Genomic DNA, 62950 nt, shown 5'->3' with positions numbered 1-62950 from the left:
AAGCAGGAAACGTTGCGTCCAACTGGCTTTAACTATGGAAATGGTCAATGGGGGTTGGTGACGTTATCAGAAGATAGTTGCTTTATTAAAGTATTTTTATAATTTTATCAACAGTGCGTAAGACTAAAAGCAGTTCTAAGGAACTGATAATTGGTGGAACTACATAAAGTTTAGTATGAAAAAAATGCATAAAAATTAGTATAAGTATTCTTTGCACCATTTATCGAATACAGACCTGTAAATCATACAAGTGCTTGGAAGTACACCCCTTTCCCTTCCTTTCTCCTAAGGCTCCAACTTTCATAAGCACCACCCCTTGCTTTTTATAAAATACCGCGATCTTCGAGTCATTTACGGTCAGGATGTATTCGATTACCAACTTGCCACCGAACTGTTCGAAGCCGATTTGCCGAATGGCGCCCCAGGTTGATGGAATTTCCCACCATCTGGCAATGGCTCTACTCCTAGATTATTTTAAATGCCGATAAAAGCGCATGTATGACAAGCAGCCAAACAAAGGACAGAACATGCCATCGTTACCACCGCCCAATCGCGGTCCAAACTGAGCTGCTCTGAAGACCGGCGACTGCGCCATGTTTGATGATTAAATCTCAAAATGCTAATGAAGGCGCAGCGGAGGCAGCAGTATAAGAGGCCCGAAAAGCGTCCGACAAAGATGGAGCTAAACACAGACATGGAAATTAGCTGTCGATTGGCGGAGCACAAATCTGGCAGATCTGGCAACGACAAGGATCATCGTCACTAGCCACTTTCGACGCGCTCTGCCGAGGCGGCATTTCCACAATGATTAAACAACTGAAACCTCGCGCGGCCAGAACGGTCACCGATCAAAATACCTATTAGCAATTAAAAGTCAAAAAACCTTATGACAAGTTCGGAGAGCCGTGGCCGCTCCATCCTGCGATCGTTCGCATACGAAGTCGAAAATTATGGGACATTAATTGACTGTAGGTTAACAACCAACGAAAAAGTGGACGAAGAGACTGGGAAAAATTATGAAAAATATTATTGCATTGTCTGTGCGAGAGGGGCCAGGGGTTTTTTCTTTATGGGCCCTTTTCTGATTCTTCCCTGTTTCGGGTTCCTTTATGTAACTGGTTTTGTGTAACTTGTAATTTGTTCTTGGCGGCATTCTGAATGCGTGCATTGTGCAGCGGATATTGCTTTATAGCTGGGAAGTTTTACAAAATTGGTCAGCATCTTAGAAAATCTGCCCTGGAAAATAATTGTAATGTTAAACTATATTTATCATTATAAAATATTTAAACTAACATGTAGTTCAGATTGCTCCTGAAAGAAAGAGTAAAAACAAACCCACTTGCCCTGTTCTTGTCAAGTTTTCAGAAGATTAATTAAACGATCAATTTAAGTTTTTATAGGTTTTCAAATTTTCATATCTCTTAAACAACTTTCCGTGCCTATCGGACTCCGTTCCAGTCTCAGCTGCTGATTATAAATGTAATTTCTTTGTGGCACTGAAATCGGTCTTCAGATTGGTTCTTCTTGTTGAGGTTAAGAAACATTCGTAGCAGGGAAGCTAATTCGTAAAGCTGGTATAAACTGGTAAACGATAAACTGGTAATTTCCTTAAAACCACTTCTTCATGGCTCCGCAAATATTTTGATGTCTTACCATTAAATAGCCATAAATGGGATCGTATAAAAATATATTACTTTCATAGGAAGCGTAAGAGAGAAACATCTTACAACGGAAATTTGTATTGGTATGTCCGCAATTGTTAATAATGTTTATATATGTATGTATTTTTAATAATGTTTTTATATGTATATACGCAATTTTATGGCACAGATATTACCACTAATAATGCCATGCGTTATTTATTATTTTACCCGTTACTCGTACTAAAAGGGTGTACTCGTTAAAAGGTTACACATTTCCATATATATATTCTTGATCAGGATTCATAGTCGAGTCGATCTGGCCATGTCCGTCTGTCTGTCCGAATGAATGTCGAGATCTCATGAATTATAAAAAATATAAATTATTATTATTATTATTATTATTATTATTATTATTATTATTATTATTATTATTATTATTATTATTATTATTATTATTATTATTATTATTATTATTATTATTATTATTATTATTATTATTATTATTATTATTATTATTATTATTATTATTATTATTATTATTATTATTATTATTATTATTATTATTATTATTATTATTATTATTATTATTATTATTATTATTATTATTATTATTATTATTATTATTATTATAAAAAAAAAAAAAAAAATTATTATCATCATTATTTTTAAAAAAAATAAAACACTTTCCCTTCCACTAGTTCAGTAAAGGGTATCAGATAGTCGGGGATTAAAAATTTTTCGATACTGGCGCCATTTTAAATGAAATTATAAATTTGATAGCATGTCTGGCTGACTTTTATTGGTCTTCTAATGTTGGATTCGTTCAGTTTGTCTACCTCCAATGGAAAACAGACTGTGACAATGGCAACACCTACAGATTTTTAGTGCATTACTTTTTTAGTTATCCTCTCGCAGCCTTTCCTTTATTTCCAATTCAATTTCGATTTAATTTATGTGCATTTTAAATGCTTTTTATTCGGTTTCTGTGGCGCATGCGCTTTGGTTCTTAAAGCCCAATAGTTTTCCAAGCCTTTGGCTGCAAATCACATTTTTATAGTTTACACACATCAGCATTTTTATAGCTTAGTTGACGTTGCTCATCTCAAGCCACTGACAGATCTTGTTGGGAGGTGTGTCTCTGATTTCGATCCCCTTATCATCAAAGGCGGTATATTAAGTTGGTCAAAAATTATTGAAATGGAATTCAACCTTCCCAAATACTTAATTTTCCAAATCACCAATACGTATTACTTGCAAAGTGTTTTCATCGCCAGTGCTGTTAATATTATATTTTACTCCTCTTATTCACTTAGCAGATGCATCAAAACCCAGCAGCTTAGGTTCAGATTTCCTTTCAGGAAGTTTTCAACGTTGTAAACTAATGCAAAATTGCACAGCCAAGTAATATTTACATTTCGTATTATATTTAAAAACTTTCTATAAGTGATAGAGCTTTTCGTTGACCCCATTAGTGCAAACTGGTTATATTTTTTGTTCGTTTTTTTGTTAGAAAACAATCTCCCTTTTCCAAACGAAAGTATGGGATGATTACTGAATTGCTATGCAAATTTCCACTTCCCAAAATGAACAAACCGAAGAGCAAAAAGCGAAATGAAAACTTTTACCTTTGAGTATTCCTCTCTGTCACCCCAGCGAGGTGTCTCCTTCGCCTAATAGCCCATCTAATTAATGAAAGTAAATTAATTTATACGTAAATTGTTTTGTTTAGAGACGGTCCGCCCTTCGCGTACCGCTCTTACCCTAGATTCGGGGTATGGCTTATCAATGGCTTTGTCCGACGCTTCTTGAATGACTAATAAGGCAGCGGGGAGAAGAGTTCAATGTTTCTAGATTCGAGTTGACTTAACTTTATTTGCTGTGTAATTGCTGATTTGGTTTAGTTTGGTTCCTTAGTGGAACGTGGGAGATTTTCCGCTTATCGAGTTCCATACTGGGTGAGGGTATGTGCAGGGAAATATGGCCCTAATACTATTAAATCTTATTAAAACTCAATCCAAATTCTCAAAAAAAGCGCTAATTGCACTTAAGTTCTTGGGCAGTTGTTCCGAAAATAAACGACACTATAATCCGGCAATGTGGTAATAAACACACTTATTGCAAGTCATAGAAAACCCTATTAAACGCATCTCCATTCTCTCGGCCAGCAAACAAATGGCGCAATTATGGTGTTCTATTATGTTTTAGGCAAGCCGCAGATCTCCACCTTACTTAGTTTGCGGTGAAAGCGCTCGCCAATGGAGTGAACGCTCATTAAGTTGCATCAGGAGTCGTCCTTCCATCAGCCCCCAGGCTGATCGAGGTGAAGGGGGACGGCTTATAACGACCGCACTGAACAAGGACATAAAGCAATTATTTGCATAGCCCCGAAATCGGCAGACAAAGAGCGCAAATTGCAGCAAACATACAAAGAGCGAAGCTAGAAGTGGGGCTTGGGGTAGTTAGGTCCTGCAATCCAAAAAGCGTTGAAAAGCGTAATGAGAGCCACATTTACCTGAAACATGCCCACTGTGCAGCTCAGACGCCCTGCGGTCCATTGTCGCTTAGACGCCCATTGTCATCGGCCCACTCGTTTGTGCATTCATTTATTCAATTGTGGCCACTTGCTAGGACAAAAGTCCCTTGGCTTCTAGGACATAATGGACAGCAAATTTCCCTGCACTTAAATATATATCTAATAAAAGTATTTCGACTTCGTACGCGAATTCTTTGGAGAGAAACACAGACAACATTTGTACAAAGTCCATGCGTTGAAAGTTTACAGAAACTCTTTGAGTTCACATATTTCAATAAACAACATGCAATATGGATGGTTTGGTAATTTCCTTCGTTAGATACGCGTTGCCACATAGTACTCAACTCTTTTGCCGAGTGTACACCCCCTCCATGAACATTAACTTGTTTGTTTGGCGCTGATTGTCGTCATCATCCATCCTTACATCGCCATCATCCACGTTGTCTTCTTCTGATTTGTGTTGCTCTGCTTGGAGCCGGGGATTTTCGGGCGATAAAATCATAGGGGAGTGGGTCGCAGTGAAGTAGCTGATGACGGACTGGCGCTGTCAGGCGCATTGAAATTGAAATTGTTGCAAGGCGAGGGAAAAGGGGGTGTAGGGGAGCAGGGGAGACCCGGCTCGTGTCTTGTGCCGGTGACACTTCGCCTTTTGTGCTCCAGATCCAGATTCCCACTGAATGCGAAATGTTGTTATGATTTCTCTATCTTGTTGCCATGATTGCACATAATTGGGTCACATGCTTGTCACAAAAATACTCCTCGTACCACCCGCGCTCCCTTTTTCTTTTCCTAATCCTCAAGATTTTTCATTAAAATTGTCAGGTTTTCTTTTATTTTTGTCGGCCTCTGCCCCATGGATTCTCTAAATTGCTTTCTTGTGTGGCAGCAAAAACAATTTTTCTCGAATGCCTCATACATATATGGCTTATTATATACTCTACGAATACATTAGAGTTGGGTGTATGTTTGAAATGAAATGTATGATTTGTTAATTAAATTAAAAATTCAGCTGATATCTAACAAGTTTAAAAATTGTGTAAGATTTCGTAATTATATATGAGAAAACAGGTAGTAAAGCCTTCATTTAAATAAAGTTAAAGGGAGTTTTTATTTCAACTACCTGTTCCTTCTAGGCATTCTCGTTGCCATTTCATCTTTTTGATTGCGTACAAAATTTTTTACCGATTTTTATTATGTGTCTTGTCGTTTATTTTGCAGTGCATAATTTATGCCTGGTCCTCGTACTCCCGGTCCCCTTGCCATATTTTTCGTTTCGCGAGCCAGAATCTGTCCCCCGATTTCTGATTTCTGGCTACTGCTCCGCTGTCCTTCCGTCCCTCGGTCCCTTCGTCCGATATCCTATGTCCAACGTCCAACGTCCGATGTCGCACATCGGAAGTATATTTACACCAAAACGTTCGTAAAATGGCGGCCATAAAATAAAGTTTTAACGGATGTTTACGCAATGCGCATGAATTGTCCGATATTGACAAGAGACAAGACGGCAAACGATTGGTCGGGCGCAAGAAAAAAGAACTCCGCGTCCGCGGGGAAAGCTATTGAAATTTTAATGGTCCGGGCCAGTCGCCCAGTTGACGCTTTCAATGGCTTTCGAGCTGGCGAAGCTCGACAGAGGCAGAAAAACCTTTAAGAACGACGTCTGTAGCAGGCGTGAATGAACATTTGTTCAAGCCAGGTCTGCAAGGTTTCCTAGCCATTTGGAGAAGTAATGCCTTACGAATACGTTAAGAAAAATATTCCATTACTATTTGCCTACTTACGAGGGAAAACTGGATTAGGCGCTCAAAATAATTTTTATTACGAAAGCTATGTAGCTTAAGTTGTTTAGTAACTAACGGTAATAATTCTGATGACGCTGGCGTTTCTGAATAAGAAGTATTTAATTACGCAGAATATGGAACTCTGAAATGATATGTTTGTCCTTCTATTAAAATTCCCAACATTTCCGTTTTCAATTGTATTTACTAAGAAATTTGAATAAAAAAGTTATTTATTTATTTGTTAAGAACAACGAAGCCTTTATTTATTTTAAGGGCAGTAGCTTTTGCCACGCAATGTGCTTAAAAAAGGGTTAAAAAGAAAAATTATAATACATGTGTGGGCATACTAATATTTTATTCATATCAATTCCTTCCTATCTGCATCGTGTCGAATTACATGGAGAACGACGACTAAATTACTATATCTTATATCTTATCTTAACCTAGTATAGGCCTCAGCACAATGGCAAATTCGTCATGTAGTTTCCAGTAACTTCACTCAAGCCCGCATCAGCTTGGACTGTGCTGGAAAACTAGGGCGTTTTGCAGTTTTGCACTTGACAACATAATTAAGGATCCCCGCACAACGGCAAATGGGGCACGCCCACTTAGTTATGACATTGACAGGACCTGCTATCTGTCCAACCCATCTCTGTCCGCCTCCTTCCCCCCTCCAAAATAATTTTTATATACTTAAGCGAGGGTTGCGAAAAGAAGGCCTCTGCTGGCTAGCGTTAAAATGTCGTTGCCAATTTATCCGGCCACCCTTCAGTGAGAAGAAACTTCACGCACAATAAATTTTTCATTCGCTGTCATTAAATCATTTCGCTTTGCCCCCGAAAATACACGCAAAAAAAGAAAATATAAGCACGAAGCGCGGAAGCAGAAAGGAGCCAAGGATAATGACAGGCTACATACTGCAAGTGTCAGGCAGACAGGAAAACGGAAACGTATTGGCGCAGTGAAGTTCGCAATGGCTGCCAGACAGTAAAGGAAGTTCGGAAAATATGTTGGGGGAACTCCATGGTCGACTCCTGAAGATTTGTGTTGTAAAAATTACTGATGGATCTGTGAATTTTTAAATATAGAATGTAAAGCAATGTTCAGTATTTGCCAATGGAATAATATTCTAATATTTCGTCAATTTTCATGTTATATTCGAAATATTTCCGAATTTTTTTAATACCAATTTAACTTTTGACCAGCATCCATCCTGTGAATAGGGCAATATTTTCTGTGAAAAATCATAGACCGCGTTTATACATTCTATCCTTGTTTGGGTCGCGGAAACGGATGCGGGTGCGGACAAGCTAGAAACGCCTGCCAAAATATATGTATACATGTATTGAAATGCAAAGTACTTTGAGCGATGCGACAAATACCATGAATATCATAAATTATGCAAAACATATTTGATTAAAATTCATTTACAGCCAAGAGGTAAGGAGGAGGAGGGAGAATGATAAATGCCAGACAAGAAAATCAAAGCAAATCACTTGCAGTGGCCGAAGAGCGCCCCAAATGTTTAATAATGGAAATCCCCAGAGCACGCCCAGAACTCAAATGCAGGACTCGGCACACGTGTGCTTGCACACGCCACACTTCATAAATTTTCCTTCGCCGGCGGCTCCCGAGCATTTACAGTTACAGTTATGATTGCCCGAAAGTCAACTGGGGGATGACCCGCCCGTCGGATGTCCGCCCATCCGCCCGTCCGGAGCTAAGCCTCAAAAAAGAAAACCGCAACAAAGTAAACACACGGAGGCCGAAGGAAGAGAGCTTCCCTTAGACGGATGTAAGCCTCTGAACCATTCAAGCAGCCGCAGTTACACAGAGAAAAAATCTGCGACGTCTGAGGGGCTTTTTGAATATGAATTCTAAAATCTGATTGCTCTTTGAAAAACAAACGAAAAAAGGATAGTAATAGTATAAAACAGTATCAAATTATACGGCTATCTTCATGGCAAAAAATGTATTTTACCAAATTCCTTTAATATTATTACCCATTTTTTCAGAAAACTGAAAAAACATTTCCTGTGCAAAAGTCACCCCTAGTGAGAAAAGTGAGAATATACAGACGCACTGCGGTCCAATGGCTGCGCTACGAATCCTGCGCCGCAATCAAATCATCTGCCAAGTTTATGATTTATTTAACTTTTTTAATTGACTTTTTCCGAAAGCGCTCGCTTTCCTCCGAAAATAAGGACTGCATGTGAAAGGATAATGGTGGGTCTTCAAACGGGGAACTTCACTGGCAGCCCATTGTTGCTGTGGGCCAAAGGAAATGCGTCATAGAAGCGGATGCGGCTGCGGATGCCGATGCGGATACGGAGGTGTAAGTCGTCGTGTGCGTGGGCGGCTAAGCACAGAACTCGGCTTGTTGCAAATCCGGCTGAGTCTATTTATTTTAATGCCTATTTTTATACTTATCCGGAAGGTGCACACTTTCATTTCTGCGCAAAAAAGAATATCCAATAAAAAGAAGCGATGTAAATTCATTTGATTTATCTAACCGTTATTGGCAGCGGGGGAGGGGGAGTGCATGGGGCTTTTGGAAAACAAAAATGATTTGAAATGTAAATGAATTTGTACGTTTGAAGGGAAGTGAAGCGGGCCGAAGAAATTAACTGACAGATTTCTATTTCGATTTGCCCTCGTTCCCTAAGTCTCTGCGAGAAGCAATCAAGAATGTACCCAAGTAAAAAATATATTTCTTTCTGACTGTCCTTTCTAACGGCCGCACATACAAGCCAAACACATGGGACTTGGGTCACCCAGCGGATCGGTCACCGTGAAACCAAACTAAATTGACAAGCAACTAGCGCCGGACCCTCTACAAATAAATGGTTGTTTGGAAAATGACGGACAGCAGGATCGCAAAGCCCCAAGCCAAGATCACTTGACAGTCTCAGGCAAAGTCGAACTTTCAATTTCTTTGGTCGAACATAAGCCGAAAACACACCCAAAAAAATATTCCACCAACGGGCCATGACTGGCAGAAATATAATTTATGAGCTAACCGAAAAAAGAAGCAGAGCAGGACATTTGATGTATACATTTTGAGAGTTGTGGAGACACAAAACTGATTTTGATGGACACTAAACAAACCGACACCAACTGGTGCCCTGGACAGCCCGGGCCCGCCCCTCGAAAACCTTCAGGTGGGGTTCCCGCAACCGAAGATCTTCTCTTCCTGCGCGGGATGGGAAGGGAAGCCGAAGAGAAGTACGACATATTTCATATTTTATTTATTATTTAGAAAGGGTATGCTGCATAAATCAAAAGCGAAATGAGTACGACATAACAACACCAAAAAGCTGCGACCAAACTCTAATGGAGTTTGGAGTTGGAGATGGTGGTTGTGGTTGTGGTGGTGGTGGCGATGGTTGGGGATCTGGAACTTGGTGATGTGGGGGAGGACCAGAGTGGCAGACGCAATCGCAGTGATCGAAGTTGTCCCATGCAGCCAGCTAAGCAACCAAACTGGCGGGCAAACAGCCAACCAGCATATGAACGAACTCAAAATAAAAGCAATCTCGAAACCCAAACCCAAACCCAAACCGAAACTGAAAAGCGAAAAAGTTCCCACATGTTCACAATTTCACAATTACGTTTATGGGCATTGGGCAAAGCGAGGTAAAGAAGCGTACAAAAATATATAAAATCAACAAACAAAAACAATCATCGAGAAACCCACAGATTTGCAAGTAAGGCATAAAATATCATTCATTCAGAATTCGACATAATGCGATTTCATCGTCTGTCCCATGCTCGTTCGGCGAGGTATGGAATGCTCATTTAATTGCAATCAGGGTTAGGGCAACTTTAAAAAATTTCGCTTACTGCCATTTCGCTTACTCGAGCAAACAAGATAAGCCATGGACAACGACATGGCTTGCAAAATCATAACTCCTTAAATTAAAGATCTTAAGAGTTTAAACTATATTGAACGGAATCTAGAAATATAGGTTCCTAAAAATGTTCATCTTAAAATGTGCAAATTGTCAATTGATTTGATATATTACACGCTCGGCGCCATGATCTATAATTCGTGGTATATCTGGTCATGTCCTGAAGTTGAAAAACGGGTTAATAGTAATCGCAGCACTCGACTATATACTTTAAATATATTTAAATTCCCAGACTATCTTTGTAGCTACTTAGCCAAACTTCTAATGGCGCATCTTCCCACCTTTTATAAGATTGTTCATAAATAATAATAAATAAATAAATATCCTCCTGTCATTTGCCCAGATTTTTGTTGACCAAGTGTTTTTGGAAGCGAAAATAAACTTCTTTCTGTCAATGTTGGTTCGAACTTCGAACACTATTCCTCAGCCGCAAGCGAACCTTTTCCGCTCAGTGTACGCCAGAGGCATAAAGGGTAACCAGAACATCAGACAACAGGCAACAGTCAAATGTTATGTGTTTGGTATTTTCGCGTCACGCGTTGTTCCACCTTGGTTTTTGTTGTTTAGCTGCTTATTGGTGCGGTGCAGGGACTTGGATCGCTAGGGGGAGGGAGATGGGGAGGGGAAGGCAGGGGTAAACGATTCGCGGACTGTGGCTGCGCACACGCCTGAATGCGAAATACGGAACCTTTGTGGGCGGAGGGACAGGAGCTGCTCGCAGGAGCGGGGCATATCAGCGAAATGATCGCAATCTCGACGCAAATTTTGTGTTTGGCGTAGACATTTTTTTTTTACTGTGCCGAGGAGGGACCCGCAAGGATAACCAAAAGATGATGAAGATGAAGCAGCAGCAAATCTGGAAAAAGCTCTGGGAATGTGTGACCCCCCGCCCGCGACTGTCTGCTGGGTTTGCGCCAGGTTCTCGGCCACACGTGGAAAAATGTCCCTTTGCAGTGTACTGTGTGCTCAATATTTCATATCGACATATTAACCGTTTTAGCGCTAGCGGATATTTTTGATCATAATTTAATTAAAACGTTGCAGGGAACTTAGGAAGCAAACTTACAAACTTGGTATCTAGGCCTAAAAATTTTCCAACAAAATTTTGTTTGATACTTTGAAAGCTGACTTATGTCAAACTTATCACAAGTGTGGATTGACCCGTTTCTCTCAGTACATCTTCGGCGTCCTCGGCCAACGTCGTGTTGCCATAATGAATGGTACAGCTAAAGTCATTTCATTTTGGAGCTTGGAGCTGGACTCCAAGCTGCTGCGTTTTTATAGTGCTGCTGGCGCCATGAAATATTAAATTACGAGCTGCTGTTTGCGATCACCCGTGTCCCCTGTACCGCCACCGCGTCCCCGCCCAATCCATCGCCCCTCACTCGTCCTGCTCATTAGGCGCTGAAACACTCCGCATACGCCGAGTGTGTTTGGCTTGGTTCGCGAATGAAATTAATAACTGAAACTTTGCAGCCCATAAAAAGGGCAGGCGAAATCGATCCACGAATCGGGAAAATTGAAATTGAAATTCCGACTTGCAGAATTAATAATTTAATTTCTGCAAACGCCCCTTGATGCCCAATCCATCTGTCCGTATCGCTAAAGGCTGTATGTTATGCATAATTACACCCAGCTCTTCCACAGTTTATGACTCTGGCTAATTTGCCAGGTATTTCAAGGGGGGCGATGGGCTGCTGAGGGTTTTTATGATGCGGCCTGCCATTAAAAAGGTTAAAGTTGAGGCTCAGTCGCTTAATGACTATCCTGGGGCCACTTGGGCGAATGGGCATATGAAGCCTTGCCACTTGGGGCGCTTGTTAATTGTTCGGACATTTATGGCAATGGGTTGACACATGTTTGCGGGCATCTTCATAAAGTTAATGAGGAGAGGAGTTTTAGGGCATAACTTTCTAGAACTCTCCTATAAGCACATATAGGATATATTTATTTCAATTTTTGTCCTAACAATAAAGCCATAAAGCGATCGATCACGCACATATCAATATTTCAAATTTAATTTTATTTATTATTTTAATATTTTAAATAACGTTACACCTTGTACCCCACCTGACCATCGTTGGTCTTAAAGGGAATCGATAGCTTTCGCACCTGCAATTGCACGACTATTTCGACTGCAACTTCGCTTCGGACGGTCAGTAAATTTGGTCGAAATCAAATAACGATAAAATATCACACGAATATTAATTCGCGGAACGGCAAAGCTGTTTATGTAATTTATAGTTGCGGTCTAGGAGAAAAGACCCCAATCGGCGAGTCCCAGTTTTAGTTCAGGTCGAGCCAGAGGTTTTCCTCGCCATTCCACAGCTGGTCGTGTGAGAATGTTTGGGCCACATGTGCCCCAGTCCTCATCTTCATCCGCAACCTCCTCCAAAGCATCGTCCTGATCTCGACCGCAACCCCGGGTTCAACTGCAAAAGCGGACCTGCAAAAAACACTTTTAACCGAATCCCCAATCCCAATCCAAGCACTACCAAGTCCGAAGATCGCCTCTAATGCCTTCGCAAAGCTGGAGTCTTTGTTTCTGGCCTCTCCGCTTTTATGCGATCCACTTCGCTGGAAGTGGGAGCCCAAGCCCGACGATGAAAATATTCATATATATAAGTATTTGAGCGCTGACTTATCGCCATACAAGATCAATGAGCACGATATCAATAAGCTCTGGTGTTGTTACAGGCCGAGAAGCAAGAACCACGCGCGACGAGCAACCCAATGTCCACAGGGGCAGGTGGTGGTATCTATGGGTTTGGTGGTAAGGTGGGGGATATATTTCTATATTCAACTGTATGCTTTCTGCTAATGCCTATCAACCTCTTTTGTATTTGATTAGGTGGCGGAATCTCAGTCTCGCATTTCTCAATATATACAGATATCGATATACATATATATTTCAGTTCAATTTGTATTAAAATGCAGCAAAGACTTGTCAGGGTTGCATACACTTATTTTTAAAAGATTTTACAATATGCGCAATCAAGTAAACACTATACGTATACGATATACATATATATTTCAGTTCCATTTGTATTAAAATGCAGCAAAGACTTGTCAGGGTTGCATACACTTATTTTTAAAAGATTTTACAATATGCGCAATCAAGTAAACACTATACGTAAATATGATCTTTGTATAACTGAATTATGAGATATTTTCTAATCCGAAAATGCTACCCAAGAAGGCTACCTATTTGGAAAAAAATGCGGCCCAAAGTTTGTCAGAATCTGTCTCGCCTGTCACTATCGTTGGACAGATTACACATCGTATGTGCCTATAAATTTAACAATATTTCGCGGAACAAAGAAAGGCGGGAATCTATGCCACGAGCAGACCCACAGTCGACCGATTCCAGATGAGGCGATAGGATTGGGCTGGACGAATTCCAAGTCGCAGCCAGTATTTGTTTGTGAATGCTTGCGCCGTTTGTTTATTCCTTGTGGCATTTGCATCTTTTGAATGTTCGCGAGCGACTCGTGGCACGTTTTGCAGAAAACCGCGGGGAAAACGCGACAAACGCGAAAAACTTTATCGATGATTGTATGATTGTGTGGGCGAGTCATGCGGCCCAGTCGCTTGACGACCTTTTCATAGTTCTCCATGTCTTTTGTGCTCAAAAGCCGTTTGCGGCCGTTGTTGTCAAACAATTGTCACAACGTGTCGGCATTCACACGAACTTTATGTTTTATCCAACACCTTCGCGCACTTTTTCCAGGGGTTAAAGTTTGCGTATGGAGGGCAGTATACGAATTTAGATTCAGGTGGGCGAAGTGGTAGAAGTGGGATCATTACGGCATTGGATCGGTGATCCATTGGCCTACAGCATTGCAGGGCGTCGTTAATCAATAACCGTTTGCGGCGGTGTTCCATCAAAAGTCGCCAGCGTTTGCACAAAAACCAACACTCCGGCTGAAGGGTACTTCAATTCCTGGCAAATAATGAGCGGAACCTTAGCGGTTCCATTGTTCTGGGACCCTCCGCGCCTCCAAATATGTATTCAATATATTTATGGCACATTGTAGCCCTCAAAGGGAGGGAACAAAGGAAACACTTGTGCCCTGGCCCCGACTGACAAGCGGAATATCTCTTTTTTCTCGCGATCGGTTCGATCAGTCCGATCGGCGAACAAACGATCGATCGATGAATTGGATCCTTCAGTGAATAGATCACTCAGGCGAAATGAATTATTGATGGGCCAGTTGTCGAAAGAACAGGGGAAAACGCACACAAAAACGCATGTGGATCTGCGCCGAGAGATGAAATGTAACCAGAGCTTTGACTTAATGTGGCATCTCAACGCGATCGATATGTCCATACAGCCGCACGACCGAAACCGCTCAAGTTTTGCGACTTTGTCAAGTCCTCCTTCTGCTCGGCGAATCATTTGTGATATATTGTTTCGGTAGCAGTTTGTTAAACGTGATCAATTTTTAATTACCCATCATCATCATCATCCATCCGAAGTATCCACCCGAAGCATCCATCGCTCGATTGTCGTATCAATCGCACCGCACATAATGTAACTCGGACGTTTGTCGCATGTCACTCAACGATTTATGCCCCGATCGACTTTAATAAATGTGTGTTGCCCGCTTTTGGACCCAGTTCCCTTCTGCTCCTTTCCTTACCGATCGAGGCGACTTTGGGCCTGGCGATGTGGCGCCGTTTACGGCTGACCAATGCAACTTCTTCTTCTCATTTGGAGCGTGTGTGCGCAAAATGTTTAATCAGTTTTTGTCTAATTAACACTTGGAGTCGCTTGAAGCGACTGGAGTCGTGTGCCACCAAAGGCGCGAAGATCAAAGGTAAACATGCTTCACGGATCGTAGCAATATTTTGAGTATATTAAGTGCCGTCAATGCCTTTGGGATGTGGTGGTTATAGCTTTTGTTCAATATTCAGTCTTAACTTCTCCATTAAACTAACTTCGCTTAAGGATCCGTGGACTTCTTTAGAGAAGCATTGCCAAATATATTACTTGCTAAAGTTTGCAAAACGTTACCCTTTGGCAATTTAAAGTTCGAAAGCTAGCCATGGCCCTTGGTCGAACATCATAATTTCTGTACCGGTAACGCCCATTTTGCCACCAGAATTCTACAGCGTCCAAGACTCGAGAGTTCCGAGGATGCGAGCCCTTGGGCAGTGAGCAAATTAAGGTGAACGCCCACAGCACGCGTCGGCAGAAACAGTAGGAATGGGATTGGGATACGGATAGGGAAAGGGATAGGGAGCGGAATCGGGACCGGGACCGGGACCGGGAGCCAAATGTCCATGTCGGAGTGGGGAGAACGGAAAGCCGAGAACAGAAACCAAAGCAGCCAAGCTGGCTGCCAAAACTACTGTGGAAAAATTCGTCCCTTGAGTTTCGGTGGCTGCCCTCTGCTCCTCCTGCCTAAAATTTATTTGAAGTTCTTGGCGCGCACGGTATTTATTTTGGTACGAGGCGCAGAGCAACAAATTAAAAAGTAATTCTCGGGCGCAGCATAATTAGCTGCTAAGTGACACTAATGGGCCGCAATTGTATGCCTCGAAAGTCCGCCTCTTTCCAGCCCCTCTTCGTATGCCTCTCCAGAACTTGATGCACTTCCATTTTTCGTCGGCTCGTTGTGTGTGGGCAATGTGAAGTTCTCGAGATGGTGAGTGAGTTTTCGTTGGTTTAGCTAATTGAGTTCTGTTTTTCGGGCCAGCGGTGCATATGGCCACTTGGCTCCCTTGTGGCTGCCAAGTTGAGTTGGCCCGGTAATTAATGGGCCTGCTGAAAGCAAGCCCTTTTTTAGTGGGGAAACCTGGAAGCTCTAGAGATCGGGGTTGCCCGGCAACAAATGCCAGGTATTCAGTTTGGGCCCCCATTCCCCACGCAGCTACACCCAAGAAGATCTTCGATTAGAAATGGTAAGTAGGCTGCCCAGTTTCCTTGGTCCCACTATTGCAAACCCACCATTAGTCCCGTCATGATCAGCACTACGTCAGCGCCAGGAGCGTGTCGACAAAGGACCAGAACGACCCTGAAACGGGTGGAGATCGAAACAGTAACGACCGAGACTTAGTTTCTAAGAAGATTTACAACGGACGGCACGTTCAGGATTGTCCATGTTACGGGGGAAAGGCAATGTTGAACTGCTCGAACGAAAACCTTCTTTTGGAAAAAGAGTTGGGAGGTATACCAAAGGACACAGATTATATTTCAAGTGATCACGATGACACGCAGTCTTGGTCTCAACAAAGCCTGCTATCCTCTGATCGTTCCAAGAGCTATAGTCAGATATACAGCGAAATTTTGGAAGAGTCTAAGGAACGACAAGAGAAAGCGGAGCGCGCTTTTCAGGTCTACCATATTAACAGATCTAAACTTCGTGGGTCCGATCAACTATCGTTTCCCAGGGGTCCGGGAAGCGGGAGTTATGGAAGCAGCATAGGCTCAGAGTATTCTGGTAAACTCGAAGGAGGCTACAAGGAGTACGACAGTTCTTCGACAGACCCTTCACGAGAACAAGTTCTAAGAAATCGTGGATCCTTCAGTTGCTTGGAAGAACTTCTTAACCCAGTATCAAATAGAGATAAGGGGATTAGACCAAATCATTTCAAAAGAGAGTCATATAAAACAGAACTAACAGAAAGGCACTGTTGCCAAAAAAATCAAGAAGCAACCCACTCGTATTCCTGTCCATTGGAAAGTGGGTTTTGCAATGGTGCTTTAAATACCAGGCACAGAGCAAGATCATGTGTCTGCGCACAAGAGTCTTACGCTTGTAGTGTTTGCACTGCCCACTTCAGATCAGGAAAGTACCATTTCGAGGGCTACGACGCAGAGGAGACTGATGGACCCAATTACCCTGTAAATTGCAAAAGTTACATTCCAACAACTGCGACATCGCAATCTCGCTCAAAAAAAAATTATCTTTCGAGCTGCAGCACATGCCATCGTCGTCATCCTCATTATCATCGCCAGAGGAGTGTGCCAAAGACGTATCAAGATCGTGGCAATAGTCCCATTAACATCAAGACGAGGAGCAAAGTGCACTACCAGGAACCTCACTCCGAATTTGGCACCGAGAAAGTTAAGGCGGCTCAGCTTGGAAGATCAGGTGCCTCCATTGGGGTGCAATGTCCCAGTCGAGATGAGACCGCGGATTGGACGGATTGGACTCTAGATACGGAGCATTGTGACCCACAGAACAAAAGTCATCAAGACGGTTGGTTGAGCTCAAAAAAAAAAAGACGGGCTATTCATACCAAGCAAAGCGTGTACGATGAAAGCCCAATAATGCAAAGGGATACAATTGCTAGGGGTGTCGACATACTTTATTCTTCTGGAGCATTTACATTTGGGAAGCATCCTAGTGTCATCACCGCGGATGCATCTCATTGCTACAAAGATCTAGGTCAAAATATGATCGATAGTCAGCTAAGTAATTCCGTTGCTCTCGACAAAAGTGAATATAATTATAGTCAGTATTGCTACGAAGCCGAGGTGAGCGATAATAACAAATATGTTTCCGATAAATCCGACCCTAAGGTCTCAAGTGAGGAAGGGTATCTACTTGATCAAGTAAGACCTTTTCACAAAAATCTTAACGCATTGTATACCCTTACAGCGGGTAATGCGACCATATAAAATATCTATGTATATTCATGATCAGCCTCAACAGGCGAGTTTATGAAGTCATGTGCGTATGTTCGTCTGTCCGTCCAACTGTTCCTACGAAAAGTATTGTCTCAGTTTGGAAACTGTCTACATTGTTTTTATTAGATCGAATCATATTAATCATAATATCTGACATAGAAATAATCGAAAAATAGTTGGGAACGAAGTATGTACATTCGTTGTTTTTTATCATAACACATTACATCTGGTTTTGACAATATACAATTTCGGTTATAATTTGATTAAAATTGAACATATAGCTGTCATAGGAAAATATTAATTGGAAATAATGGAAAAGTAATCAAAGTTTTGATTTTTTTTATCATAAGGTGTTCTTATTCGGTATACATCCGTTGTTTAAAAAATTTATTACTGTAAGAGTATATAATCTTCGGCTTTCCGCAGCTAGCTTCCTTTCCGATTTTTTTTAATATGCTCTTCAGCACTATGTTATAGGTGAACAAGACTTGATGCACGAGGGTGGACCAGACGTATCATCAAGTGAGGTAACCAAGTCGAAAAGCTTTCTTAGCCTTAAGATATACGATGCTGACAAAGCCCTGATGGAAATTCCACATGATTTCGAGGGTCCTGCAATAGTTCTGAATGATGACGCCGACTTTCTGGACATCACACTGACCGACGACGAAGAGAAGATTCGGGCTAAGTTAATGGCAGCAGCACTCACTACAAGAAAGAGTACCTCCTCCATCAGCCTTAATAGCAGTCTTAAGACCCGTCCGTCCATAGAGCCGAGTAGTTTGAGTTACAAGCCCAGTGTTATCTTCACTCGTCGATCGGAGGTCCTCACAGATAACTATGCTCCCCGTCCGAATGATCGCGTAGCCCTGCTCGCAGAGAAATTTCTGAAGAGCTTTAGCGAATCTGCCTATGATGATTCTGGATGGAAGCCCTCGACACAGGAGGTGTGCTCTACAGGCGGAAAAGGAGTCACCAAAGAGGGAGGCGATACTCCACTTCTAGTGGACCGTCAGCTGCTGTCCGAGGAATTCAACAGGAAACTGCATCGTCAGCTTAAAGTTATTGTAGAGAGCTTTCAGTGAGTTTTCTTGGAGCTTATATTTTCTATTAGCAACTGCGTGTCATAAAATACATAGCGAAATTCTTTCACCGCAGATTTACTTTTTGAATGTAAGTATTTTACTTTCTTTTTTGAAGGTTTCCATTTTGTTCAATCAAATTATATCTTTTGACAACCACAGTTAATAATTGTTCCTGTGCAACCATTTCCCTGGATCAAATAGCTCGAAATCGAGTCTGAGGCCTGGTTGTGGAAAGTACTTGAAACTTTCAGCGGGCTGGCGTGGCCGCCTGGTAGTCTGGTTTGGTCTGGTTTGGTATTCTTCGGCTGTCTCTGGTCCTATGCCGAGGTGCATAAATCAAGTTCAATGCTGGCCAAGTGCTGCTCTCGCTAAAGGGCGCAGCCATCGAGTGGTTCTTGCTCCGCTTTTCCGTTTTTCCCGAGCATAATTAGCCCGTGGCTACTGTTAGTCTAGTCGCGCACTTGCCACTTGCCACACCGCCTCGCTGCCCCGCCTCCTCGCCGACCCTCGGGCTGGCCGTTCATTTTCCTGGCACGTACTAAATATGCTGGAATTGTTTACATGATCGATCAGGGATCGGATCTCCATCACTGGCTTATGCTCGCCTGCAAGCTCGGGATGCACCTAATTGCTAACCAAACACAACTGCAGGCCCGCAAATATTGTTTTAAGGCACATCAACGTATTTCACCTGCTAATGTTTGATTGTCTGATCCCCGAACTGCTGGATGGATTGGGATGAATCGGGTGGGTGTATTTTGGGAAAGTGCTTCTGTGTTCATTCCCTAATTTTCCTTAATAATGAGGTGCGCTGGATATGTTTATAATTTACGATACTGTGCATAGCTTGTTTGTGGTTGTAGAGTGAAAGGCACGGCGAACTGCGTGACGAAACTCTTTCAACAATTTTGACCGATGAGATTACCTCTTTCAAAACTTGCCTTTATTGCGATTCTGATAATAAATAATTCTTACTTTCTTCCAATCTCCAATATGCGCCAAATATGCTAAATGTTCTTATTCTGTTAAAGAAAAAATTAGTACTACATATTACTACATATATGCATCAAACCAGCTATTCAACAATTTAAATTAATTTTGCCTGGTCCAAAGAATATTCGGTAATAATGTAGTCAAGCAGTAGTTATTTCTGATTCTCAGCTAATCAAATTTAATCCCCCGGTTATCCAATCCAACCGAGTCCCAGCTAATTTCCCACACGCACTGCTCTCGGAAACGATGGGCCCACATGACTTTCCTGGTCATCAGGTGAGCGCTCACGGCATAATTTAGACAATTTAGACAATTTATTGTGAAAAATGCACTCAATTTATATGACTTGATTATATTTGCCTTCCTTTTTGCTAGTGGCTGTCGAACGGCTGTGTTTGCTGAACTCGACACATGCCGCACAAATCCATGACATTGACTTGGACACGGACATGGCCCAAACAAGCCTGCGACAACAACGCCCAGAGGATTGGATGACGGCGATGGCGATGGTGATGGTGAGATGGAGGATGGACTGCTCGAGGCGCACCCCACGCCAATTTATTAAAGCCAACACCATGGAAAGATTGGCCAAGCAACACAGGTTCTCTTCGACCGGCTGGATGGCTGACTGGCTGGCTGGCCTGGCTCACAGCGTCCTTGCCTATTGGATATGAAAAATTGCACGATACGGCGAATTCGCATATGCAAAATTCATAATTCATTTAACATTTTGTATATAATTTGTTTGAATAGCACGAAGACGGTGATGCGCGGCAGCTCCCATGTCCCGGCCCAACTCCTCCATCTGCGATCGGCGCAGCAACAACCTGCACCTTAACTGGCCAACAGTTAAGCTATTCGTCTGCCCTGACAAATCGAGAGTTGAGGCGGGCTGGGACTGGGTCTCTGGCTCTAGTGCCTAGTCCTCGAATTCAGTCCAATCCTCCTGCAGCAACACAATGGCCATGACGGTGCGCAAATATAATTTCACAACTGTCTGCACATGCCTCGAACGAAACGAAGTACACCGCACACCACAAAGGTGAAACTTTATCGGGAGAAAGGAATATGGGAATGCGGAATATGGGTTTTGAGGCCACCAAATAAGGAGTTTGAAAACCTAGTTGAATTTATCGAAATACTAACCATACTAATTGATATTCATTGTCAGCAGATTAATGGCCATTAATCAATTTTTGGTTCGCTGAACCAACACTCGGTATTTGAGTGTAATGCCCAATGTAATTGGGCATTAGCAATTGGCTATGTCGATAGAATCGCTAGTTTGACTCCTTTCTCTCAGTGCAGCAGCGAGACGAAAGCAACAGTGTCCAGGGCATAAAAGGAACTCAGCCATAAGTCACATAGCCACAACGACTTCTCAGCTCGGCATAAGCCTTTTTATTATTTGTATTTGTATTTGCCCCGTCTTTTGCTTTTTATTTGTTCCAGTGAATTTGCATGCGGACTGCGATACCGATTCCGCCCCGATCCCCATCCCGATCTCGATCCCTTTCCAATCCCAATGTCAATCCAAGCTCGGATCCCAATGCTCCGACGAGCTAATTTCGTTTTGTGTGCGAATATTGAAATATTACAAACTTTTTTTAGCGAGTGGGGAGGGGATTTTACTGGCGAGGATCCAGTTGTTCCTCCATGAATTTCTTGGGAACCCAGTTTCTGGCCGGTACTGTCTGTAATTTTAATGATCATCCACTGACATCGTAACTCAATAAGCCCGTCCAGTCCCGATCGCTCCAGACAGCCAGTCTGGGATCTGCCTGGCTTTCCCAGCCCAACAATTTATCATCTTTGGTTGCACTTCGAAAACTAATTAAGGTTTCTCCCAGCTCGCGTGTGGTCGGTAAGGAAGGCTGGAGAATGCGGCATGGGTGTGCTGCCTCAAAAACTATTGTAAGTCGAGTGTGGCGTTAAATTTTGATTAAAAAACTATTAGCCAAGTGTACAAATTGTCTTTAATGTGCGTCTTTTGGGTGGTGCCAATGCGTCTGCGCCGTGTCCAAGCTGTTTCAATATTTATACCCGTTACTCGTAGCGGGAAAGGGTATACTAGATTCGTTGAAAAGTATGTAACAGGCAGAAGGAAGCTATTCCGACCATATAAAGTATATATATATACTCTTAATCAGGATCAATGGCGGAGTCGATCTGGCCAACTATTCAATCCCAAGCTTAGTAAAACTTAATGGCCGTTGAAAGTGCCATTATTGAACATTTAAAATATACAAAATACTGTCAAAACAAAAATCCTCTATTTCGCTCCTATTTATTTACGGCTCTTTAAATATGATTCATTTGTTTTTTTTGCAGGCTTACGTCAAAAATGCTGTTCAGTCGACTTTTACTCTCATTATCGACCGCAACAGTTTGCCAGACACTGTGAAAATAATTCAATTAAAAAGACAACCGCAAACATTAGTTAGCCACAAAATAATAACACTGTACCGCGAAGGAAAACAAACAAAAAGAGCGGACAAATCAGTATAGGACCCATGGCTAGTATAAATTAATTTAAGTAATTTAAGTGTCAGGCCGAATCACAGTTGCGCAAAAACCGAAAATTAGACTTTGCATTTTGAACTGTGAGCGGCATGTGTACGTTCGCTGGTCCAATTTAAACGTCCGGGGGCCCTGTCACTCGTTGGGCCTCTACCTGCCTATTTCCCAGTTGGTTGTAGTATCCAACCTTAACTCCCCCTGCAAGCCCCTTTTCCCGCCTGGGGTTTCCACGCGGCTGTCTATGAGTCGCAGTCGACGGCAGTTTCCTCCTTCAATTTATAAACGCGTTCAGCTTAAATTGCAACAAATAGTCGCCTATTGAAACTTAAATTGTACCGACACAGAAAGTAAGCGCACCGTTTGTGCGAGGGAGAGGGGCGCAGTTAGCCAGAAAGAGACCGGATGGCATGGCCATGGTTTTGGTTTGGGCCGTGTCAACAAGTTTTGTCCTCTCTCTCTGTCTCTGTCTCGCTTTTGGCCATTTTTGTACTTTCGGCCGTTGTTTTGTGTCAGATGCTGGCATTGCTTGGTGACCGACCGTGTGGTCGTGGCTTGATTTGTTTAAAGGTTTCTGATTCTGGGCATCGTTCGGCTCATTCTCCTCGGTCATGGGAACGGAGTTTGCCAATGTTTCGATGTGTTTTCCAAATAAGATTTGCCAGAAGGGGAAGATCACAATACCAGTCGCGCATCATACAAGTATGTTGGTATTTTTGATACCTAATTTCTTGTTTCCTATCGCTGACAGCCAGAAGCAGAGTTTATATTTGCCTTGAGTCTTTCATAATTTGTAAAACTTCATATACCTCAACGCCCTCTTCTAATTGCGATTTAAAAAACATATTTGTGTAAAATGAAAACTGTTGAGACTCCTGGCACTGCCAATTAACTCTGGCTGCCATTTCCTTGGCTATATCTCCCAATCAAAAGCTAGTATGGTGCCCGCATGTTCTTGCGGCAATCCAGCCGAAATCAAAGCAAACCAAACTCGTTCATGGCCATCATCCAACGGCGGAACCCAGGTGAAATTTTAATTGCAGGCCACAACATTTTTATACCCGTTACTCGTAGAGTAAAAGCATGCAGACTCCAGAGACATAGAGACACCACACTTTTGAAAAAGGTTTCGATATTTTTTCATTAGTCTTGTAAATTTACACTCACTCTAGTGTAGAAGAGTAACGGGTATCAGATAGTCGGGGAGCTCGACTACTGCGTTATCTCTTGTTCAGGCCGATTTCATCCTTTAATGTCAATTTCCCACAGTTAAACCTTAGAGGCTTTTGCTGACAGCAGAGGTCGGTATACCTATGGAGACCGTAGAAAGCCGCAACAGGCAGAGCAAATTTCGCCGACAGTCGGCCGCTGCAATATAATTTCTTTCGATTAATCCAATCGATTTCTATTCAATAAATCAAAATATGATTTCGTTACGGCTCCGACCACTCCGCTCTCCTAGACACTCTGCAGATGTGTGTATGCGCGACCGAGTTCGTTTGAGGCACGTAACAAATTGTTGGGTTAATTAAAAAAACATAAATCGTTTTATTCTTTGCCCCCCTCGGCGGCTAAATAACCGTGGCGAGTATTTGACGGCCCTTTCATCAAATGAAATCAGTCAAAGTTTCCCGCGTTAAAGTTTTGGAAATAAATCACGTTCTTCTCTCCAGAAATAATTTCAATTTAGCCACTTTTTCCTGCCCACTGCCCATAATTTATTTTAAAAGCCCTCTGTTTTTATTATGCAAATTTAATAGCTTAGCCAAGAAAATTGTTGGCTATTAAGGTGTTTTGATGACTTTCAGCCCCTGAAAACTTGATCGGCTCATCACACACTTAAATTTCGTTTGCCAGCCTCCGCTGAACCAATCAAAACGAATGACAAAGTATCTGATACAATCCCAATCGGCTGGTAGGTCCGTGAAAAATGCGTCTAACTAACTAAATGCACTTTAGACAAACGGAGTGAAGCGGCCAGCGTGTGGAAACCATATCAATTGAGGCGGAAATCAGTCCAAGGTTTCGAAATTTGTTTCCAGTCGGAGCAGAAAATCGAATTTATTTAACTGAAGTGTTGGCCAAACTATGCATTCGATGGCATCGATGAGTTGGAGTTTAGACGTTTGAACTTGGAAAATAATTCTATTTGTATAATTCAATGCGAGTTTTTAGATAAACAGAGAACAAAGTTGTCGGTATAGGACTGTCGATATAGTATTTGTGGAGGACTGGTAGCCTAGAGATTTCTCTCACAACTCTAAAACTCCTTAAAATATTCAGTCAATGCAGAAATATATAACAGTGGAATCCTAAAAATGATCTCTGAGGTCACCACGACCTTCCAAAAATAATTACAACATACTTGTTTATAGGGTTTTTTTCAGTTTATTTTGCATGTTTGTTTTTGTTGTTGGTTTCTGTGATAACTTTTAAATGTATTCTGCGTACTTAAGCTTGAGAAAATCTAAGGCCAAAAATGTATGTACGTATATGCGACGAAGCTTTCAATCCCTTCAATGTTTTACAGTTGGTTAGCGATTTTTGTACTAGAAAGCTGGTGGATGGGAGGGGATGATGAGAATGAAAGCTAATTTGGCAAAAAATTAGCTAAGTCTTAACGGCTAGGTAATCAATATGCTTAAGTAACTTGGTTTAAAGTTAAGGTTACGAGTGCGTTTTTACATGTATGCGATAATTACCCATAGTTTATACATTTACAGTAAGATTAAGTCGAAGATCGTTATTTGTAAATTGTTTTGTTCTGCAACTGGAAAACTATGTTTAAGTTTACATAACAGTTAAATAGCAAGAAATTAGTCAATATATCGATCGAACATCTTATTTTGAATGGTAATATTTAAAATACATAATAGTCATGCTCAGAGACAAATCAAAGAGAGAGCATTCGACTTTCGGTTTAACAGCAAATTTTCAATTATCAGGTAAAAAGTTCAAAGAGCTCTCTTCAACTTTCAGAAATATTTGGTTTTCACATTGCGCCACAAGGGCCAGGTTCTGCAGTCGCTGGCAGCAGATCCAGTCTAGCGAGGAGGCCGACTCCTCCAGACTTCCTTGGGCTGGTCCAGTTGCCCCAGCAATGGTGGTGGGCGTGGCCACCGGTTGGGCGGGCGGCGGTGGTGGCGGCTCCTCGGGCCACCAGTTCTCCCACTCTCAATACGCCGTCGCTGCGCCGGGGTGCATCAGGTGGTGGTGGTGGTGGTGGTGCCCGAAGTGGTTCAGCGGGTTCATGGCCTCCGCACTGCCGCTCGGCGCCGTCGTGTGGTACCAGTCGCTGGGTGGGTGGTGCTGGGCCGCCGGGTGATACAGTAGGTGGTGGTTGTGGTGCAGCATGGATGCGGAGGCGGTCGCTCCACCCGGAGATGGCGCCGCCTGGTGGTGATGGGGGTGGTGGTGCGACGGCGGAGGTCCCAGCGGTGGTGGCAGGTAGGCGGAGGCGGAAGCGGCCATCAGTTGGAGGGCGGGCGAGGACTTCGGGTCGCTGGGATGGGTGAGCAGCTGCTGCTGCTGTGACTGCTGCTGGTGCTGCTGCTGTTGCTGCTGCTGTTGCTGCTGCTGCAGCAAGTGGGAGGCACTGCTGCTGGCGGTGCTGCTGCTACCACTGCTCGAGGCGCCCAGGTGGACGCTGTGCATCGGATTGGGCTCCGACTTGATCGAGTGCGGAGAGGATTTGATGCCGCTTCCGCCACTCAGACTGCTCACCCCGCTGCTGCTTCCTGCACTTCCATCCATGCGGGTCGAGGGTGGCGTCTGGGCTCCACCAGTGATGATGCTCGAGCTGGAGCTCTCCTCGCCCTCGCTGTCGTAGCCGTGGGATGGACTCTTCTCATCCACGTTGCCATGCACCTGGCGGGAAATGATGAAATAAGCGGGAGTTAGTTGGCGTCAAAAAGTGTCTAAAAAGCTTTAGTTGTTTTTGTATAATAATCTAAATCTCACTAATCTAGTTCAACATTTTTCTAGATAGGTTAAGATAAGAGCTTATTCATTTAATTATGCTCATTACATTTCATCAAAAAGAACATTTTCGCATTGTTTAGAGACCAAATTCGATACTGAAGATATTGAATATGATCTTGAAACCTAGGAGTCCTGAAGAGTGATTCAGACGAGCTCAACTTACCTTCATGTGCTTCCGCAGCGAAGAGGGATGCGTATAGGACTTATCACAGCCATTGATCCGGCAATTGTAGGGCTTGTCTGATGTGTGGACGTGGGAGTGCTTCTTGCGGTCCGAGGAGTTGGCGAAGCGGCGATCACAGCCCTCGTGCTCGCACTTGAAGGGCTTCTCGCCTAAAAGTAGGCAGGAAAAACAGACGTTTCAATCAGTTTGAGTGGAAAAAAAAAAAAATACGGTTCTTAAACTATATACATATACTTGTTGTTCTGTAGCAATAAAGAATATTATTTATGTGACACGCATAAAATAATTAATAGCAGCAGGGAGAGCACAGCATCGAAAAGACGATGACCATTTATGGGCTCACAATTTTTATGAACTGTCCTGCACACACACAATTTAATAAAGGTGGGAAAAGCCGAAAGTCCAACATATTTACAGAGAAAACAATAGCAAAACACAAGATATACAACTGGGGAAAAATCATATAAATTATGCGGGATCAAGGGGCCCATTGTTCGAGGCATCTCGACCCTGCGACCCGTCCACGAATTTCACCTGTGTCGATGCCGATTGTCCTTTTTGTTATGTGACCCTGCCCCTGCGTGCGTCTCTTCCTTGTGATGCACAAGAACAAAGCGGCAAGGGTAAGAGGAAGAGGAAGGTCACCAGGTTATCGTTATTAGTTGATTGCTATGCGCAACACCTTTACAATCGAAAAGACAAGAAAATTCCCCCTTTGGCCCGAAGTGATATTTTATGGCTTATTAGAAAATTATTTTTGACGGAGGTGGAGGTGGGATAGCCGAAATCTTGACGGCGAGGAATAGAGATTAAATCTGGACTGAACATAAACAATACGCATTAACTTAAAATTTGGCAGAGAACTCAGGGAAATTACCAATGGAGCCTCTATTTCAAATCTAAATATACATACATAGTCTTAAAGTCTTTCGGTAATTTTCTGCCTGTAATTCTCTGCCTCCCCTATAAACTTTAATCACTTGCCACATTAAGCGCCATTTGAAGCCCATAAACAAGACGGGTGAAATACGTACAAAACAATACGTATACGTACGTGTACGTATACGTATCTCCGGATAAGTCCACTTAGCATATGACATTTATGTCGCAGATAAGCGGTCATTACATGCACCACAAGCTTTATGACAATTGAAGCTAAGCGGCTGAGACCCTCGTTCCCCATCGCCCGCAAATAAACCCACGCGGATCCGCTCACGATGACAATAATCGAACATTTTCACACCTCGAGCTTAAAGCGAACAATCGCCGTGGACTGGGGGCAGGGGCAGTAGAGGGGTAAAGAAAAACTGCCAGCTGGGCTCCAGGTGGGGTTTCGGGGTAGGGTTTTGTGAGCCCGCCTTTCAAAAGACATCCAGCGGCGACTTCGCAGCCAGCTCGGGCTCAACAAGTTTCAGCTCTTTTCTCGCATTCGTATTTCGTTTTGTGTAATTTAATACTAATTTATGTGCTTTATTATCCGCATTTGAATATGCTTTTTATTTTGGGGCTCGTAATACGTCAGAGATACACACTTGTGTGAAAATAAACAGAAATCGGACAAACGCTCTTCGATTTGAATGCTGTGTGATGTTGTGATTGTTATTGTCTTTTCTATTAATTTGTCAAAATGTAAAACTCATAAATAAGCATTACGAAACTGCCATTGGGAACTCTGTTATTTTGACATGTCCCAAGGGCTCAAAGGCAGAACAGGCGAGACGAATGCATTTCGATGTGCTTTTTGATTGAGTTCAAACGGAATGTGGCGCCAGAAAAATTTGTATGCGCCGGTTACATCAAGAAAATTACTATTTTGAAGTCTTAAAGCATAATATCCAAAAGTTATTTAGATATGGTTAATATGATCCTGAAGATACTCACAAGAGCGTAAAATCTTATCAAACTGAAAAGAGCTCGCTTAATGTACCCTTTAAACGCGTTACACTTTTTCTCTCCGCAATCAACACAACACACGCGACTATCAGGTGGCGGTGGGAAACGTTATCTACGAACGCTAATTAGTCATAAATGGGACAGGCAGCTGACTCGGTTCCGCCAACCCGCTGGGCTCCTATTCGTGTTATCAGTCTTATCACCTTATTTTCGGGGAACCCAGCGGCGCATCGGTGCCCGACTGAGGCCATATCCCATATCCCGATAGAACACGGAACGGGGAGCGCGGAAAGCAGAAAGCAGAACAAGTCCTCATATCCACATATCCATCTCCTGGAGCGCTGCGGTCTAAACTCAGCGGGGGAGACGGCTGAATGCGGCACACGCTGCGGCCAAGGACATTAAAGGGTTTGGATCCCGGCTAAGTGCAGCGCAGGATACGCATAATTTTCACATTTCACTGCGAACTGGCGGGCATTAAAAGTGGAATTTAAATATGTTTTATTGCTTTAAGTTTCTCCGTCCGTTTGCGATGGCTCGGTCCACGGCAAAATAACCGAAATATCGTCGCCCACTTATAAAATGTCAATTTCAGACGACGTTTCCCGACTTCCCCTTCCGACGGGGCGACATGAAAGACATCATTGGCACACCCTTTTCGGTCCTGGCAAGGCGCCATAAGTACAGTTGGCCCCCTCCCGAAAGACCCTCCTTCCGCCGGCAAATCCCAGTTAGGCTGTGCGAATCGACAATCTTATTTAAATATTTCAATAAAGTAAATCCGATGGCAAAGTCTCCGGGCATAATGTAGGCGTAGCGGCAAAATAGGCCGGCTGCCTTGTGATTTGCATATTTAGCGGGAGCTGCTGCTGCTGCTCTCCTTTTCTTTTCCGCGGAAAGCCCCAAAATGGTTAATTTCCTTTAAAACGGGAAAAAAGGAAAAAATGTGGCGCGGTCGGAACGATTGGAATCGGCACAGACTGCCTGTCATGGCGTTTTGTGTACAGCTGCAAAGTTGTTTGGCTGTTTTTTGGGGTGGTTCTTATATTTTTGGGGTTGCTTTGTAATCTCCTCCCTGAAGATGTGTGTGTGTAAGTGAGTGTGCGCTCGTGGCTGTGTGTGCGTGGGTTAAGCCAGGAAAGTTGTATATGGACAAATATATGTGTATATATATAATATATGTACCGCATTGTTTGTCGGTGTATATGTCACATGTTTTGGCTTTATGTAACTGCTGCAAAGCTGGCTGTCATTTGCAGACGAGTGCCGAGCCGACGGCCTTTCCTCCCCCATTTTCCCCCGCTCTTTTACGCGCCCAACCCCATTTCCGTCTGAAATGGTTGTTGTTGTTGTTGGTGCTATTATGGGGCGTTGTTTCTTTTTGGACGCTTAATGGGGCTCTCTGATGTTTTGGACCGTAGTAAGCGCAGAAGAGGAAAAACTGAAATGAGTTTTGCCAAACTGATTCCATTTAGGCTCGAAGATTTGCTTGGATTTTATTAAAATGTGTATGGATGGTAATGACAACAACAAATAGCTCGAAAAGTTAACAGGCCGTATAATATGCATTAGATACGTCTTAAGGACGTAATTTCCTTCGAAATAACCATTCCACAACAGCAAATTTCGTAAGTACAACAAGGACCAGAAATACCCAGACTTGTCATGAGGAAGCAACATACATACATATGTGCATATACTCGAACAATACCCTGCTTCTGGACGTGATCGCTGCTAACCAGGCGATGCAAATTACGCATCATTGACAGTCGTTGATTAATTGGAGTGAATCAGGTTTTTAATTTACAGCAACAAACAACAGATGAAATTAAAAATACACACAGCTCAAATAAAACATATTTTTTGCACGTCAAAGTGACAGTCGCTTATTAAAGGCATTTCGAAATGGAATTTATTAAAAGCGATGCGCAAAAAACGCTAAACAGAGTGATTCCAGAGCTCTTCAATTGCGCACCTCTGTCTTAATTGCTGCTAAATAATTGCCCTGGTAAATATTTATTGCCTGCTTAAGGACCTCTCAGCACTCCTCAGTCCTCCAAGGGAACAATAGTGGTAGAGGGATCCTGGCCGACACCCTTACCATCGCCCTCTTTTACGTAACAACGAGTGCGCCAGAAAGGGAGGGAGCTAGGGCCAGTGAAGCCGAGGGATGAGCATCATCATCGTTCATGTGTCAACAGCATGCAATGCGATATGATTATTATTATCTAACAATACAATAACAAAACTGCTACTTTTTGCCTGCCGCTCTCCGTCGCCGTCGTCGTCCTTTTCTCCCCCCTTCGCCTGGGTTGTTGACACTCCTCGGATTTGAAATCCTGAGCTCATTGTGTATCTGTATCTGTATTTATATCAGTGTTTGTGTTTGGGTTGTATCTGTATCTGTTTGTTTATTTGCAGCACATTTTTTCCGCTGCTGTCGCTTTTTTTTTTCACCGCTATGCTCCTTTTGTTTCTACGGCTAAAGCCGGAAAAGCCAAACCCCGATTTCCTGGCGGTTTACATTTCAATGGGCAATTGTCCATTGATCCCCCTTTGGTCTCACTTTTTACTAGGGGGTTACTAGGGGGCAGCGAATATGGATGAGAATATTGCTTGGATTCAACGATACTGATAGTATAGAGGTTCTTCATAAGCAGGTGGCCTTTGACAGTAGCTCGTGGTCGCCAGAATTGATTATTTCACTAGTTATCTGGGCATCCACATTTCCCTGTCGCCTAATCATCAATCCCAGGCATCCAAAGCATCCCAGTATTTTCCCACACGCCGCTTACTTTGAATATTTATAATAGTTGCCTGCATTTGATGACCAAATTAATGGCCAACAATTCCGCTCCATTCCATAATAATAATAATAAAATCATAATTTAAGTGCAATGAATGCCGCTTGTCAACGGCCAAATGCAAAATCCTCAGGCGCAGGCTCATCATCGGGGCGAGTATTATCATTATCATTGTCGTGAATGCGGATGAGGATGTGCACCCCTCGGACAGAGAAGTTACCTATGGGTCTGGTCTACCAAACAGTCGGTCCATTGTTTGTTTGACAAAAACCATCGTTGAGTGAATGGTCATGATTTATGATTTCTGCGTCCCTCCCCGACGACACCAATGCCTATGAATACCCCAACTCCGAGCTGGGCTAAGCAGCCTCACATAATTTTCTCTATTTGCTGGCAGCTTTGCTACTTTGCCGTTTGCTGTCAAGTGATACGTTAATAATTGACACTGGGGTCAGTTGCTGGACTGGGTTATCGAAGCCTCTGGGTTATCCTGCGGTTTTTCTAGTCACTTCCCCTGATTCTTTAGGAGAATGTTTCAAAACAAAAACACACCGAATTTTTCACTTCGTTGGCGGCCTGTGCTTAATGAGAAAATGAGAGGATATAGCATTGGATATTAGTGAGGAAGAGAAGGCAGGCGTACAGGGAAATGCAAAAGAGGCTTAGCCGTCACACACTATAACCACAACTGGCTTGCCTTCCGTATCCTTAGCTTAGTTTTTTAGTCCTACATTAGTCCTACAAATTTTCAATGAATCAAGAGCATGAAAAACGTTCCCCCTTGAACATAAAACCTTATGTTCAGTGCTCGACTCGAAAATTGTGTTTTGTGAACAAATTTTTGTTATTACACAAGGCTGCCACATGCAGACGCCAGACGCACACACGTCTGAGTCAGCTAGGTCTGGAAAAGTTTTTCCGGCTGCTCCAGTCGAATGTGCAGCTTGAATGCATTAGATGCAAGCCGCACTCCCATGTGGGTAGGAATAGGAATACACACTCAAAATCTGGCATTTGCATACATCTCGGTGCGCACACACACCTCGAAAACGTTAGAGGCGTTAGTTGCATGGCAAACTTGTCGAAAATTTGCTCCATTGGCTGGGGCCAGAAAAAAACATAGCCCGCAGAAGGAGAAACCAAAGCCTGCGCCAGAGCCAGACGAGCTGGCCGTGTTTGGTCTTGTACTCGTGTTCAGCAAGGCTGTTTCTGTCATTGTTTTAGTAATAGCTTTCTAGTTGTCTATCTGCGGATTAAATTCATGCCGGGGGGTGTTTTTTGCTCGCCCATTTGAGCAAAAGCTAAGGGGGTGTAGTAAAGTAAAGTTTGGAATAAGTGTAGTTAAGCAGTTGCAGCATTTGCAATGCTAGTTCAACTGGTAAATGACCGAATTTGGGAAACTGCTAACCAATTTGATACTGTTCAAATGAGAAGTAAAGTTCTCGTGGCGCAGGGCAAGACTAACCAGCTAGGACATAGCATACACATAATTGACTGGTTCGGTTTCTATTTAGCCAAGTATCTTTTTGGATTCATGGGCTCAAACAACACTCGAATGAGAAACGAAGCGAATCGAAACAATAAGCAAAAGTAGCAATAAGCCCATTGTCTGAACCCAAACTGCTTACAAACAAGGGCGAAACTGCATAGCTGAAATGAAGAGCGCAAATGAGTGCCTTGGAGAAAATGGTAACTCTAGTCGCACCAGTTGACAAAGAAGCATCGGGCTGGGATTAGTCCAAGGAGCAGCTGATGTGCCTGCCAAGCGAACTGCTGATGAATGAAGTGCTTACGCGGTGAAAATGCTGCAAAAAGGAAGCAGAGGAAGTGCCCCTACTGAAGCAGAAGTGGAAGTCCCAAATCCTGAAGAAAGGGCGGCATGGCCGACGCTCTCAAGGATGAGAGGTGTCGCTTTGTCTCGACTCGGTCACGGATCGGTGTCTATATCTGTTTCGTATCTCCTCAGCCTGATTTTTGCTGTTTAGCGCTCTTTAAGATCTTAATCTTCTCAACCCACTCACCCTTCTCCTCGTACCCTGATCCCCTTCTGTTTGTTTGTTTTTTCAGGTTTCATCAAGTAGAAAATCTCTTTGGTTGCTTGTCAGAAATTAAAATGTCATCGAGATTGTCATCGCTGGGATATGCGATGTGACAACTGTGGAAGAGGATGAGCCTTCGGTGTGGTTTCGGTTTCGAATTCGTGTTCCTTATCTCAAATGGCTTGTTCAAGTTTAAATGTTGTCAATTCTAACAAGATTCGTGTGCTGATAAAGCCAATCAAGTGATTGAAATTAGGTTGGGAGACGTTCTTGCCGATTTGGAGTCAGTGGCGTGAGCCAAGTTTTTACGATAGACTACTTTGCCAATGCATTAGATAATAAGTTAAGCCCCCATATAACACAGGGAGTAAGTTAACCTGAATTATCCTGAAAAACGTTCACCCCACGTCATAAACGTCTCAATCGCACGTTCTTCAAGACCCTTCGCACTTTACCACCGCCGTATATCTTATCGATACTACCTAATGAACACATCAAAACATCAACTAAAATTGCATTTGTGTTCGCAACACTCGAGTAACAAAGCACATCCATATTTCGGGGCAAATGGCAATGAATTCGCATTGATCCGAATACTTGAAGTCGAGGGGAAAGTATCACATCGCAGTGGCCCAGATCCCGGTGGCTTACACTCGGCTGAGTCCTGCAAGGCTGCAAGGAAATTCGATCATGCTGAGAACGGGAACGCAAATCCGAGTATCGGGAGTCGGCACAGTAGTCCGCAATACACCTATTTTTACTGTAGCCGTCGGCAAAGCGTCACTGAGTCCATGGCTCCATTATGCCATTAGATATTTTTGGTGTTGGCGGTTGTAATATTAGCCAAGAACTCAGGGCGCTGTCGTTCCGGCTGACAGGCGGTTGTCACACAAACTTTGTGTAAATGCTGCCTCTAATTACAACTGACAATGTTTTTACAATAAATTGCGTGCCCGGCGAGGCTGTTACTCTGCCTGCGGCTTTTTGGGTTAAACAATCACATTCTGTGCGCCTTGGCAACTTGGAGGCGTTCGAGTGGTACAAATTCGGCTGAACGGCTGCGACAAACGATCCGAAAATGTCCCAAAGGCAACAATATGCAGATATGTGGACCTAAGCTGATTTGACAAGCGCGCTTATAGCAGTTTGTTCAGCGATCGTAATTTTTGGTACATTGTTTTTTTCTAAGCGTAAATAATGAGACTTATATTTGGGTGCTATACTCTGATCACAAAGAGTACATACGCTGGCTGGTGGATTAGGTGGATTGCTTGTAAATTGCGCAGTTGTTGAAATACTTGGAGTCTATATTTCTTGCGATTTCATTAAGACTACAAACAGCCAAACCAAGTCATAACCATAAGCGCACAGTTTCGGCAAAACCCAAAATACCCAGGTCCGCACAAAAATCCTGGTTGTGCTGCCAGTTGCCTCGCTGTCTCTGCTCTCTGGGCTGTTTAACATTTTTGCCCCCATGAATAATGATTTCGTTTCGTTTTTCCCATCAGCTAATGTATACAAGTGGGGCAAGCGCGCGGGGCCTTTGGCGCGATTTAGAGGATTAGTCAGGCTTTACTTTTCCATAATTCTCGAAAGTCAGAATCAAAAAAAACAGACGCAGAAACAGAAACAGAATACGGAGTACTGGGTTTCGGGTCTCGTATCTCGGGTCCCGGGTCCCGTGTGCCAGTCCCAGATCGAGACCCAGTTCAAATCCAGGGCTCCATCTCCTACCTGTAGCTCAACCCAAACGTGTGCAGATATAAAAAATATGCAAGATGACAGTTTAATTTTATGGTTTGTCTGCTGCTGATCAGTTCTTTATGCGTTGAAATTGTATTCTTACTTCGAGTCGGTCTCCGTCTCTATCTGGGATCTGAGGGCCTCTCTTTCGGGGACCCGCTGGAATGCGAATGGAGTCTGGTACGTGGCTACTTTTGGCTCCTTTCGGGTGAGGAATTTAATTAATTTGAGCGCGACTTCTAATGACACGGTGGGCGTGACCAGGGCTAAGGAATTGAAACGAAAACTTGCCAAAATTAAAGAAAGAAAATTGGGAGAAGGAATTTATCATTGGTAAGCCTCATTTATTAACTAGACGGGGTAAGCAGCTTACGTCCGACCATCCACCAGCCATGGTTGGATCCGAGGGCTAGCTGTGCTACCCAGTTATTACGCAACAGCCCAGCAAAATGGCTACTTAACAAATATAACTAATAGATTGGAATGCAAGAGCGAAACAATGACACTGCCAAAGGGTTGGGAGCACAGGACAACCCCTGCCGCGCTAATGCGCCCGTTTTTTACGTCTCTCGCATTTTGGAAAATGAAATTATAATTCCGGCTCTTGGGCGGGCAGGCAGGGGTTAAGGACAGGAGGACACACACCTATCCACGAGAGTATATACATTTATACATACTCGTACGCATACAAAACTGTTTTGACATTTGGAAAATGCATGGAAAATAGAGAGGATGCAAAGCAACCCCTCCTGCTCAGGAGCGTGACGGGTGGATGTGGAACAACTAGCATTGTTAGTTCCTTGTTAGGGTGCCATGCCACAAAGGGATTCCGAATCGGGGGTTGTCGCTAATTAGAACGGGTACTGGTGCGTATGCTCAGCTACCATTGATGTGATGTGTAATATGCATGAGCGAGCTGCAATATAGATCACATAAGGATCCTTGAAACACTTACTTGTTTCCAGTTCTGAAGCATTATAACTCAATAAATCGGTCCAAGTACCTAGCAAAAGCATTCGAAACAAGCATAGGCTACATGTTCACAGTTCAAAAGTCATTCTAAACTAAAGATGCTCATAAATTTAGTTAGCACCAGAAAGTTTCGGTCTAGTGTCTATCTCTCTGTCCAGTCGATTTATTGACCAACTTTGCCAACATTCAGCTGTCAAAAGCTTAGACCACACCAAAAATTTATACACTTTTGTTTCTGGCACCAAAATTTTCCAAAAGGCAAGGAGTGAACTTTTCAGCTTGTCAAACTTTTAGCAGATTGCGATCGTGTGTCTCGTTTGGTATTTGACACTTCAAATTGAGCGAAACGAATGCAAACATGGTGTCCTTGTAGATGGTTTCAGTTGTTAGGGATAGGGACAAGGGTCTCCAGCGGGAGTGGTGCTAATTAAATGACGAATTTCCCTCGCTGGACGTTCGCTGGCCTCAAATGCATTCGTCATTAGGTGAGCAGACCAGAGAGTTGCTCCTAGAGAGCGTAGCTAATTGATTTTCAGTCGTCAGTTGCTAGGCCAGCGGGAGGGAGGCGTTTGGCCCAAAACTGCGACCAGGTACTGATGCTAAGGTAATCAGCTCGAGCTCATCGCAGGTTTGTTTCACCATCTCCTCCCGCTGACTCTTCCTCGCCTGCTGGCCATTGTTCTGCCAACAGTCGAATTCCGAGAAGCCAAAACACCCAGTTTATCCGCAAAATAAAAACTGATTTTGCCTCTTTCTTCGATGTATCTGTGCTGTATATGTATCTGTATCTGAGGCTGTTTGGTGTGTTGTGTGTTTTTGTAAAAACCATTGAACCCGCAATAAAGTCATCAATCATTGACATTTGCCAGCGCTTTGGTTTTGTTGAATTTTGTGTTTTGAAAAATTATTGAATTGGCGCCACGCCGTGCGGGCGAAATATGCATTTAGAAGTGAACAGTGCCAATTATTTGGGAGTTCTTTATGCATCTAGGTGTTGGTCCTGAAGAATACCTCGATTTATATAAAACCAAACAGACAACTCGCATAACATGTAGTTACTACTAGTTTCTACGTGTAAATTAACTATCATTCCAAACTCAGTTACAGTTACCCCAAAGCTCTGTAAAAGTGTATATAATTGCATAATTCACTTCATCGTTCAGAGCAAATCAAGTCCATAAAAGACTCATTAATAAAAACCCTTGCACTCAATTAAATGGAGCCGAGTTGGGGCCGAAAGGGGTGTCCTGGCGAGAGGGGGAGCTAATCAAACAAGGGTCCCAGCTACCAGGACAATGTTGAATGCTAAACTTTGCCCACGGCATAATTGCACAACAACAAGGCGACTGGCGAAGCGGAAGTGAGAGGTTGCACTTGAAAAGCGAGGCAAAACGTGGAAAGCCAGAGGTGTGTGCTATGAGCGGTGGGAGGTTGGATGGGTTAGCTTGGAGGTGGTCGGCAGCAGCTTAATGAGCTTGAAAAGAGTGGATCGAGGGGCTACGAATAAAAACTAACCACAAAGTTGTTGAATGCTCTTGTGGCAGTCGGATCCTGTGGCCGTTGTAGGTGTTAATGAATAAAGTTGTTTGTGGTCCGCCGGGCGGAGCGGAGCGGAGTGGAGTTGAAAGAATCGTGTAAAAGATGGCTATATGTGTGCAAACCGCACAGCGTGATAAACGCCATCTATCCAGACACACAGACTCTCGGTCCTCGGGCCGGTCAACAGAGCCGCAAACAACAAAAACGGCTACAGAGCAGACAAACCTTGATTGTTTGCCGGTTTTTTTTCCGAGTTCCAGAGTTCCGGAGTCTGGTGCTGGACGGGGCGATACAGGATGGACAGGAGGCTGGACAAAATTACAGATGGTGACGGTGACAAGTGCAAAAGTTAACACAACGCAGTCACTGGAAGAAACGATGGAAAAGAAACAAAAAAAACGAAAAAAAAAAGACAAAAAAAGAGACATAGTCGCTGGAGGTTTTTATCAGATTGGGATCTAGATTCTAAAAGGAATTTTCCCACAGGATAAAGCAAATGGTTTTATGTTGGCGAGCTACATTACTCATATATCGTTTGATTCGAATGTGTTTTAAAACTTAGTAACTAGTAGTAAAACACAGTAATATAATCTCTGTTTAAAATAATTTGACAATAAGAGATATAAAAAAGTACATATAATAGGTTAATATCAATTATCAGATGTTACAATATTTAATTGTATAATCCTTACATTATGAAATTTTAATTACATTGACTACCTACCTAACTACCACTAACTTCACGAATATGCACCAGCACTAACAATTTTACCATTTGCCTGAGAGTTATTTCACAACTTCTGCCGCGGTGTATTGACCCCTTCGATCAGTTCGAGCTGCTTTAGTGGCAACACTTGGGGCAGATCTATATCGGCTGTTGATATCGGATTCATAAACACATACTTGACTGCCCTGCTCCGTTTTACTCCCCCACTTATCCAACTAAGCTCGACCCTTTACGACCCAGGTCGTAAATAACCTTTGCATAATCTAAATCAAAAGCTTAATGTAGCATGGCGAAGAACCCAAAGAGAACAGCGCAGAAACAATCGCAGCGCAAATAAAATAAAGCTAGAGGAGTGGAGTGGAATGTGTGCGAATGCGTCCAGTAATCCGGCGAGAGTTACCCCAATTTCGGGCTTCGATGGCTGATGGCTTTTTTGAGAGGGCCAGCACGAAGTGCCAAGTGCCTCGGAAGCATTTCCGAGCCATTTCAAACGGAAGTTTTGACACGTGTCAACACAGTGCTAGAGATTGTGTGTTTGTTTGTTTTCCCTGGTGTCGATGTCAATGCAATAAAAACAAACACCAGTACCAGTGCCAAGGGACATTTAGTTCAGCCAGCGATGCTGATTGAATTTTTGATTTATGCAGTGCAGCGCAGCGAATAGTACTTCAAGTGTCTGAGAGTCCCACGGAAAGGTTAAAGGCCCTGATCCCAGCCCGATCCCGATTCGTAATGAAGTTGTGCGCCGGCCACTTGAAAGCTAATCAATATGCTGTCTATCTGCGGCAATTTGTAGTCAGGTCAACCAATCATAGACACACAACAACACACAAATCAGTCAGGGGCCCTGAAACGGTCTTTTCTGCTGCATCACGGCGGAGAAAAGAAATATGAAATTAGTCAAAAATATCATCATACAGCCAGCCACCGACTCACAGCGGCCCTTAGATCATTATAATGCCACATGATTGTTCCGAAATTGAAAACAATATGGCGGCGTCTCAAAATCAAATCGAAACATTTTAATCACTTTATGATGAGTGTGCAAAAGAAAATACTGTTGTCCGAACAGATTTACAGAAATAGCTTTTTTGTGCGGCTATTTTTGTGATTTATGAATATGATGCAAAAAGGGGTACCTACGTCTTATTTAAATTCAATTTAAAATTATGCAGCCAACTAATATCCAGAAAAAGCTGTTAAAGCCCACTCAAAACAAAATAATAAAAATGAAAAAGCAACCAAAAAATGCCCGAACATTAAAGCAACAAAATATACATTTTCTGGATATTTTGGAATATGGTTTTCTCTTCTTCAATTTTCAGTTTATTAAGCGAAGGCCGACCCCAGTCAAGGATAATCCAGGACCAATCGATGTTTACTGTAAGGTTTATTGAATTGAGTGGCGCAGTTTTCACCAATTATGCGAAACTTTGTTCTATGTTTTCGTGTCCGATTTCCCAACTTCCCCTTGTTAATTGATTTTAATGGCTGTGTTTTGCCGCTTCTAATGAGCCCTACATGCTCAGCCATAAATTTCAATGGAACAAGCTCACCAGCCACTGGAATCAAAGTCATTAATTTGAGTTAAGCTTCGTTTCTGGCTTTACAGTTCGATTTCTCATAGATCACGACTATACCGCAGAAATTGTATTTTTAAACCTCTGACAAAAAGCATTAAAGCACGACCACTTGTTTCTGATTATGTTTTTAAAAAGAGTTGAGGCTATGAGACATTTAAAAGAGAAAATGCATGATTAATGATGGATATAAGAAAAAAAATGTAGTAAGAATTTGCATAAAAAATAATGAAAAGCCTAATAAAAATGTAGTGCTTATCGGTTCCTCAACTATCAGATACCTGTTACTTAGCTAGCGGGATTGAAAATTTCAAGCATTTTTTTTCATCGAAATGCAAACATCTGAAGACACAGTAAAGAATTAAAGTCTAAAAATCAAGGAGTTCCTGAACTACATTTTTCTATTAAACTACATTTGCAGCAAAATGCAAAGTCAAGAGCTGTTCGCAGGCTTAGGGAAATACTAAGAGCTAAAGTCGAAGTCAATCTAAAGCCGAAGAGTAATCCTTGCCGTAAGGACAACACCCTTGAGGGACTTTCTGGGCGAGGAAAGGCTTTAGACGCAGGTTGTGCAGGTTATACAGGTGTCATAAAAGATGGCCCGACCGACCGGGTTAAGCCAGGTAGTGGGCGTTGCACCGACTTTTGCCGGCGGCAACACGCCCACCTCGACAACGTGCGGGATTTGCCCAGTCAAGCAAGGGTTATGCCCATACCTACACAAGGAGAGTATCATGAATTTCCAGCCCTACCATGTGCTAATCTGATAATAAATGGTTAGAATCCGCATAAAGATTAGACTTTCTATTAGTATTAAGTACTTATCAAAATGGAAATAATAAATACAAATAGAAACACTAAATCTGACTTAAAGACTTCCCACCTAAAGACTTAAAGTCTTTCTAGAAAGTCACAGCAGTGAATAAGTTGATTTAATCCATCTCCACCGCAGCTTACATTTCACTAGGTTTTGTACCCCGTAGATTGTCTAGATTGAATAGAGAGCGGAATGCCGGAATCCGCCGTACTTACCCGTATGCGTTCGCTTGTGGATCTTGAGGTTTTCGCTCCGGGCGAAGACCTTGCCGCACCCTGGGTGCGGGCATGCGAATGGTTTCTCGCCGGTGTGGACGCGGATGTGGTTGACCAGCTTGTACTTGGCCTTGAAAGGGCGTCCGTTGCGGGAGCAGCCCACCCAGAAGCAGGCGTGGGTGGTGCACTCGGGTCCGCCCACGTGCTCAACGGTTAGGTGGGTCACAATTTCGTGCATCGAGTGGAAGACCTTGTTGCACGTCTTTCTGCCGCCCGGGGGCACCAGGCCCGGCTGGTCGGGGTCTATCCAGAGGCACTGCATCTCCTGCTTCACGCTAGAGGCGGATGAGGCCGGCTGATGGCGCATGTAACGCAGGAAGGCCCCGGCTCCGGCCGGGTGCATCGCAGACATGGCGTGGTGAGAGGGGTGGTGCACGACTGGGTGGTGCACAGCCGCCGTCGGGAAGTTGCCGTGATGGTTGTACGGGTGGCCGGCGGCGTAGGCATCCGCCATGCCCATTCGCATCTGGTGGTGGTGGTGGTGGTGGTTGTGGAAGGGGTGCTGTCCGAATCCTGAGCCCAGCTCCGCCGCTTGGGCGGGAAAGCCGGAGAAGAGCATGGAGTCCGCTGCAGCGGATGCCTGTCCGGCGGATCCAGCCACTCCGTAATCGCCCTCTCTCCTGCCCAGCAGAAAGTCCCGGGAGGCGTAGCTGTTAAAGTGTCCGTATCCGGAGTTCTGGTAGGCTGCAGCCGTGGCAGCTGCGGATTCCTGATCCTGATGCTGTTGCTGTTGCTGCTGCTGCTGCTGTTGGGTCATCTCGAGCTGTTGCTGCTGTTGTTGCTGCGCGTTGGTGTTGCTGTTGCTAGCGGTGGTGTTGGGCGACATTCGCAGCCCGTAGCTAGCTAGGTGATGCTGAGCCGGCTCAATGAAGGCGTTCATCATCATGTTTACAGTGTTTGGTGCTAGTTTTTATGTTTTTAGTTATAATTTAGTTAAGAAGAACTGTACTACAAGTTTTCGATTCGCACTGGTGATTTGCTAGGCATACGAGCCCATCACGCACTGAGGTCACCTCACTTAGCTGTATATACTGTGCGCTTGTTTCGCTCTTAAATATTTCGCATGCGACTTAATACTTATTTACGTAATGCACTCGCGCGCGATGCGTTTCTGGGGGCGTTCGAATCGCAGCAAGACTTGACGCTAACCGAATGCCAAGACTTGACGTTTCAAGATGCGCAGCAGGACTGAAATGCTCCTGAAATTCTAACTCGCTGCTGTTGCCTCGTGAAAATATCTGGCGCCGATCGCGTGTGTGCGAGTGGGAACGACCTATTGACGATGCAAAATGACTAGAGGTTGAGGATAGCACGAGTGCGAGCAGGCCAGCCGTATGCCGTGCGTGTGGTGAATTGCGCTTACCATGGTGTGTTTCGCACAAGCCACCACTCTATCGGATAGGCCAGGGTTGTTGGTGCGAGCGAGAAAACTCCAAGAAAATGGCCGCCTCCTCGCATGCTCGAGAATCGGTTAGAAGAGTACACAGTCTGCGCCCTCCGCACTCAGTCCAATTGGAGCCCACCCGAGCATAGCGCCCTCTTGCTCTTCAAACTGGTTTCGGGAAATTAACACCCACTGCGGTTGGCCAGTGGGTGGTGGGTCGACTGCGCGCTACATGCGCCTGTGCAGGGGTCCCAAAAGCTGATTGGACCGACGGGTAGCCAATTGAAAGCTTGCGGGTATGCATTTTCCAGCCCGCTCCTCATTGTCACGGCAGACGAATGACCCGCCACTTCGTATCGCCCAGCTGTCAGCTTATCAAATTAGTTGTTTATTTTATTGATTTTAATGATATTAAGCACATTCCACGCTCCGACATCAGAAATGTATAGCCGCTTTGTTTAGATTGCGCCATAAAGACGTTCGAGATTTCATTAGCGCCTGTTTTTCATTTGCTAATTTATGGAATTTTCAATAAGCAGTAGTCGAGTCAATACATAATCTTGATTGACTTGATTGGATTCCGCTGAGTGTTAAAAGCCCCAAAAAGCGGCAGACTGTAAAGTGATATTTCGACTAGATGAGGCGAAAATCTCTTAATTTATTTGTATACAAAATAATTTGATTTGTGATATTTTAAGTTTTCCTATATACAACTCAAAAACTGTGCGACGCAAAAAAAGCAGTTCCAATTACCAAAAATTATAGAAATTCCGTAATTCTCATCTGTAGATAACTTAATTTAATTGTGGGCAGAAAAGTACCAATCTCTTTAGCTCTCAATACACTAATAATAAAATATGAAATTGAATTAGGATAGATATAAAAAAAATTCATTTTTATTAATATTAATTATTTTATAACATATTTATTAAAGCATGAATTTCTAATTAATAAATTAGAATCAATGCTTATACTGATACCGAATATATTGCAATTAAAACATAGTTCATTTTTGCCAATTATTATACCCGTTACTTGTAGAGTAAAAGGATTCTAGAGTAAAAATTTCTAATTTTATGGAAATAGTGCCATTACGTACCCAGGGTTAAACCAAGTCTTATTCGGAATTTTTTTAATTTAAACATAAGGTTTTAATGTCATTCCTTGCTAAATACCTTGTTTTGGTCAAGTTAATCTCATTTATAATTAAAACGTCGCATATTGTATTGGTGCAAATTGTGACATAAAGAGTCTCCACCAAGAGGTTCGACTATTAAATTGTCAAAACAACTCGGCGGCAATCAGCAAACAGCAAACGGCAATCGACAGTCCACAGTCGTCCGAGTGTCATGCCGACCCCAATGCCTTTTGGGGACGAGGGCAAGACCAGGGGCTCCCAGTCCCGCAGAGCTGCAGCGAAAAGTGTCACTCGAAATGAAGCCATTGCTCCACATCGAGGATGGATGTGGAAGATGGGGACGGAGTCGCAGTGGTGGAGCAGAGGAGCAGGTGATGGGCTGCAAATGGAGAAGTCAGAAGTCGGCTGAAGTGGACTTCTATTGCACGCCATATAACCACTCCACTCACATAAATAATGCTTTGTGAGCCACTTGAAAATGGAATAAACTTCTTAATACCAAAAAACGGAGTGGCGGAAAGAAAAACAATCTCGGGGGATAGCAACCGAAAATTAAAAATTTAAAATACCTAGATAAACACAATGCAAGCTTGCCCAGCAGGCTGCGGCTTCTGTTGTCGGCTATTCAAGTGCTTCATTTTGGATTAGGCCAAAAATCCACTTTCCAATGCAGAAAGACTTTAAATATTGTAAATATGTTCTGCCATCATTGTCAAAATAGGTGCATATACCAAATAGCTTGTTATTTATTTAGGTATTTGCCATTCGTCGTGTTAATATTCATATTCGTGTAGATTTCACCCCCAAAAGCAGCGAACTCAACCCTCGGCTGCGCCTAATCCGCTTGGCCACAACCAAGTGGGCAACCAACCGGTGGGCGTTGACCTGGGGAAACGGCCTCGTGTCATGGGAACGGACACGGAATCATCAGAGTCGAAGCCGAAATCAAAATAAAACCGTAACCTGGCGTGGACGCCTTCGGCACATGCAGCGATCACAGGGGTGAGCACTGTACTGGTCTTTCGCATGGGTTTCGCATCAGACATCCAGGGTCTCAAGAGTCGAGACTCAAGATTCCAGTTCCAGTTCCGTGCCGGAAACTCAGAGTGAATGCCCAGGGAGTGGTGTCAAAGGAGTGAAGTGGGAGCGTGGGAGTTTCCTGTCCAACTGGTTTTCCTCGTGATTTCCCTTTATTATTTCTGTGCCGATAAAGTTGCTTTAACCAATAGAAGTAAATAGTATTCAGGAATATATAAAAATTAATTACTCTTGTCAAATCCGCAGAAAATAAATGCTAAAAATTGAATGAAGCCTATATCTAAGAATTATTTGTGTAATGAAAACATAATTACCTTGTAACACACTTCAGTTATTAGTTTCAAGAAATGTCTATTACCACTTGGGCCTCAGTTCATATCCGATTAAGTGAGTATACCATTGAATCTAAGGATAACGTCTCTGGTTATAATTTTGAAATAGTTTGCAAAACTATGGAAAGTCGACGAGGTCCTCCTTCTCATTCCAGCACGTGGAGAGCACGCTCCACCCGCAACCTCAACCACCCACTGCCCACTTCCCGTTGCACACCCAATAAAACAGACAGGTAGGAAGACCTTGGCCAATTCCGAAAAGGAAACTTGCGAATCTCAAAAAAGGGGAGGACATCAGAGTCCGTAATCCTGGGCGTGATACACTGTCGATGCCTAGGAAGGTAGTACAGGGATAAGAGAACTGAGACAGCTTAGAAAAGTCAATTTTTTTACGACCACGTCATGAAGACACCGGAACAAGGCAGCACATCCACATCCAGCCCACAAATCGCTTCGAGAATCTCCAGAACGAAGGAAGGAAAATGAAAATCATGAAAAATTATATGCCCTATAAATATTTCGGCGGCGAGCGGACACGGCACTTAGGTTTCGGATGAATCATAAAAAAGGTACGTGTCGGGAGAAGTGCGGAACGGAGGACACGCCTGACAAGGTCATGTCAGCTATAAATATTTACATGCCATAAACACCAAGGTGAGGGTCTGACCTTCTCGCTATCCAGGCTCACATCCTTTTTCCGCAATGCGTTTTCCATTGAACTGCAAAAAACAAATGCGATCGGGATCGGAAACCATGAGACCTTGGACGGAATTTATGATCAGTTCCAGCTCGCAGTTTGCATTCGCAGGTAGGCCCACTGCCAAGTCAAGCAGTCAGTCAATTTTCCGGCCGGAATCTGCGATTTACGAGCCATCCCGGTAGGGATTTTCATTTGAATTGTGGCTGCGAATGTCCCCGTTTGTCCGAAGTTTCCTCGGCCATCAGCCACTTTTGGCAGGCATAAATTATGCCGTTGTCCGAGTCAAGTTGTTATGGTGGGCGTTGGTCCTGCCCGAGCACCTCGTCTTACCTGTCTAGGATCCGGGCTTGGTTCAGCTTGTAATCCGTATGGGTATCTCTCTCAGATTTAGGTAGGCGTTACAGTTGGCCAAGCCTTAACTCTTTTGAGCCAATTACGGTGACCACTTCTGGTTAAATAGTTTAATTTTCATTACGGGTCATGTCCTGACTTTGTTGTAAAAAACAAAAAGGATTGACATGTTTTGGAAAACAGTTTTTCGGGGTGAGCTGCATTTTTTTGCCCGACATGTCCTCCAAATTGAGGGAAGCAAGACTAATTGCTGTTTTCGTTTAGATGCAGGATAATAAAAACACAATGCACACAAAAAGCCCATCATTCCTATTTAAAATATTTGATCAAGCTAATTTGTATCTAAACTATTTCTTAGCATACTATACATTACATACATATGATACCAACACATATATTATTTGTATTGCCAAAAACGTACTTGCTTTATCTCAGAAATCAATAATAATTATTAACAGGATCGAACGGTAAAGCTTAGTGCCTCAACATTCAGTTCCAAATTTATTTACTGGCATTAAACATATTTAATAGGTATATGGGTACTCCCTATTTTCGAAAATTGTCAAACTTAGCAGAAATGTTTAATTATTTTCTATAAAATGCTTCTAAAAATTGTGAAATATGACAATTTTTTTACCACTTTGAGGCTTTTCTTGCTGCCATGTTTCTAGGAATATATTAAATTCGTTAATAGGCGAAAAAAGACCTCAAAGTTTTCTCTTTCGGAGAATGTTCCAATTTGGAACCCAACATTAAAATTTATGGGCGTACAAGGTTGTGATTGCAACAAACTCTTTTTATTCTCGCTGCTTGTGGGTTGCTCAGTCGGTACTTTTAATTAATCGTTAATTATGGCTCATAGAAATGAGCGCTCTTGCGAACGGAGAGTTGTGCCACGCCCCAATTCACCGCCAAACTCAAACTCACACCCACCACCCCTTTTACTCCTGGGATGCGCAACGCCAGTTACGCCGACGCCACCTCCTTCACCCCGCTGAGCGTAGTTACATGTACACAGAAGCGTTAATTAAATTTCTGTTTGCCTTTTGGCATTCCTGGCAAGCATCTTTTGGCCTGGTCGAAACAGGAGTGAGCGGGGCAATGCCGGAGCGCAGTAAATAAATATTCATTTAATTTATGGTTTTAATTTTTATGACTACACAACTTCGGGGTAGACAATTTAGTAGTTTGGCGGAGCGTGGATGGAAATTTAATAACTTTGTTTATGCGCACACTAAATCATAACTAATGAGCGGCCCAAAGAGGTGGAGGAGAAAGGAGCAGGAGCTGGAGCTGGAGATGAAGATGGAGATTGAGATGGAGCTGAGTTGGCCAAATGAGATCGCAACTGGAAGCGGAGTGCAGCTGCCTCAATGACAGGGCAGAACTATTTGATAGCACAAGCCACTAATTTGGCGTGAGCACCAACAAGAAGACGGAGGAGTTCTGCCGGAACAGGCTCGTTCCAAAATTGAGGACCTCCAGCTGGCTTGGCCGAAGGCAAATTGCATCCTCGCAGCGGGAGGATGGTCAGGAAAAACCGGTGAAAAGGTCCTTTGACACGGGCCCGAATGCAATGGTTCACAAATTGTCAAGCTCATTTCATCTTAAAACTGGCCAGGACATCGAAGCCCATTGTCCTCGCCGACAGCCGGCGCAAAAGGCCAGAATCAACTAAGCTCCCCATCAACATAATGATTTGTTTGAATAATGCTCTGACATTTTCCACTTTCATTTCCGCCGCTCAGTTCAGCAGTCGTCCCAACGCTAAGCTATCTTCGATTTTTCATCTCCCATATCAAGTTATCTGAGCGGAGATCGGACCGTCAAAGTTATCTCGTTTCATCTATTAAATGGAGTTTGGAAAATGTTCTACCAGATCACAAACGAATGTCAAGAGGTCATTTGCATATATTCCTCCAGAGAATGAGCCCCAAAAGAGTTATGATAAATGTTACGGCCAATTAATAATTGTTAACTAACCCAGACGATGCGGATCCCAGGCGAGACTGGAGCAAGACCAGTCCGCCACAAAACGTATAATTAATCGGGCTATCCAAATAAATGAGCAGGCGTGGACTCCTGCTACTCGTGGATACCCTTACGCGGCATCTATTTCTGCATTTGGCCTTGAAAAAGGGTAATAATAAGTAATTTTCCATTATATATTAGCATAACAATTACACAAATTTGCCTGAATATCAACATTATTTAATAGAACATGGAAAATTATTCACAATTACTATTTTTAAATCGAACTACTATTATTTTTCTGTTAGTGAAATAGTTGTAATATTCAAATAATGAACCTAATGTTCTGTGTGACCTTTATACATATGTTATAGTACCACAAAAAAAAGGGTATCCCAGCTAGCGACAATGATCCGAGTCAGCGACGATTCTTGGCTAATAAAATTGTTAGACTGGTAATCTGACATTGATATTGATGCAGCTTCGCTGCAGTGCCGCAAGACATAATTTGTTATCAATAAAATAAATTAAGCTGGTCCCAAGGCGACGCCAGGGGATCAGCCCTTTCATATAGCGGCATGCGAGTCGCATCGACAGTATCAACAGTATCCAAATACAATCCAATTGAATCGAAACCAAAACAGACAAACAGAACGCAAGACATCGACCACAATCAGCAAGTGTAAACAAAACGGGAAAACCGGGCCACAGGAACCCTGGAAGAACATCGTCCCTCGGGACGATTGTCCTGCGGCACACGCAGTAGGAGGCTGAAACCCACTGACCCTCTTCCTCTCGAAAACCTAAAAACAGCTAATTAAGTTTTAACGGCACTTGCTCGCATTCGACCTGTTTTGGGCCTCAGTCGACCTCACAATTTCGTTCTTTGCCCAAAGGACTCCAGGGGGCGTGTGCAAAAGGACGTCTGCAAATGGCAGTTCCTTGTTTGATTTTAAAATAGGATTAAATTGATTTCTCGCTACTCGACGAGCCGCATCACAAACTACCTGGATCAAGCCGTAGGTGTGATGAGGTCAGCACTTTCCAGCCATCAGTAACAATGGACTAAGGTATCATTGACAGATGCTCCTTGAAGATGTTGAAATGTTCCATGAAATTGTCCACGTTAAGGGCACCTTAGCTGTCCGAAGAAATGTTAAGTGGAAGAAAAAGGCGTAATTCGAAGTTTGGGAGAAAGATGTTTATGTTTTCATGTTGGTCTTTAGTGTATTTAATAGTAGGGATTTAAAAGAGTAGCTATGTCAAAAAGAAACTTGCAGCTTTTCTTCTGAATATATTAACCATCTCCCTCGAGCAATTCTGCCTAGGCTTCCATGCCCAGCCACCTACAAAATGCTAGCAACTTATAGCCATGCAATGGGATCGATCTACCCTCTGAACTTTGTGAAGTTTTTGCTTCATTGCATAAATATTTATGCGCTTTTAAAAACGCTCGACGTCTTGGAAGGCCTGAAGCCGTTAGCAAATATTTGAGGAAACACAAAGGAAACGGAGCGAACGGCAATGTGTCAATGGCGGAATAAGGAGCTGCCAAGGACCCTCATTAGTGCAAGAGCTGAGCAAAAGAACAAGGACCCAGTTGGCCAAAGAAAGCGGAACAAAGGACTCTAGCACTCCCATACACGCCCTCTTGGAGGGGCGTGTCGACTGACTGAGCAATTAGAAAAGCAAAGGTGCGGGAATGATGAGGGAATGTGGGCTCGGGGATGCGGTAGATCGGTTGGGAGGGTTGTGAGCGTTGGGAGGGTCGGTTCCAGATCGAGTCGGCGAAATAATTGCTGGCGGTGACTGGAGGCTAAAGGCAAGTCCAAAGAAGTTCGGGGTCGGGTCACAAGGACGCTGACATTTACTTGACTTTAAATGCGCGGAATCTGGTAATCTGATACGCCCGGAAGTTGGACAATCGTAATGGGGGTCGACCTCTAAGTTATCCCCTTAGTCGAGGTCTTGGCACTCCTACTTCTACAGAAAATGGGAAGGTGTGCAATTTTATTCGGCTTTTGCATTGCCGTTTTGACTTCCAATCCTTACATCCAGCCTTCCCGAAAAGCGCGCCAAAAACTTTCTCACGGTCCATTTGACAACTTCCGGAAGTAGTCGGGTTCTGGAGTCCTGGAGTTAGTAATTACACGAAAAAAAACGAACTATGCTTTTTGGCAGCTCTGGGTTTCGCTCAGTTGCAAATGCGCATTCGATTGCACATTTCTTATGGTGGATTTTCATTGAAAAGTGTTCAAGTGGAAGTCGTTGGGCTCTTCTACTCGCTCTTTTGGCTCACTGACAACCGTTTGGCTCCTGCCTTCAACACTTTTCGATCAAGTGTTGGTCTTTGACCGATGGAAATTAAAGGAATTACAATCGTCAAGTACTTTGATTGTTTATAGTGGATTCAAGAGTCCCTTGAGATCCGCCTGAAACTGAAGCCAATGCAGCCGAAATAAGTGTTCTGAAGTTAAAGGGCAAGGTTACATTTTGTCTGCCAACGGTATCCTTACTTATTTGTAATTGCTCAGCAATAAATAAAATCCTTACTTATTTGTAATTGCTCAGCAATAAATAAAATCCTTACTTATTTGTAATTGCTCAGCAATAAATAAAATAAACAAACTAAGTTCTTATAACTGATTAACCAAGTTATCAGTTGCCACTTAAAGCTAACATACTTTAAATGTAACCTATTAACCTATTCCCCCACTATCTGATAGCCGTTACTCAGCTTTTGGGCGTTAGAGTGGGCGTGACAAATAGTTTTTTGGGAAATCGAGAGATATTTACAAGACTAACAAAAATGTGTCAAAAATATCAGAACATTTTTTAAAAGTGTGAGCGTGGCAGTTTGTTCGATTTTTGGGCGTTAAGGTAGGCGTGGCAAAAAGTTTTTCTGAAAATCGATAGATATTTAAAAAACTAACAAAAAAAATTAAAAAATATCAAAACAGGAACTACCTGAGATCTCATGAATGTATATACCTTATATGCTCGGAAACGCTTTCCTTTGCTTGTTACATACTTTTCTATTATACCCTTTTACTCAACGAATAACCGTAATTAAAACTCGTATATCCAGTTGCTCCAATCGTACTTTTAGGGAGCCAATACTGTTAACAGAACAAGCGAAGAAATGTAGTAAAACTTATAAATGTACATCCGCCGTTGATGGAGAAGATTAAAGCTGTATTGAACACTCCCTTTAGCTGTTTATAAAAACTATCCGACTAATTGAGTTGCAGTAATGCGACAGAAGCCGAAAAACAAACATATTAGAAGAGAGGGCGCTTACTCAAAGGGAAGGACAAAGCCGGAACTTAAACACAGTCAGGAATCCGAGAGAAGCGAATTCCCAATCCGGTTGAACCGGGCTCGGCAGGATATCCGTGTCACTTAATTGTGCGGCACTTTATTGGATTTTAAAAAGGACTACGCTTCTGTCGTCACGCCAACGATATCGAAAACAACCATGGACGTGGGTAATTAAATTTCCCGTGGAGCCGAATTGATCAAGGCGATGGTGATGGCGATGACGCACTTCGCCGAGAGGGGGACACCAAATGGATTTGATTGAATTAAGGACATGGTAAGAGCTGCACAGAGAAAACCGAAAAGTAATTGGAAAACTATTTGGCGAGCAACTTCAGAAAACCGTTTATATTCAATGGAAAATTATTTCATCTCTTCCAGGAGAGAAACTTTCTAAAACCTACTTACTTATTTTAAGTCTAACCTCTTCTGAAATTCCCAACAAGAAGCATTGCCTGCTTTCAAGAAGAACACGACCAATCCTTTCTTCCTGTGCAGGGATGTGCTTTCTTAAACATCGCCAATGATGATGTTTACGCTAAGTTGGGGTTCCCGGTTGGGGTTCTGGCCCCAGAGTCCTCGCCCCATCGATTCCTGCGAGCCTGAGCCAACCAATTGCCGGCCGCGTGCGCGTTTCGTATTTGCTTCGTCCTGGTGCTCGGCAGTCGCCGACATCCGACAGGATGTGCGATGCGTTCGCAGCTCCTGCTCCCCGCGGGGTCTCTCAATGCGGCGTTAAAATTTGGGGGTGTATCAATTTCGATTCATTGCCATTTTAGCCTGCTATCCCCAATCAAGAGGGTGGATTTGCACCCTCTGGCGAACACAAAGTGTTGTTCTTTTGCTCTTAAGTGCTGCCCTGTCCCTGTCCCGATCTCTTGAGTCTCCATCAACGCCATCAACGCCAAAAAGGGCAATTTTGGGGTTTGTTCGGCGTATCCTTGTTTTCGACGCTGGGACAATAAAAATCATCCGAGTGCCATATGCTCAGCCACCCTCGCTCCCTGCCCCTGCCCATCTAGATCCTGCTAATAGCTGTGGCACATATATGTGCTATTCCGGTGGTCGGGGTAATTAAATCGTGGGGCCGATGCTATAACGATTACACATATGACACAATATGATTATGCGGTTTTATTATTAATTTATGAGGCTGATGGGGAGGGCATGTGTAACGTAATATTTATATGGGTAATTGTCACTAAATAAGTCACTAAATAAATGAAGTGACTCATAACATACAATAACTAAACTAGAAACACAAATAACGATTCGTTCATAAGGCATTAGCTTGAGTTCACAAAAAAACAAGAGAGAACGCTATAGTCGAGTTCCCCGACTATCTGATACCCGTTACTCAGCTAGTGTAAGTGCAAAGACAGTTTTTAGCGGTTTGTGGGCGTTAGAGTGGGCGTGGCCAAAAGTTTTTTGGCAAATAGATAGAAATTTACAAGACTAATACAAAAATGAAAAAATATCAAAACATTTTTCAAAAGTGTGAGCGTGGCAGCTTTGGGCGGTTTGTGGGCGTTAGAGTGGGCGTGGCAAAAAGTTTTTTTTGCAAATCGATAGAAATTTACAAGACCAATGCAAAAATGAAAAAATATTAAAACATTTTTCAAAAATGTGGGCGTGGCAGTTTTGGGCGGTTTGTGGGCGTTAGAGTGGGCCTGGCAACCTGAATCGACAAACTTGCGCTGCGTCTATGTCCCTGGAGTCTGTATACTTAATCTCAACTTTCTAGCTTTTGTAGTTCCTGAGATCTCGACGTTCATACGGACGGACAGACGGACAGACGGACGGACAGACGGACATGGCCAGATCGACTCGGCTACTGATCCTGATCAAGAATATATATACTTTATATGGTCGGAAACGCTTCCTTCTGCCTGTTACATACTTTTCAACGAATCTAGTATACCCTTTTACTCTACGAGTAACGGGTATAACAAGAGAGAACGCTATAGTCGAGTTCCTCGACTATCCGATACCCGTTACTCAGCTAGAAAAAAGGCGAAGGAGAGTCTTCAACACTGACAGTTTCTGTCGGCTTGTGGGCGTTAGAGTGGGCGTGGCAAAGAGTTTTTTTGGCAAATCGATAGAAATTTTAAAGAATACAAATATGAATAAAAATCAAAATATTTTTCAAAAGTGTGGGCGTGGCAGCTTTTGGCGGTTTGTGGGCGTTAGAATGGGCGTGGCAAAAAGTTTCTTTTGCAAATCGATAGAAATATACAAGACCAAAGACCGATAGAACGCTATAGTCGAGTTCCCCGACTATTTGATACCCGTTACTCAGCTAGTGGAAGGGAGAAGGAGAGTCTTAAACACAGTTTTTAGCGGTTTGTAGGCGTTATAGTGGGCGTGGCAGAAAGTTTTTTGGCAAATCGATAGACATTTACAAGACTAATACAAAAATGAAAAAATATCAAAACATTTTTCAAAAGTGTGGGAGTAGCAGCTTTGGGCGGTTTGTGGGCGTTAGAGTGGGCGTGGCAACATGAATCGACAAACTTGCGCTGCGTCTATGTCTCTGGAGTCTGTATGCTTAATCTCAACTTTCTAGCTTTTGTAGTTCCTGAGATCTCGACGTTCATACGGACGGACAGACGGACGTTCATACGGACGGACAGACGGACGTTCATACGGACGGACAGACGGACGGACTGACGGACGGACAGACGGACGGACAGACGGACATGGCCAGATCGACTCGGCTATTGATCCTGATCAAGAATATATATACTTTATATGGTCGGAAACGCTTCCTTCAACGAATCTAGTATACCCTTTTACTCTACGAGTAACGGGTATGAATAGTCTTATATTGAATAGCCTTTAAAAGAAGTTTTCATCAGTAATAAATAGACATACACGTAGTATAAATGGAATACGATTTGAGTTGTCCTCACTTAAATCAATTGACTGAAGAGCTGATAATATTTGAGTACTGAAAAGGTTGAAAAAGTCTAGAAAGCTCTAACTGCTTTCGAGTTAATAGAACAATTTGAGATAGCTGGAACTTTGCACTTATACTACTAATGTAGGATAAATTGCATAGATCTTTGAGCTTATGAAGTAAAATAACGTTATTTGAATAATGATCTCGCTATAAAGAAAAAATTCGAATGAATTGCGTCTGATTACACATATGAAGTTAAATTGACCTCAAAAATGTATCTGCCTCGAGTGCCAAAAAACCATTATACAAACAAACCCCGATGACGAACCGCCTCCGACACCCTAGCACAATAAATTTTATGGTGAACAGAACAGGTGTTGGCTTGTATAGCCTCACACAATTCCTGATAAATGTTGGCCCATAGAAGAAAATGTTCGGACAGCGAAAACAAACATTTTTCAAAACGCGGTCCGAGTGGCAGTCAGTCACTCGAAGAGCCTTCTCGCCTGTGAGACCAGAATGATGTCTGCTAATTAATTTGCCCAAAAGGAGCAAGGCTGGCCAGAAGTGGGATCGTCGAGGGAGGGAATCGTCAAATCGCCGAGTGCGTTTTGTATGCGTTTTTAAATGATGGACCATATTTTAAACCCAATTAATCAAGCTAAGCCCTGGGCCACGCCCCTACCTCTCAGTGCTTGATAAATGTTACGAGATTAAAAAGGAGGCTGAAAGCGCTAAACGGAGGTGGACAGTTCGCCCTGCACTTAGTGGCTTTATTAAACCCCAGAGTGGAATCAAGAAGTGTTGCCAAGAAGCACCTTTTACACTGAGCGACAAATTACGTTTGCCTACTATTACTCACTGTCATAAAATCATTAACAATAAATTTATTAACAAGAAGTTAATTTATTCTTTCTTTCTAAAATTAAGAAGTCCAATTTTCGCCTTTTATTCCTTATACCCATTATTTAATTGTAAAAGGGTATACCATATTTGTATGTATGAAACAAGTATTTTTCTCAACAATTTTCAAAGCGAGCTCACTCGAACTCTCACAAATTACAAAATCATGTGGGTAGTAACAGGTATCTGATATTAGTGGAGCTAATTTTTTTACTTCCTCATTGAGATACAAATAGGGGGAATTTGCTTGTTGACCTCCTCATATCTATCACCTAGTTCAACCCGTTGAATGTATTTTAAAACCGCAGATAATTCTATCCCACCCTGAAAGTCATTTCGTAGATGCTTTTATCCAATTACAACTCAGTTATCGCTTAATTGCTACCCACATGTACAGCACACTCACTTCCGCGACACTTTCGAAAAAAAATTGTTGACAAGATAAGGCTACAAATTACCTAGGCATGTCGGGACAATAGGGATTATTCGAGATGGAAGCGGCGGTACGGAGAGGGAGGTTCCGGTTCCATTTCCAGTTTGGGATCTCTGACTTAGACTCAATTGTAATGCGACACCTTCGTGTGAAAATGTATGGCCCCTAGTTTTTGAACCAACTTTCAACCGAGAGAACTTTATAGAGGAACCTATTTATTTGGTATGCGTCCTACACGGCCAAGTGCTTAATTCATCATAACGAAAAAACGAAGTACAAATAAACCATCTATTAGTCATCCCCGCCGTTATTGACGTATGACAAGACGTCATGCGAGCTCTCCTCTCCAGTCGGACCATTTGCCCCGTGTCTGAAAAAAGCCGTATGATGTCCTCCCCTTTCCCAACTTTTGTTAATACAGCAGTGGTCCCCGAGAAGACTTTTAGAGCTTGGCCAATTTTGAATCTCTTCTTTTTTGCTGCCCCGGAAGATTGAGTGACCAAAGCCCAAAGCAGATGACTAATTGAGACTGAGTAGCGCGCTCAATGTCTAGTGGCTCCTCACTCTTTTGCGTTTCTCCTAATTGGACGCACAGACCACTTGACCAGTCCCCTTTCTTTTGGGGGATTCGGGCGGAGTGTACTTGAAATGATAGGGCACTGCATTTGGAAGGGCTTTGATCGAATTTATGCGAGTATAACCCAAGAGATACCCTGACAAATTGTAGGTTATAGATTTTATAGTGTAACTATGCATTTATATATATTTCACTTGTTTACAATGAAATTATAGTCTCAAAACAAATTGTATTCGAAAATTTCAAATTAAATATATTATTTATATATCATTCAGTTATATTAATTAGTTGAGTTTATTTTTTAAATCCACAAATTGTATTCGAAAATTTCAAATTAAATATATTATTTATATATCATTCAGTTATATTAATTAGTTGAGTTTATTTTTTAAATCCACCGCTCTTATTTGCTTCTATAAATTATTCTTTATAATGGATTTCCAGATAACCTTCCAACCACCGAGTAGCGAATTCCATATCCCAGCTAACATGCTCAGATCAATGCCAGTGAACTTTTTGCGCACTTTGCGGTTATCCCTCATAACCCCGGTAACCATGGAACAATCAGGCCACCCTCATTTTGACTAATTTATTTGATTTGGTTTCTGAACCAGCTGGAGAAATGGAAAGGCAGATAGGCTGTTCATTTGTTTAATCAAAAGCAATTGTTGAATTCAGTGATTACATGCATTGTTTATCTTCGTAATATTACTCTGGCTTGTTAGTGCTTTTTTCAAGTCTTGAATAAAACAATCTATTATTTAACTACGAAAAGAGAGAGCAATACAGTCAAAGCCCGGACTATCAGATACCTGTTACCGGAACTCCCTTCGACGAAGATGGAGAAACGGAGAAATTTGTTGCTATTACAATATTTATAAGCGTGCGGGCACCAATTAGACATGAACGCTTTTAAAATAATAAATTCCTATTAATAACCTTATCCGAGATCTAGACGCTTTTACAGACTGAAATGGATTGATAACAGGAGTTGTGCTGCTTAAAAATATTTTTCTTTATAGATTCGGAAACACTTGCTTTTATCTGTAAGATTCTTTTCAAGAAATCTAGTATATCCATTTTCTCAGCGAGTAACGGTTATAAGGATATCTATTGATTTGTTCCTGGTACTTCAAGGAACAACCGCATCTCAAACTAAATTATTTTATGAAGCATTTTAATGTTAAAGTGATGAAACTCAGTAATGTATATAGAACTGAGTCCTAAGATTCTTGTGTGATTTATTATTAAGGCTATGTCTAACTATAAAATAAAAAAAACAAGAGAAAACGCTATAGTCGAGTTCCCTGACTATCTGATACCTGTTACTCAGCTAGTGGAAGTGCGAAGGAGAGTCTTCAAAACTGACAGTTTTTGGCGGTTTGTGGGCGTTAGAGTGGACGTGGGAAAAAGTTTTTTGGCAAATTGATAGAAATTTACAAGACCAATACAAAAATGAAAAAATATCAAAACATTTTTCAAAAGTGTGGGCGTGGCAGTTTTGGGCGGTTTGTGGGCGTTAGAGTGGGCGTTAGAGTGGGCGTTAGAGTGGGCGTGGCATGAATCGACAAACTTGCGCTGCGTCTATGTCTCTGGAGTCTGTGTGCTTAATCTCAACTTTCTAGCTTTAGTAGTTCCTGAGATCTCAGCGTTCATACGGACGGACAGACGGACGGACAGACGGACGAACAGACGGACGGACGGACATGGCCAGATCGACTCGGCTATTGATCCTGATCAGGAATATATATACTTTATATGGTCGGAAACGCTTCCTTCTGCCTGTTACATACTTTTCAGCGAATCTAGTATACCCTTTTACTCTACGAGTAACGGGTATAATAATATGCTCTGCATCTCCAAAATATGAGAAAAACATTCCTACGAACGAACGATGAGCAAAGAGAAAATGTGGTCATTAATTTACACATAAAATTTTATAATTTATGACAATATGAGGTGTAGCTGGAGCGCCGACTCCACTTGATCTCCATCTCCAACCCAAACTCGAACTCGAACTCCATCCGCAACCTCTGAATCCGAACTAAAAAGTGGCCAGTAAATAAAGTCTGAAGATCGTTCGGTTGGTTTGGGTTTCTTTTCGTTTTTTCCGTTGTAGCTTGTTGGGATCCTCCAGCATAAGCGACTTTTATAATTATGTCTACGCATAAAAATCACATAAATTTGTGCACAAATGCACCAACAATAACGAGTTCTTCATGATAAATGATGGCGCTTAAAATTTTCAACATCTCCATGGAGACAAAACGATAAAAATCGCTGTTTGAAGCTTAGCTCCCTCCCGGTCAACCAAGTCAGCAGTCAAGTGCTTTGATCAACTTCTCATCTTATGAATGAATTACTCTTTTTTTGGATATAACCCTTTTAATGCAACTTAAATAAAAATAATGCTAGCTTCGACAAGCCGACGCTTATATACCCTTGCAGTAATTATGTGTATGTCTAAACGAGAAATCAAGTTCATTGGCTTTTAAATACACGTTACTCGGAAAAAGAAGAATACACTAGAATCAAGTCACTAGCATTTACAGTTCCCCAGATCTCGCCGTTCATACGGACAGAGAGACGGACAGATCAAGAATACATGTACTTCATAAAATCGCAAGTCTCCTTCAAACTGAAATAAATATGCCCTCTGCAAGGGTAGGCAAAGTCTACCTTTTTGTCATTAATTAAATTCAACATTCGAATTTATTTTTGTCTGTTCTGACTGGGTGTTTTCATTATTTATGATTGTCGGAGCTACATAGCGCCCTTTGACTCCGTGAAATGAGTTATTTTCTTGTGATTTTGGGAAGAATTACTCTCCTCTTGTAGAAAGTAACACTTAAAAGTCAAAGACTTCAAAGCAAGCCATAAATGATCTCATGTAATGATCAATGATTAATTGCGTTCAGAGAAGAGAAGAGTTATGCGAGGATAGCCAATGTTACTGTTTTATATATTCTCCACGATTGCATAATTTAAGCTACGTTTATCCAAAAAGTAAAACATCTACTGATGCTTTTACAAAACTAAATTGAAATATTAACACAGTTATGTGAACATTATTAATGTACAAGAAAAGCGTTCTGATATATTTTATTTTTTTTAATTTTGCTTAAAGAAACTACAATAACTCACTTCCGAATATTTTGTGATTTCTCACGCATCTCAAGCCTCATGTTGATTCATTTGTAAACAACCCAAAGTGCAACGATTTCACCTAAGACATGTACATATATACATATATACACACTCACAACCGTTAATATATACTTGCTGATATATGAGCTCGCCGTGAAATACTCCACTCAGTTTTGACATTTATATTTATTTCAACGTTCACTGGTCTGCCATTCTTCCAGTGCAGCTTGAGTTATTGCCAATGGACACGCAAAGGTGGCCAAAACTGCTCCTCCTTCACCTGCCCCCATATGGCATATGTACACAAGGGTATACATATATCTGGAATATGCCATGGATTCGATGGATGCTACGTTACAAAAAAACAAAATTAGTAATATCGCACTTTAGGGGTTTTTTTTGATAAAGTTTTTATTGTTTATTGTTGTGCCCTCCCGCTTTCTTTGTGTCCCTTTCTGAGAGAAATAAATGTCAAAAAGCAAAATATTTTCTTGCCCTGTGAAATTGGTCTTCTGGTGCGTGTGGCACTGAAATTTCGACGAATGAAAAATTGCAAGGCAGAATGATAAATAACACAACTCAAATCAAAGAAAGGTATAAAAACCCCAGAGATATTGCCAATGGGGTTCTTTCCGAAGTTTTGGGACTCAACTGCTGTGCCACAGACTGGCTGAGTTCGAATGGGAATTAACGGAAATTCTTGGGATAGGTTGAGGAGGAATATTTATGGTATATAGACGTTGTCTAGAACTATGTATATGAACTACCGTTGAGGGTTCTATAAATTTGAAAACAATTTTTTTAAATGACTTTTTGGATTATATTAGCGTAAACTGTTACAATTTTACGGAAAGGATTTATACAGTAGCGGACTAAGGGGGGGGGGGGGGAGGGGGGGCCGCCCCGAGCCCCGCGATCAAGGGGGCCCCGCCAGGGGCCCTTAATTATTTGAAAAAATGATTTTATAACGAATTTATGAAAAGCTGAGGGGGCCCCCGACTTAAACCCGCCCCGGGCCTCAAGTGTCCTCAGTCCGCCACTGGATCTATAACATTCCTTAGAATATATGAAAAAGGATGCATCAGGATTGATCGGTAACAGCAGCCGAGTCCATCTAGCTCGGTCTGTCTTCTCGTCCGCATGTTCATCATTGTTTTCTAGCTTTTGGTTTAAAATTGGGACTACACAAGCAAATTCTAGTAATTCGTATGCTTTAAAAGATTCTTTGTTGTACATCGCGATTACATGACTGTACCTTTCGGCTTCTTTAGGCCAACATCTTCAGCAGCTACCTCCAGCTAGGGTATTTCCCGAATAAGTGGAAGTCTGGCACCATGGACTCCTTTTCGAGTCCCACCTTTCCATTTCCCACTTCGCCTTCCTCAAGTCGTACACGAAGGGAGGAGAAATCAGGAAGTATAAAAGCCAAAAACTTGAGATTAGGCATGCAGATTCCAAAGTTTGTTAATTTATGTTGCCATGCCCATTCTAACGCCAACAATCCGCCATAAACTGTCACCCTCACACTTTTGTGAACTTGTTTAAATTTTGCCCCAAGTTTTACCGATATTCAAAAAAATGTTTCAATTTTTCGTTCGCACTTCGACTAGCTGAATAATGGGTATCTGATAGTCGTAGAACTCGGCTATAGCACTCTATAATGTTTTTACATTACTCCTTATAGTTGTAAAAATGATTTTTTTATGTTTTGAAATTAGAAATTAGTTTACATACAAATTTTGTAGGTTTAGATATATTTAAAAATAACTATCAAAATATTAAATACAGCAAAGAAGTCGAAATTGACAAATCCCATTGTTCAACTTCTAAAACACACGCCCATGGCATGCAAAAAATTTTTTTCATTTCATTTTATTTGAGCCATCTGTTCTCTCAGCCCAGCCCTCTAATGTGACAGCAAGCAGAATTAAATAATGTAGAATTTAAAATTTAATGAAAGACACTTTTTCCCTGGCCGTCACCCCCTCTTGACCCTTTACACCTCCCCATGCACGCAGCGGGTGGTACCTAGAAACGGAAATTCTGAAACAGTGAAGTGTTTCACGCCTTCTTTAACAGAATTTATTAAAAAAGTATTACAAAAGTAGTAGTCCAGAACATGGTAACCAAAGCACACCCAAAATTGAAAAGCGAATATGAGCGCTATTTACAATAACAACAAAACATTCGAGGAGTCAAATCAAAGCCCAGAAAATCCACGGGCGGTCCGCGGGGAGCTAACACATCTGTGATACTTTTTTGCTTTGGCAACCAACAACACACCGGCTACAACAACGGAAAATGCCGTAATAATTGTTGCAAAAAGCAATTAGACAAACTAATAAAGCCAAATCCCCTCGAAAAGGGTCTCCGGTTAGGTAGGACCTGGGGAGGGGGAGGGGGAGGGAGAGAAACAGCGAGGCCTCTAGGGTGCGGATGCAGGCGGGAGAGCGAGCGGGACGCACGCATAGGCGCAATGCCACAGCCAAACCCCCAATGGCGGTGGAAAAGCGAGATGGCGATAGTTTCGTAAGCTGTGACGATGTGTTGATGGCGATGCATTCCAGCTGTCGTCGTTGTCGTTGTTTCATTCGTTTGATAGGAAACGGAAATAGCAAAACATAGTGCACATATTAGTACCCACACATAAGGGTATCTTCAATACTTAAATGAGTATTTGCATGAATATTTTCTAGTTAACTCGCCCGAATAGCTACTTAAATAGCACATCCTTATGTGATAATTGGATAGATTAATCAATACGAATTGCAATATATGCACTAATAATACTCATTTACCTTATTCATATTTACAGGGTATGCGAGCCTCCGAAAACGGGTGAAGAGAATTCAATGCAACAGCAGTAAGTGGCGAGAGCGGCGCAGAGGTCAATAGAGTGCGAATCAGATTCAAGTATCGCCCCTAGGCAAGAAAATCCCTACATCGATGCCTGCGTAAAGAAGCATTCTACTTACATACACATAATGTAAAGTTCTCTTCAACAATTGTATTCCCCCTACCTCCTGCACCCTGCTCCATGCCCCTGCCCCATGCCATGAGGCAAAGTTCAGCGTAATTGCGTTCAAATGTGCGTGTACTTGAGAATTTTTTATATTTTTCCTGTATGCCGGGAGTGTTACTCTATTGTTGTCGGCTTTTCGCCGTTGCAAATATGTTTTGAAAGCAAAGTCATGCTGGATCATAATAGCCGGTGAACCACATTAATATATGTATGTATGTACATATGTATGTATGGACTTACATACTTATATGCCCAGACCTTTCTAATGCTCAAAAATTAGTTTTCTGAAGTGGCTGTTGTTTCATCGTATGGATAGCCCAAATTGATATGCCTCAGTTGGTAATGAAGTGAGTGGAAAGATATTCGGAAAGAGTTAAGGTTGTGGGGGGCCTAAAGTCAGAGAAGCAAAGGTGAATGAAATTAAAAGATTTTCAAAATGGCTCCTTATCTAAATGGCCACAGATCTAGCTGTACTTTTAATAGTACTTTCTACAAAGTCTTTTGGCCTCACTGGATAAGTATTGGTCGATTTAAAAATCTCAATGTATTAGGACGATCTAAGAAACTGAATGCGTTCTTGTAGCTGCGTCAAGCTTCTTCTATGCTGAAACCAAAAAGATAAATGAAACGAAGAATTCTTATCCCTTGATGGTCTGTTAACAATCTCTAGCAAATATCTCTTGGAAAAATGCGACTCTAAGAGAGAGTGTTCGTTTCCTCGGTTTGATTGGCATTTCATTCCGTACAACATTGTAATGCAAGTGGGGCCAAGTTATTGTACCCTCCTTTCTATGAATAACCCCTTTCAAACCGCCTCCACTCCCCAATTACAAGCAATAATAATTTTAATTAAATGCACCGAGACCAAGGCATTTGACCAAAACAAAAGGCAAGCAAACAAAGAGACAGCTCAGCCATGGAAATGAATCCCGAAGTGAGTCGCAAACAAATTACGCCGCAGAAATGGGCTCCAGCGGTGACAAATTACAAGGAAACAACCGGACGGACGGACGACGATGAGAAATGACGACAGGCGGGCGGGTGGAGAAGCACAGCGGTGAATGCCAGACAGGGACAG

At 42.5% G+C, this 62950-nt stretch overlaps 2 protein-coding genes and 1 long non-coding RNA gene across 6 annotated transcripts; 2 read left to right on the top strand and 1 right to left on the bottom strand.

Annotated features, from left to right (window-relative positions):
• The first annotated feature begins 15650 nt into the window (after positions 1–15650).
• LOC6535338 lies at positions 15651–18664 on the top strand. 4 transcript variants are annotated; one of them, XM_015191586.2, is made up of 3 exons: positions 15651–15775; positions 15828–17432; positions 17985–18098. In XM_015191586.2, exons 1-3 carry the CDS (start codon positions 15773–15775, stop codon positions 17997–17999), a joined length of 1623 nt encoding a protein of 540 aa, XP_015047072.1. In that variant the 5' UTR covers positions 15651–15772; the 3' UTR covers positions 18000–18098. The 4 variants fall into 4 exon arrangements, with proteins under 4 accessions (XP_015047072.1, XP_015047073.1, XP_002095994.2 ...); XM_015191587.3 differs by having other exon boundaries at positions 15652–15775; positions 15828–17076; positions 17985–18664; XM_002095958.4 differs by having other exon boundaries at positions 15652–15775; positions 17972–18664.
• Positions 18665–24470: 5806 nt separating this feature from the next.
• On the bottom strand, positions 24471–41855 carry LOC6535337 (pair-rule protein odd-paired). Its single transcript, XM_039375681.1, has 3 exons — positions 40597–41855; positions 26247–26416; positions 24471–25969 (listed from the first exon to the last, which is right to left on the bottom strand). Exons 1-3 carry the CDS (start codon positions 41540–41542, stop codon positions 25277–25279), a joined length of 1809 nt encoding a protein of 602 aa, XP_039231615.1. The 5' UTR covers positions 41543–41855; the 3' UTR covers positions 24471–25276.
• Positions 34668–36589, top strand: LOC120321782. Its single transcript, XR_005561504.1, has 2 exons — positions 34668–36203; positions 36255–36589. It is a non-coding gene; the product is annotated as an uncharacterized LOC120321782 (long non-coding RNA).
• Positions 41856–62950: the final 21095 nt, after the last annotated feature.

This window comes from Drosophila yakuba, chromosome 3R (genome assembly GCF_016746365.2).
Source record: "Drosophila yakuba strain Tai18E2 chromosome 3R, Prin_Dyak_Tai18E2_2.1, whole genome shotgun sequence".
NCBI lineage: Eukaryota > Metazoa > Arthropoda > Insecta > Diptera > Drosophilidae > Drosophila > Drosophila yakuba.
The sequence above is the reverse complement of the archived record's forward strand: the minus strand, read 5'-3'. Positions and strand labels throughout refer to the sequence as shown.

Coding starts and splice junctions, on each gene's coding strand:
- LOC6535338 (XM_002095958.4), top strand. Junction 17,433..17,971: donor AAGGGTATCTACTTGATCAA/GTAAGACCTTTT, acceptor TATGCTCTTCAG/CACTATGTTATAGGTGAACA.
- LOC6535337 (XM_039375681.1), bottom strand. CDS start 41,542: ATGATGATGAACGCCTTCATTGAGCCGGCTCAGCATCACCTAGCTAGC. Junction 26,417..40,596: donor CCACAAGCGAACGCATACGG/GTAAGTACGGCG, acceptor GCCTACTTTTAG/GCGAGAAGCCCTTCAAGTGC. Junction 25,970..26,246: donor CGCTGCGGAAGCACATGAAG/GTAAGTTGAGCT, acceptor ATTTCCCGCCAG/GTGCATGGCAACGTGGATGA.